Source organism: Ruditapes philippinarum, unplaced genomic scaffold (genome assembly GCF_026571515.1).
Source record: "Ruditapes philippinarum isolate M1 unplaced genomic scaffold, ASM2657151v2 ctg92_1_1_1_1, whole genome shotgun sequence".
NCBI classification, from domain to species: Eukaryota; Metazoa; Mollusca; class Bivalvia; order Venerida; family Veneridae; genus Ruditapes; species Ruditapes philippinarum.
Genome location: NW_026864804.1, coordinates 177730 through 240101, shown reverse-complemented (window position 1 = coordinate 240101; position 62372 = coordinate 177730). Strand labels below are relative to the sequence as shown.

Sequence of the window (62372 nt, the reverse complement as noted above, 5' to 3'; positions counted from 1 at the left end):
GATCTGACTTTGTTCCAAACCGCAAATTACCAAACTGAGACAGAGATGGCGGGAATGCAGAATTTTCATGGACAAAGAATTCATCAAGGTTACCATTTCGAACCTGACATGCCACGTACAACCGGGAAAACAGAGACCGGTCCTGCTTAAGATAAGATATTTGCTGCTTTTCTTTCGAGGGATTGCCTGCTGAAGAGGGGAAATTTATTTTGCTTAATAGCATCTGTTAGGTTTTTATCTCTGCTTTCTAATCTTTCTAAAACAAAAGTTTGGAACTGCTCTTTTCCAACCTGTTCAATCTGTCGGACAGTTTCGACCACACCCTCATCGGCAATATTCCGGTTATTTAGATCCATCAAAATCACCTGATGAATCAAGGAAAGGATTTCCCATGTCTTGGATTTTTTCACAAAGAGAACGAACATGCTTCTTAAATCTAGTTTGAAAGAAACTTTGTTGCTCATGATGACGGATGTCGGGCCCTTTACTCTGTTCTAATTTCAACTTGTCCACAGATGTTTGAAATTCATTAACAAGCCTTGCCAATTCAGGGCCAGACACCATCCAACGCAACAAGTGACTAGCATTCTCTGTAAGACCTACAGCACCCCCATCACCTTTGATTAGCTTGTTATTTTGCTCATGTGCATGATCAAGAGCAATAGCTGAAAAGGAATGATGTGTTTTATGGACAACAAACTTTCCTTCAGCAAACTGGGTAGCAATATCGGGATTTCTTTTGTCAAGTAATATCATGTCCCTGATATGAATAGACAACCAACGAGCATAGTTAGGGTGGTCAAGAGCAAAAAAACCATGGGACGAGGGACAGGAGGGCCTCTTTATACAATAAAAAATTCCCCTCCCTCAAGGCTTTCATAAAAATTAATAGAGAAACCTCAAATCTCAGAGTCACTGACCAGAACATAAACATTGGGGAATTGATTTCCATCTGTGACCGCCAGTCTTCAAATGTAATGTCACCAAAATGACAGTCATCTTTGGCATCAAATGCACGATGCATCAAAACAAACAAACTTGAAGCTGTCACTTGATGGGCATAGAAAGTTCTGCCAATATGTGAGGCCTTCAGGAAAGAGTCAGCTGTACCAGGAGATGCAACATTAGCTTGCTCAAGTGCACTTGTCCAACCACTGTTTTCAAGCCAATCTCCAAGAACCTTAAGTGCTGCTATCTCTATATGTAGCCCCCAAGCATAATAACATAGCTATTTTCTCCAAATAAATCAGGCCAGGTCCATTGGATTTGTTTTGATAAGGCATACAAAGGTTGGTCGCAAGCAATTACAGGGGTCTGGCCAGGATTAAGATAGTTAGTAATGTTTTTAACAATATTCATTGAATGCTTTATCATAGCTACAGACTTTGCCTGTTCTTCAAAAAGTGGCAGAAGTGAACAAATATCAATAGGATTTTCCTTGTAGTAATTTTCCGTTTGTTTTGAATGGTAGGCTGCCCATGACAAGTCCATGATTTCGTCATCAGATGACAAATTTTGTCTGACATATTCAAGCCACCTGAAAAGATATAATACTTTTTATATTCTTATTTCATAACATTTTGAGCCATTTATATCTTTTTTCCAAAATAAATTACATACCTGTACAGATGACTAATACATGTATAATTTACTTTTACAAATTGTTATGTACAGTTGTTCAAATGTTTTTAAGTTTTTAAAACAGAATGTTTACTTTGATCGTCTACTTATGATTATGCCTTTTTCTCAAAAGAAATAACATACTGTAAATTGTATTTTTCAAATACTGTAACCTTTAAAATTATGTTTCTATTTTATACATGTGCATGCAACCTTTACTATTTGTAAGGTCTATTACGTAATTTATTTCCTTAAAGTGTTTTTAATATATTATTTCTTGCATTATAGAACTTGTTTTCTTCTTAGAATAAGCTTCAGTTGAATACTTACATTTGCTGTGAATGAATAGCAATAGGTATATGGTGACAAGTTAGAGGTAAAGCTGAATCAATAGCTGGTACAGCAGTTTTAGTTTCAGTTACACTTGCAGACGGTACACATCTGTAGTTTTCTGGTAACTGTCCAAGACATTTTGTGCTTGCTTCTGTAACGAGTCTTTTGTCAATGTCTTGAAGATCTCCAACACATTCTGCTCTTGGATGCTGAAAAACCGAAATACCTGTGCCATGGAAGGATCCTTGTGCCGTGGCAGAACTCGGATTGTGGTCTGTAAAACAAAAGGCGCATCAATGTTTTGCTAGCGAAATTTGTGTGTAAATTACAAAATGAGTTTAAATGAATAGCAATAAATATGTTCATTAAAATAACACATTACCAATGTACAGATATATTATATTTATATATACCTATATTATCTACAGCTCCAGTTGTAAATACTCCATGACGCAATGATGATGGACAAACTATATTCTGTTCTTCATACCGTGCACATACACTGTTACCTAGTTGTGTCGAAAGTTCCAGCACTCTACTATAAGATACAGAAACACCTAAATCATTCATTTTTGTCAATCAGTCCACGTTTCCTAGTTTCAGCATGTATAAGCATTCCAATATACATAGGCAGTGGTGTTTCATGCTGTTTCAAATGGTATGGATTAATTGAATTTTTTCTGCGACGAACAGCAATGTTAAACCTCATTAGTTGTGCTATAGATAAGATTGCCTGTGTTTCTACAAACTTTGCTGACTGAGTTTCAATATTTGGGCCTCCGAGAATCATGGCAATCAAACTCTTCAAAGACTGTGGGATGGAACTTTCTTGGCAGTTTTCATCAAATTTACCTCCAAATTCCTGATAGTTGTGCTCAAGCAAGTCCTTCCTGACAATAGTAGCCGCCTTTGAAAGTATAACAGCATCATCATCGAAACCATTTACTTTTGTTAATAGTTTTCCTAAGTCAGCATTAAAAACTAAGTGTATTTCTCGACCTTGTTTATGAGCTTCAAGGTCAGGAATGTTAGCCAATATTCTATTCTTTAAATGAGTCACATTTAAAGGGGTATCAGTGAACACACCCATCTGCTGTAATCTATTGGAATAGAGCCTTGCTAGATCTGATAACTTGAATATTTTGACGTCCTCGGATTCACTGTGGCAGTCCTGGATATATGATATTAGTTCTGCAAGGACAATTCCATGCATCTGTGAATTACTTGTGTTAGTTTCAGCATTGTAATATTGACTTCTTGCATTGTGAAAAAGTTCTCTGTAACATTTCAAATGGTACATAGCTTCTTGGGAAACGAGGTCACCTGAGCTTAATTTTGCTAAAAGACCAGTGTCCAGAGTATCATAAGCATATTTGCGAACTGTTTTATCCATTTCAAATGTAGTTACTTGGTGTAGCTTGTCTGTACTTGTATTACAAAAAAAACATGTTCCCTTCTGATATCTTCCTGCATCCCCAGAACTTTTACGTGTTATTTTTGCGGGGGTGCACATTTCAGATTCTAATGAACTTTTAATGGCCGTTCTTTTTTGTTCGACTCTCTGCCATTTCAATTTACTATATTTGTTTCTGCATAACTTGTGCCATTTTGCTTTGTGATTGGCTAATGTCTCAGCTATACCCTGTCCTTCATCTAACAAATCAGTCTCAATTAGAATAGGATTGTAATTTAATTCAGAACATTTTTGAAGGTCATTAGCTAATGAAATATACCCTATTTCATTTGTATTATTATTTCGTATGGTACTTGGACATTGAAGATTTTCATCATTATCTTTTTGACACAAAATACACTTTGACCAGTTCATTGATTTCTTATCATTGTTAGTTTTCTTGTTAGACATGGTTAGTATAAGTCAGTGTTGCATTTCTTTAACCTGTACTTTTAAAGACTGTTAGTATATTATCTTGTTATTTACATCTGAAATTGTGAAAAGAAATGTCAGATTACCCTTTGCAAAACAACAAATTTAATAACATTTTTTCAGAGACTTATTACTGTATATCATTTCTTCTCCAAACACAAAGTCGTGAAAACTAATGACAAAAATATTAATAGTTCAAAGTATGGATAAGTGCAAGACATCTTATTTATTTAATTTTGCAGAAGTAAAAGACAATATTCTAAGGTAAATTTCTGTTTAAAAATGGATATCACATACCTTTGTTGCACTTCAATTCAGCTTGAAAATGATTTAGAATATTTCGTCTGCTTCATGTCGATTTAAATGAAAGGGGACAACTCTTCATAATTTAACAAAAGTATATTGCTCCATTTATACACTTTTGTGTATGAGTAATGAAACAACTATTTTTTTGTCTTTGAATAGGTAATGGATATTGCTTTTAGTATGTTGTCAAATATATTGGTAAAAAAGTAATATGTAGAAAAATGGCGGCCATCTTGGATTTTTCGGCCATTTTGGATTTTCAGGATTGGATCCTATGCTTAATTCATACAATTCTGGGCATAAGCATTGGAAACGACTATTTTTGTCTTTAAATATTTAATACATATTGCTTTATGCTGTCAATATTGGTAAAAATAAACAGTATATATTCAAAAATGGCGGCCATCTTGGATTTTTCCACCATTTTGGATTTTTAGAATCGGTTATTTGCTTCATTCATACAATTGTGTGCATAAGCATCGAAAATAACTATTTTTTGTCTTTAGATATTTAATGTTTATAGCTGTATGTTGTCAATATTGGTAAAAATAAACAATATATACATAAATGGCGGCCATATTGGATTTTTCCGCCATTTTGGATTTTCAGGATTGGGTCCCATGCTCATTTTATTTGTTTTTGCTTGAAGTTCATTTGTGCCAAGTTTCATGCTTTTCCCATTTTCTGAAGTTTTTTTTCACAATTTGACTGGACTATAAAGCATGTTTAAAATATCATTAAAGCAAGCGTGTAGTACTTATGCTATCACAAGAATTATTATTTCAAACTTTTTTTTTTGTTTGTGTCATACTCTATAAATCTTTCTGATCATACAGGTCTGTAGAAAATCGTAAACATTTGTAAATTTACGATCTTATGTGTTGAAAAGTAACAATTATAAAAAATTATTAAAGGGGAAACGTTGGACTCTAGAAATTATTTTTGTATAAAAACAACTTATTGTTTGGATCGGCACTGTATTGGGTTTCAGGTAGATTGCATTAACAGCTGCTAACCGCATTTCTCATTAGAGCACTAGGTTAATTAGATGAGAGAACACGCTGTTCGTTCATTTTATCATGATATTTCCTATTTTTAAACTATTTTATTTTTTCAGAACAAGGGAAATCCTTCCTGAGCAATCAAAAGAAATTCTAATAGTTCAAAATTAAAAGAAAAACAAAACATATGAAGTAGGAGAAATGTCAATAGGCGCATTATTTTTGTAGGATGCCCTACTCTGGGTTCTATGTCTGTGGCCATATGTCGCTGGATTTTGTTAAGCGTGTGTTCAGTGAACGCTGCCTTTCTTTGTTGATTTTTGTCATTCTTTGGTCTTGTATATTTCATTGTTTATATTACAATGTATTCATAAACACATCGCATCGTCATAACACCAGTTTTGCAATTTTTTTTGTCTTACCAAAAGCTTAAACAATGTTGATGAAAATCTTAAGCTGCGTCATGGTTGTCGTAATTAGTAGCTTATATCCCCCGTTCTTATCAATCTTTTTTATCTCCTACGTAAGAGTTATAAAGTTCTACGTACGATCACAGAGAATGTTTAATGAAAAGTAACTAATACACCTCGATTACTCATCTTAAACTCAAATAAATCCTATTTTAAGATTTAAATGTAAACAACAGTGCAAAGAATTAGTTGTTGGCATGTAAAGATTGTGAGATGGGGAAGATCCTTCGAGAACAATTACAAAGAACAATACAGGTAGATAAAAAATTATCAATGTTTTTTAAATGAGCATGTTCTTGAAAGATGATGGGAAATGCCACATCTCTCGCGTTTCTTAGCACTGGCTTATATTTATGTTTCCGATGACCCAACAAATATAACGACACTGCGATGAAGTATGGGAAAATTTTTTCACAGCTGAGGAACATAGTGTTGTGGTTATGGACACTCTGGAAAGAGGGCTTTCTCGATGGCGATTAGAACAAAACAGGTAGTTGAAATTTGCAGACACACATTATGAGGGAAATAAATTGCCTTACTGAAATTGTATTGTTTGAAATAAGAATTTGTGTACAATTGATAGGATTTGAACATAACGGGATACAATTAATTGTGACATCAATATTGACTGCTTAGATTTTGGTTTGGTGCCTTCTTGGTGTCTTGCTGTGGTAGCCGATTTGTGTCAAAGGCTGCATCTTGTAAACATTGCCTTTGTCTTGATGATCTTTTTTCTCATTTTTTGTTGTTGCCCTACTTCAGTCGAGAATGAATGTCTATTACATTCCTTGAAAACAATGTCTATAGGGAGGTAAAAATATGACTGTTGTAAATGTATGAAATAATTTTCTGAAAAAAAAACAACAAAGAGATATTCTTTAACGAACATTATGAGGTTTAAATAAATAGTTTTAACTCTATTTCAAAGTTGTTTCCAAAGAGTTACTCTAACATAGGAAACAAAACAATAGAATGTTATCTCATCTGTCAAAACAGCAAGACAATACTAGAAATCAGAATAATAGAAAACTTGTATAAGAATCAGACATATTCTTTTCCGCACCGATGTTATCTTGTTTGTTTGTTTGTTTGTTTAATTTAACGCCTTTTTCCAACAGTATTTCAGTCATATAGGCGAGTAGTTTCCTGACCATCGTTCCTGGAGAGTTACACCAGTACTAGACTACCTTCCTCCGCGCTAAACTACCAAAGCATCTCCCGGGGATCGAACCCACGCCAGAGAGGTACCTGAATAAGAAGTCATCGACTCTAACCCCTCGACCACGGAGGCGGTCCGATGTTATCTAAGTAATTTTGTTTTCATCTGACACGTCTCTCGTGATGACCTGACCACTTTTTCAACAGCTGTTTCACGAAGACAAGATCAGCAAGGAAGGGCGGCATTCAATGAATTCATCTCCAAACATATGACCGCCGGCAAGGAGCCCGGCAGGACACAAAATCAGATCAGGGCACAGAACCGAGAAAAATTGTCATAGATTCAGTTTTTACGAAAATGTTTATGTTTTATAAATCATTCTATGAGTAGAATAGTGATAATTACAGTTTGCTCGTGTTAATTCAAATTAAACCTCTCGAATACAATTTCTATTTGTAAGAAAGTGCTATTCAATAGTGGATTTAGACTATGTTAGGTGCTTATTACGCTTTTTTTTACTGAAAGTGAATGATTTGTCATTAACAGAAAAATATTATTAAAGCAGTAATTTAAAGCCTAACCTTAAAATGTTTGTGTGTTTTCTGTCTGTTGTTTTTTTTGTTGTTGTTGTTTTTTTCTAATGAAAGCTTCTGACGCTCTCCATTACTTTGAACATCATAGTTAGAAAGCCTAAAAGTTCATGTTTGCAAGGATTAAAAAAACAAGTTATAGTTATAGGTTGGTTAACGTTGAATCGTACAAAACAGGACTATATCTTGACGAGTACACAGCTAAAATATCATATTGGGCGTGTCACCAGGCGAGTTTAATATGACCCTTCAGCTGTATGTGAGTCAAAATATGTCCTATATTATACAGTTCAATGTTAAATTACCTGTCTTGTCTAACAAATATTTTATTCTGATACATAATGCCATGCAGATACTCTTTACAGACTTTTGTAGCTTTATCTCAGATATCACATGGAAGGGATCAAGTGCACCATCCAATATGAATAAATATATTGGATACTGTCATCTAGAATGGGAATATATTGGACAAACACTTCGTACAATTAATTTACGATTGGATGTAAGAAATAAGTATAGAATTTTTTTCACAAACAAATAAATTAAATAGAATTTTGTTAAGTGTTCCGAGAGATTTCTTCATTAATCCAGTCTAAATATTTCCTGACTTTTGTATAAATGCCGAACTTTTTCTTTTCACCACAACCTTCTCCATAGCTTGTGACACCATAAACCATCCACCGTGTAACACCGTCAGAACCTTTCTTTGGACATAGTAAAGGTCCTCCACTGTCCCCTGCACAAGAGTCGACACCCCCGTTTTTACTTCCTGCACAAACTTGCGTATCGTGGATTGGATAGTTAAAGGCTCGTTGACATGTCCTTCTGTTAACTAGTGGTACCCGTGCTTCCCGTAAAACTGTTGAACCAAAAACGTCAGTATTTTTCTCCTTCCCCCACCCAATGATATAACACATATGTTTCTCAGGTAGCTTATCCGTCTCTTCCGGGAGACATGCATACCCGATAGTTTTAGAAGCCGGAACTGGCTTTTCTAACTTTAATAGAGCTATATCATTTGTTATAGTGTCGTAATCATACTTTGGATGTGGAATATCCTTTTGTAACTTCATAAACATCTCACCGTCGTCTTTAGCGTAAATATCATGCTCCCCTACTTTCACTTTTATTCTCCGTCGCCTTTTATTTTTTCTTATGCAATGAGCAGCTGTAACTACCCACTGTGGCGCTATTAAAGTCCCTCCACAAAACTGCTCGCTTGCTTTTAGTATTGCCACCTGCAAATAGTATCAACATTATTAATTTCAAATTCGATATATTGTATCATGAAATATTTTGTAAAGATAAAACAACTGTTCTCTCTCATAACAGAACGATAAAACTGTTTAATGAAATCTCAACAATGAGCAATTGATATCTATTACAAGCATTAGAGAACAATGTCCGTGACCGTTATCAATCATATTAATTAAACCATAGCAAATGTGCAATTGAGATCCCATGAAAGTATCAGGCAATGGTTTCCGTGAATGTTATCTATATGCGGAACCACTACACATTAAACATTTATTACTGAATATATCAATTTTTGGAGATATTTTCTCAGTCTGCTGAATTTGTGTAGCGGATTTACCCTGCTTTTAATTAAAAAAAATTATACACAGCTTAAGGAAATTCAATATAAACACTTCTTTCCTGACACTATTACAAATGTATCTTCTGAAGGACATTCAATTAATGATTGTTCATTCATGCCAATTGATAAAATGAAGAATAACTGGAAAAGATTATTAATATTAAAAGAAACTTGACGACATGACATTGACGTAATTTTAAACAAGAATTTTTACTCGAAACGGTTTTTTAATGCAATGTCAAGTTCAAGAAGAATAAGCTACCAACAGCCAACGGCTGACCTGACTTTATACTGGTGGCAACTTCTAATCATTTTCGGTTCTTGCAGGGTAAATGTTAATTGACATCAATAAGTCATAACTTGTTATACCTGCCACGGCCACTCATGTTTGCCAACAACTTCGCCGCCAACAACACGATATGATCTCGATGTTACTTTGGGTTGTAAGCCACATGACATCGTTAAATTTTTTAAAATTGGTGAATTGGATTTCATTTTCCCATCACTACCTGCGGTGAAAAGAAAAATATTTAGAAAAATAATTTTCACAGTAAGACAAAAACATCAAGAACATGTACACTTATACATAATCACCAATAAAAAGTTATTTTTTAAATGGTAAGCATTAATGTCGTGAAAATTTTGTGAAATGAAACAAGCCACAACAAAAAAATCAACACAAAGAAAAAAGTTCGCTTTATATACAATTGCAATTAACAATATTAAACAAGGAAAATACGTGAATAACGTGATTTTTCTATAATAGTGTATGGTTTAAACGTCATTACGAAATACGTTTATGGCAACACTAAAACTTTTACATGCATAGACTATGCACTTAAACTTCTTACTCGAATAAACAAAGCTTCATAATTCATGCTAATTTAACATACAATAGTTAAATGTAAGAGTGCAAAAACGTCAAATTTATTACAAAATTTTACAATGTACGAAAAAAGATGTCACCCGTGCTTGTCTTGTTTTAAGATAATCAGACGACAACAATAACAACATCGGATTATATTTTCGGGGTTGTGTTTTCCCCTATTTAAATAAATTGACACAAAAATACATTTTAAAATCTAAAAAAAAATGTGCATCGTTTAACAATGTTCAAGATTTGTTATTTTTTATAAAACAATGACATGGTGAGGTTTAATTTATATTTATATATTTGTAAAGTTACCAATATAATCAGCTTGTAGTAATACTATTTTTGTCATATTTCTTCAAATTCTTAACGAAGTTTTAAACATATTTCAATTAGTACGAAGGATCCGAAATAAAATGTGTGTACAAGAAGTGCAATTTATTACTGATTATGTATAAGCAAGGTTTTTTTCTCTTAAAGCTGTCATATTTAGATAACAGTAAATGCGGTTTTTTCGTTATCTTCGTCATTACAGTTATAAAAAAAAACAGTACATGTATTTGATTTTTTTGACGATATTTACGATGTTTGTTAAAAAGAAAAACATAATAAACGATAAAATAATGACATTATTATGCGATAGGTATGTTCAGTTTTTTATTGTAATATTTTTTTTCCTAATTTCAACTGAAAAATAAAAGAAAACGTAACAACGTATCGTATAAGATTACAAGTATTTTCTGCGCGTTAAATGGTTGTGAAGTAGCTACAATAAATGACAAACATTACACTAGTTAACGATCACTCTTAACGTTTGTGTGAACGTGCACCGTCAACGCAGTGATATAACACTTATGCTAGAACAATTGATGTTGATTTTTTTGTTTAGAAATTAAATGACACAAATTCTCTGTCTTAATGTGTCATTTGTGACATGACATTCCGCAATCCTCAATTTAAAGGCACATTATGCCTTAGTAATGCAATATTTTTTTATTTCTCAAAAACGTTCTATCTTTGGTATATTATCATGGTTTCAAAAAGAACCTACATACATAAACTATCTTTGGCTTATTTTGCTATGTTGGCGATTGGTAAATTATAGTGAATTAGTATTTTGTATGAAAGTCAAAAATCTTATTTGTTTCCATTTTGCTACCTTTACAACATATCACTGAATGTTCAGTGCTACTTTTTCAGTTGTTGAATATCTAACATGCTCTTAATTCATCATTAAAACATTATCAAACACATTGCCAATGAATCAAAAATATAAGGATAATGATTCCTTAGGCATAGTGTGCCTATAATTCTAGCTTAAGTTCAAAGCTCGCTACTTATAGCTAGTTGTCGTCATGCAAAATGGCTTTTGGCAATATAAGAAAATCCTTTACTGGTTAAGATTTTACTTGACACGCTTGAAACATAAATCTCGTCTGTGGATAGATTCCCAGCCCCAGAGAAATCTTTTCTTTGAATAGCTATTTATTATATATTATGTTTATTTATATTTTTATTCCTTTTAAGATGCAGGACTGAAATAGATCTTAATACTTTATATACTTTTTATACTCCATTTACATTATGGTAACTAAAATAAAACGTCGTCACGTCCCTATGACAGTTACATTTATTATTTAAGCTTTAATCAAGATATAAAAGTCTACTTGAGTCAGTAACAATTTCATTTTGTCAAATAATTTCAAGAAAAATGAACGAAGCAAATGTATTTTCTGCGCATCATTTATTCTCGAGTACGGAAGTACACGTGAACGCTGGCGTTACTGCAAAAACATTCCTGCGTCATTCACCGTTTATGCATCTTTAGTTGTATGAATTTGTATTCAAGAGTAATTTATGCTGACAACAGCATCTAGTCGTGTCAAACTCAATATGACGTCAGCTATGTTAGGATTTTGACACCCGGGCAGAGGTATGTTCCGCGGAATTCGGTGAAAAAGAGCGTTATACCAACTGTTGCTTTAATTTTTGCGTTATCTGTGTCACAAACTTTGTTTACGTTAAATCAGCATTAAATGACGTAATTTTGCCAGATTCGTATCAATATTATACTCTCTTATTATATATCATAATGTATACAGAATTTACAATAAATAAAATAAATTATTACTAATGTTGTTGTTGTTGTTATTTGGTTTAGCCCACCAGTTCAGAAGTTTGCAGAAATAACCCGATTAGTTTAGTTACATGACTAGTGTGCCTTGATTCAGAACAAATCTTACTCATCGCAACTTCTTCACATTTAGAAACAAATGACAAATAGGCTTAGATATATTGTGGTTGATAAGTCATCAAAGAAGAAAACATTAGCCAACGACACAAACTCATGTTTGACAATGAATCTAAAGTCATCTCTGGAATTCTGTATTATTTAGAAAGTTATACTATATGTTTTCGTTCTTTGTTTGCCATGTCACAGAAAGTTTCAAGAATATTACTGACATCGTTTAGAATTCAACAAATAGATGGTTATAATTCTTGATGATAATGTTGGGTGGAGACTTGATTATGTTTTACATTTAGAAAACCAACCTCTTACACGGAATTACATATCTAGCGTTCTATATAAATTGTGGAACTGGGCCATATTCTTTCTCAGAAAATAAATCAAAACAATACATCTAAATTCTCCTGAATATACACAACGGAATTCACAAAATCAGACAGGAAACAGCGGGTCCGTAATCTGTTTGTTTTAACCTGGTATTTTCATTACATTGTGGTAAACATATGTAAATGCAGTTTATCAGTAAATGATGCTAAAGTACGTCAAGAAAATTGCTTTTGATGAAAGAGCTGTCTTTAATATTGGAAGCATTTAAACAGCAGTCGTAAAGAATACTTTAACTTGTAGACGTGCGTTTCTCATTGATAAAATTCCACGTGCAATTAGGTTAAACCAGTGATTTATAACCGTTCTCTTTTCAGAGAAATTTATTTTATTTTACTGAAGACTCGCAATGATGTCATTCGTATGGTATTATTCATGGAAAATATATAAAATTTGTTGATTGTTAATTTAAAAACACAAGTAATTTACAATTTGCAAGTAATCCCCAAAGATATTCAATTATTTTGATCGCTAACATACTGCATTTATAACATACCATTCCACAAAAGAAATGAGTAAAGGAAAGACATCAAATGATAGAAAACGCTTTACTGATTAAGATATATAGTTTTAAGAAAGAATCAGCTACTGATTAACTCACCTTTTGGTCCCAGTTTGTCACTGGTCGAATTTGAAATGAATGTTTTAGTTATGTTTTGGATTTTCTTCACTGCATCATCAGGATCATCGTCGTCATCATCTGGAACAAACGTTCTTAAAATATACTGTTTTCTGCATACTAAACTTGATCTTTTACATTGTCTTTCCTCTTGAATAAAACTTGCACCACACATGGCAGGTTGAATGCACTTCCGGTAGCGTTGTTTTTTACAACTTCGTGAACAGACCGTCCATGGTGTCCATGCGCTATATAAAATTTTATATAAAATTTGTTTCACTAATTTATCACTTTTTCTAAGACCTAATAATTTAACATATTTTCTTTTTGATCGTTTTGAACATGTGCCTTTCGATTTGCATTTTCTTTTTTCTTTGATATAACTCCTCCCACATTGGGCTTCCTTTTTGCAACGTCGTTTTCTAGATTGTTGACATCCCTTTGAACACGTGCCCCAAGATGACCACTCTGTATACACCTTTGATAAAATTGTGTGTGGCACGACATCTTTCCGCAAACTTTCTTTAGATGCATTACCCGAGGTAAAATTTGAATTTCTTGAAATGTCAACAGGCTTTGAATCCTACAAAATAAAGAGCAGATGCATAATTACTTAATTATTAAAATTGAAATTATACGTTTCTGTTTCAAAATTTTCTACCTCTTGTCATCCTATCAAATCAATACAAAATATCGATGAGTTCGATAACTGAGAATATGTATTGTTTATACAGCTGATATGTCTTGTTCCTGTTACATATAAATAATAAATTATATAATTGTTTGTTTGTTTTTCTGAGTTTAACGTTGGTGTTGATCATATGTCGGTTGTCCACCTAACCGACTTCGCTTGATAACTAAAAAGTCTATACCAATCTCTCCGCAAGTGATGGAAAACTTATCCCATGTGATTTCTAAATCAACGGTATGAGACCAATGATCATTTTAAATGATCATTTGTCAAGGAGAAATATGTCCTATAATTTTATACCTTTTTAATAACTGCAATGTCTTCTTTACATTATGTGAATCATTTGGCTTATATTTATACTTAACTGGTATTCGTAAATAGTTTACTGGAAATTCATCTTCAAACTGTACTTCAAATTGTACTGTTAGATATTTCAATAGATTCGTAGTATTTTAAGACACAATGATTGTTTGATATAGCGATTAAACATGTTATAAATATTTTATCATTTTTCTTGTTTTACAACGGAAGAAAATAAGCTTAAAATACTTCCTATAGGTTATTACGAAGTGTGGTAAGCATTCCAAATATTTCACGGACTGTTTCCAGAAAATGCGATGGCGCCTGTAGCTAGTAAAATTCGAATTAGTCTAAATACTCCCGATAGTAACCTTGAAATAATTTCTTGAACACTGATTATTTTCTACCGGAAAAATGCCATGTTGCTTGTGTTATTATAGTATAACTATTTGTGTTCGTTTGTACATTCTTTGTGATGTTAGATTAATGATATTGTTTGGCAATATTAACCCGGGACATTTAAATATTCAAGGACCTTTTGACGGTAATTTTCGGATTCCGAAGTAAATTTACGGACTTAAGATATACATGGTTTATGTACGGCTAAACATTACTAATATAATACATGCCTTACTAACCTTAGTGACAAGGAGTTAAGGTTTTCACTTACAAATTGAAGGTTGTACGTTCGAAGCTCTATGAAACATTATTTTTTTTATCTTTTTATAGTTTGTAGTTATGAAATTTAAACAAATTATTATTATATTCAATTACAAATGATTTATCCACTAATGTTGCATACAATTTAAAAAAATCCATAGTGACAGTGATGATGATGATGATAATGACAACGACGATACTGATAATGATGATGATGATGATGATAACGGATAATAAATGCATATTTCATCATCTATATAACAGGATAAGGGGGTCAATAAACTAGTCAAGACGCCCAAAACGGCAAATTTAAAAAAGAAATCCAGGCTCGATTTGATTTAGTATGTTCATGGCCGGAAGTGGTAACAGCAAGCTACCGTCCATGCACCGTAGCGCCGGCTGAAGCATGAATGATAATCCAAAAAATATGTATGAGAATAACGAAATATTGAACTTAGAAACATCTGCAGAAGTCAAACGTGATAGAGTATTACTCTAAGATATTTCGCTATGAAGATAAACAAACGTGTTAAAACGTTTGCGTATCTTTAAATCATTCCATAATATACTGGGGATTTATTTATTATTTTTAAATTAAGAAACACACCTTACTCTGTATGTATGTAGTTTTTTTATGTAATAAAGATATCGCCTGGAATTAAGTTAACTAAGTCGGATATAAAGTTAATCAGAACGGCCTCAATTCTATTACAAGAAGAAAACACGCTACAATAATTTGATTGTTTTATCTATAATCAAATTTGTCTGGGATTTATACTGAAAGAAAACCAGTAATAAATTCATTTTCCGATGATATATTTCTAGATTAGTAACATAATCTCATGAATTACGCAACGAGAATCTTTACGTAAAAATGAACTTACATATGTAATACATTTAACATTTCTTTCCGATTTTTTCGTTTTCTTTCCGACGTCTTTCATAACTTTCCTCAGCGCTCTTGTTGAATTCTCTTATGTTATCAAAATGTATGCTAAATTTGCTGTTTATAGTGGAGCCAGGGCAACGAAATTTTGTTGGACGGTGTAACGGATATATAAAGTAAGATCTTTACCTAATGTTAAAAGAACTGGTTGACCAACTGATGTACTTATTATTTGTTTATTGATTAACATGTTATTTAAGCACACAAAAAAAATAAGTTCCAACAAAGCGATTCAGTAATTATGTCCAAAAGCGATAACTTGTTTTTAACATACATTGTGAAAATCAGCATTTCTTAGGACCTCAGTATTTTAAAGTCTTATTCTAAAGCTTTGTTAGTAAACGTTGGAGTCGCGAGACTATCGAACTCGTGACCCCTTAACTTGTAGTCAATAAAGCCACTGAAGCACTGCAACCGCTCTAAGACTGGAGCTCAGCAACCGCCCTAAGACAGAAGAATTGCCACCGCTCCAAGACTAATATGCACGCTCTCTAATTTTAAGTCTACCGGGTCGGCTAGAAGGCTAAGCATATCAATAAATATGTGTGGAGAAAGTGGAGAAACAAAAAAAGTAAGTGAAAATAGCAATACATGTATTTATTCTGAAAAGATTATTATCTTGCACTTTCAGTCAATATTTTTCTATGTTGACTGACTATATGTTAATTGGCTATATTTAAAGCAACACAATCTCCAATTGAACAGCATGACATGCTTGCACTTAGCTATAATTGTAATAATAAACTATTTTAGATTAACTATCAACGAGGAAAGGAAATGCAATGTGTGGTCCACTTAAAACCAATTCTCAAATGTCTTGTAACAGAAATTCTTGTTTTATTCCTCTCGGTCTGTCTCACTAGCTTTTTTTTCTCTAACACCTGCTGGTTCTAATCATTTGTCAATAAGTTAGTATAGTTCATTCATTGGAAATGGGTTATGGTTTCCTACTGCCAGAAAATCAGAACGTATTATTTGTACAGAAAGCAAAATGCATAAATTTGTTGCACGTTTTCCACGTTAAGCAAGCAGATACTGAGATGTACACTTGAAACATGCAGTATATACGGTGTTTTGATTATAATATAGAATAGATTTTTCGGTCGAAAGCCGTCTAAAATTAGTTTGACTTCCTGTACAATTTACAGGGAAGAACTGAATAACGGTAGAATTTTCATTTGTCATTTTAAAGTTACATACTGAAATTTAGGTTTCTCATTGATGATTCTTATATAAGTAAAATAATATAAAGGATCTTTCTTAAATGATATTCGTCAAGTTGAAAACTTGAATTCATGAAGTTTAAATCGTATATTTTTGAATTCCGTATGTTGGAAACGTAAATTTACGAAGTTGAAAACGAGAATTCGCGAAATGAATTCGTGAAGTTGAAAACGCGTATTTGTGACGTTGAAATCGTGAATGAATGAAGTTGAAATCGTGAATTCCGTATGTTTAAAACGTGAATTCAAGTTGAAAATGTGAATTCAACGAAGATGAAATTAAAATAATGAGTACAAATGCTTAAGCTTCTAATATTAAAATCCGACAGATTATCACGTGGCGACTTTCTAGCTTTGATGGTGGCAAAATCCAGGGGTCATTTAGAACATTACTTCCTATACTAGCGAGTACTGTCTAGGACCGCCATTCTACCATTAGCTAGCTGGATTCCTTCATCACGTGTGATACTTGACCGTGGCACCACTCGGGATTCATACAAACTGTGAAGAGGTGCAAATTACCGTGGATTACCGTATATATATTTTTGTTACAAATTGAAAAGTTTTAAACGGTAAAATCATCAATTGCAACATTTAAGAAATTTCGATCACATTGTTTAATTATGTATCTTTTCGAAAACTTTTCTTTATATAGATGTAAAATATTCGTTAACAATTTGTAAACATGTCAAATGATTATATTTCATTTTGGATAACATGCCGTTTATGAAACGTTCTCTTGTTACATGCCCACTAATGTCACGTCAATGCGACTTGGAATAATAACATGTTTGTCGTATGTAAATTATGTGAAATCTAATGAATTTGCGATTTGGTTTTAAACCTTCAAAAGAATTAGCAGTTTGATTGATTCAGTGAGTTCGTGACATCGGTATTCGAACAAACCTATTTCAATATAGGTCATTGAATTAATTGACCTTTAACACCAGGTCTGTAATTTAAAAGTAATAAAATGTTGTTAGTATGTATGTGTAGTGTACTTTACATTTGACTCAGATTATTGTGGTTAATTTGTGTCAAGAGACAAACGATTTGCAATTTAATGTTACCTTATGATAAGATAGAAAAATAACTTTAATAGAGGGTTAATGCACGTTTGTCGTTTACAAACAACTGAAGAAGCACGGTGGCGTATTTAAAAGCCGTGTACGTGCTTCTGCAGATGCACGAAAGAAAGTGAATGAGCGATTTTCTTGTATAAAAGTATACGTTATTTGATAGTTTATACTGCAGTTAGATATTTTTACATGGCGCTTTTAATCAAGTATATTTAAAAACGTGCAATAACGTCGCGTGCTCGCGTGACTTTATCCGTTAATGCGTGTATTCTTCTCTGTTACTAACACCCGCATGCGCAGTTTTATGCAAAAATAAACGTCATTCATCTAATTTGTAGATGCTTATAATGAATATTAATCTATATTTAGATTTTCTATAATTGTATATGTCTTTAAAATTTTAGAAAAGATGCCCGCCAAAATACAAGTCAAAAGATATCTTATATAACAGGTTTTATGAGATAATAATTTCTGTTATTATTGTTTTACCTATGAATAATGGTGTTTATCACATTCAACAATGCACTATATAATGTTGTTAGTGATGATTTTGCAAGAAGAATGTTGCGTCTCATAAATTTTACGACAATGGGAATAAGACGCGTGCTTTTTTACTACAGTGTGTATGGATTTATACAAATCTAGATCATTTAGTCTGATTCAGAATAATTAACCTACTTTGTCTTGTTAATTCGCCAAATACTCACAATATGACTTTCATAAAAACAAACAAAATAAACATAATTATTTATAAAGAGGACAAATTGTCAGATTGATTTGCATATGGATATAATTGTTATCATGAAGATGGACAGATATTTTGTCTGGCTTCTAAAACTTCTGTTACATTTTGTTAAAATCCTTTTAGTTATTGAAATCAGTTCACTAGAAACGTCACGTGTCTGTGACATATGGATAAAGAGTAGGATCTACGAGGTGCATTGTATAGGTGCGTGGTGCGTGTTCAAATAAATCTGCATACAATATGTGAATCATAAAAACTTTAATTTAACAAATGTAACGAACTTCGTGATCAAGTACAGAAAGGTTAAATTTGTTTCCCTAAGCGAACATGCGTGAATAACGAGTCGCAATTCCGAAATTAATACTTTATATATATTGTTCACATCTGTGAAGTGATTTTATGCATTATTGAATGCGGTTCTTTTCAGTAGCGAGAGAAAACATTTCTCATTTGAATATTTAACTTATTTTGATACAAATCGAGACAGATTAGCCTGAATACCTGAGCTACGTCCCTGAGACGTTTGATCACAAAATATGTCGTAAGTTGATTGTCGTAAAATTAAAAACTGCTTAAACTTCGGGGGTTAACAAAATATTACGTTTGTTCGATCAATAATTGTTTACAAGTTCAACGAAACTGGGATATAGTAAAAACGTTATATGCACCAACAAATTTACGTAATCGAATTGCTTATGGTCTAGTTCATATAATGCAGATATTTTAAATATTGTATGTTTTGACAGTAGAGAATGATATCATGGAAGATGTACAACTTTCAGCCTTCCAGTTCTTCGATTTTTCTCTCTGCAGACAGGCAATCTGATTTTTTCGACATGTTTAATCTTACATGTCATATATAATCCATGTATGGCGTGGCATATTTATGTCGTATATTAAATTGTAAAATTTCAACAAATTAACTGTACATTCGAAAACCAGACAACAATTAAATGTAATTGTATGTTTGTTTATTAGTATGGTTTTACGGCGCATCAACATAAAGCACGCAAGATGAGTTTGGCCAACCACGAGTGCTACAAACTTAAAGCAACATTAGGGGGTCAAAACCACCTCGCCTGCTTGAGCGAAAGGATGCATAGACTCCAGGGATAGACAGTGGCTGCAATTCTGATGCCTCAACTCCTAAACGAAACCCCTCAGCCATTGGAGGGGGGGGGGACAATTCAATGTACTGTCAATAGTTATACTATAAACATGTATTTCGGGGGTCAATTGTAGGCCTAATGCTTTGATTCTTAGCCACAAAGTAACATTTAACTATATTATAAAGCCCGGCTTCCATTAGGATATCTTACTTTTTGTAAGAATATAAGACTTCAATTAATTATTATGGACCTTTATGAAGATTAAAATACGGCAAGTTTATGAAAATATATCTAATTATTATGGAGGGCGTTCGTTGCCAAAATTCCAGACATGTAAAGTGTTCCTTTTTAAAATGACTTTTGAAAATGCTAACTTGTATGCCTACCATTTTTATTGTAAACCTCTTAACTCAATCTTTTATTTGAAGGTTACCGCCTTTATATAACAAGTTTACATATATATCGTAACAACTGACCTAACATCTAAAACGACAACAAATTTACAAGTTCGTATCTTCCATTGCATGCAATACATATGCATGTTTGCACACTTATAGATCTGAAATATAAAAATGAAACGTAAAACTCGAATACGGAAAATAGAGTTTAAGAAAACGTGTTACCAGTTGTAGAACTACAAGAGTACGTTAACACAGTAACATGTTTAAAATGACAAAAGTAGATTCACAAAGTTAAACGATTTTAAGTCAAGCATAACGCCCCGCCCCTCTCGGAGTATTTACGAACTTCTATTGCGGACAGGTATAAAACGGCGCCTCTCCCATATTTTTAAATAAAACTGAAGGACAACATACGGCATTTTTCATAAAATATATATGTTACATTTGTTACAAAAGTTTTGTCAGTAGCAACATCACTTGAAAATTGCTGATTTTACCATTTATGATGAAGATAACTTATGCATTACCTTATTTTTAACATCGTGTTTTTATCAGTTACAAATTATTTATCATTTTAGTGATTAGCCTGTCCGTGCTCTGCCTAGTGCCCTGTCCTGTGTTTTGTTTTGGGTCCGCCTTGGCTTCTTGCCACTTGTTCTTGTTGCTGGGTCATGTGGGGTTGCGTTCATTGAGCGCCGCCTTTCCTTGTTGATCTTGTTTAGCATATATTCCTGAGAAACATCGGCGATGGGAAACAATGACCAACTTCAAGGGATTAATTTTATTAATAATGTAAAAAACCACCCAATATTCTTATTGGTATCATTGAAAAATGTATTAGCACAAATTTCATTTTCAACAAAAACTATGCAAGTATATTTTAAAGCGAGATTTCCTTTCCGTTTGTTTCCAGATTTTTATACTTCACAACAGCAGGTTTCAAGTGCCGTGAGGCAGCTGTAAAAAGTTGCCCCGTACTTCACTTCAGTGTTGTTATATTTTTCTGGTCTTTCGGGATCATTGATGCCAGCGCTATTAAGTGTTGAGAATTGAGTACCGTTCAAGCCGGTGCTAGGGGGCGTGAGGCATGTTGCACTTGTTCATTATCCCTCATGTGCAGACTCAATCAAACCGAATCTGCAATTCTTATGTAATTTTGTTGTGATTAATGCTTCCGAGGGATCACCTTGTTTCCAGACTTTTAATATACTTGTTCAAAACTTATGGTCTTAACTTCATTCAATATTTATTTTCCTTTTTTAATAAAGTATCTAAAGGAAGCGACGTTATTTTTTTCCGAATATATGAGTGTGGATTTAAGAGAAAAAAAACAACGATAAGTTAGAAACAAAATTTTTAATACTTCTACGTAATTAATTTTCATTTTTAAGGCATCACTAGAAAGTTCATTAAGGATTCTTAAGCACTATTAAGTGTTGAGAATTGAGTACCGCTCAATCCGGTGCTAGGGGCGTGAGGGATGTTGCACTTATTCATTATCTCTCATGTACAGACTCAATCAAACCGAGTCTGCAATTCTTATGTAATTTTGTTGTGATTAATGCTTCCGAGGGTTCACTTTGTTTCCAGAATTTTTTACTTGAGTCTAAAATTATCAACGCCGCCTTTCCTTGATGATCTTGTTTATCATATTCTAAAATTATCAAAATTGACCAAGAAATAAAAAAAGTAAGTAGGGGGCGCCATGTTTCTCTTACTGAATTTCAGAGTGTGTTTTTTTTTTTTACTTGGGGATCATATGCCGTTTTTCATGGTATGGCACTTACGTGTCACATTGAAGGTTCCATGATAATCACCATATTAACACATCTGCGGATGTTTCAAAATTCAAGGGGCGTGGACGATAACTTGCTCTTTCCATTACCGTCCATGAGCAGACTCAATCAAACCGGCCTGCAACATTCTCAATTTTGTCGTTTTGAGCGTTCTTTAGGGATTCTTATTTTCTCTATTTTACAGAAAATAACATGATAAACTTTTTAACGAAAAGTTAATTCATTTTGATTTAACTCCTTTTTATTTTGAGGCATTATATAATTATATATCATAAATCGTATTAAATCGTATCAATCACACTTTTATTTCAATCCAAAATTATCAAAATATATTACGAAATAAAAAAAAAGTTTGGAGGGAACGCCGTGTTTTTCTTACCAATTCGAGAGTGTTATTTTCAGACTAAAAAGAAAACAAAAAAATCAATACATCTATTTAATTCATTTTTATTTCCGAGGCACTCATAGAAAGCTTATGGAGTAATCTTTCATTTGATACAAATTATATTGGACTTTTTATAGAAATGAAAAAAAGTTAGAATGGACGCCGTGTTTTCCTTCACTTTATTGAGAAATAGGAGAGAGGCGACGGGTATTATACCTGGTCGTACATTTCCGTGATAGAATATCGTAAGTACTCAGAGAGGGGCGGGGCGTCATGCATGACTTAAAATCGTTTAACTTTGTGAATCTACTTTTGTCATTTTAAACATGTAACTGTGTAAATGTACTGTTGTAGTTCTACGACTGGAAACACGTTTTATTAAATTATATTTTCTGCATTCGAGTTTTACATTTCATTTGTGTTTTTCAGGTACATATATATATCTACAAGTGTGTAAACATGCTTATGTATTATATGCAATGGTAGATACGAACTTGTAAATGTGTGTTAGGTCAGTTGTTAAGATTTACATGTAAACTTATTATTTAAAAGCGGGTGCCTTCAATTAAAAGATTGGATTAAGAGGCATATCATTTGCTGTGCACGAATGCAATCAAAAATGCTAGACATACATGTTCGCATTTTTTAAAAGTAGTTTTCAAAAGGAACACATTACATGTCTGGAATTTTGGCAACGATCGCCCTCCATAAATTATAGGCACACCGTATTCGTTACTAGAATATCAAAGTTTAAAAGGTCAAAAATGTTTAGACTTTTGAACACTTGAAATTTAATTTCCGCACGTTTTAACATAGTATTGCGTATTTTTCGTGATCCTCTTGGTGCTGTCGTATCTATTATAGTACACAAAACACACTTATCTTAATATATTGGTTAATATGTTTATAATTACTTCATCATAATGCTGTTTTATGTAAGCAGCTAAAAGCCTTGCGATAATCAAAGTCTATAAATAATATCATTGTATTAACTATTATTTTATTAGTGCATCTATAATTAAAGCGGCATTATTATTGTACGTATTTTTTACTTGTATTTATTCATATTTCCCGCCAAGACACACTTTTGCGATGATTTATTTTCTCTGATAGTTGATTTGCAACATCAAATATTATTGAAGAAGTGATAAAACTTCTTTCAAATACAAGGTGACACAGATAAAGATTTTGTGGGGAAAACAACAGAAAAAATAAGTTTTATTTTACTTAGATTATCAACAAAAAGAAATTATATCAGTAATAAGTAGTAAAATCATCATTTATATGATAAGAAAGGTAAATACAGATAGCTTGTCAGCAGAAAAAGGCGAACAAAAAAGAAACATGTTCTACAAAATCGCTAAAATAGATAAGCTTAATTTAGATCACTGCCAAAACCGCGAAATTTACCGTACGCGAAAATAACCTGATATACGATAGTTAAAGATTGTTCTTTTTTAATGGTGCCTAAGTGCCCTCTATTTTGAATATGACAAAGGCTCTGTAGTTAAACATTATGTTTCATCTTGTTTTTTATATGAAATTTGTTAATGACAACGACAAAAATATCTGTACAATTGTGTTTTTGTATGAACAGAAGGCGTTGTCATTTCACAACAAAACATGGTAAATTACACCATAATATACCATTAACAATATCATGTTATATATAAACCGAGTATAAAACGTTATCTTATTTCAGAAAATAAATTTCAATTGATACAATTATGCCGCTAATTGAAGTCATTTGAGATATTGTCCCAGACTATAGATTCCCAATCGTCACGCCCAAGTATCATTTCTTATCCATAATATATAAATCATTTTAGAAAGTAAATGCCAAAGCAAGATATAAGAAAGTATCCAATGTCTATCTTCTTATTGATTGGCGTTATTAAAATTGTCATATTTATTCCAAATAATCAATGAAAATATTTAAGTGTTATTATTTGCATAAAAACATGTTTAATATAAACGTCCTTTTCGGTTTGTTGTCATTTAAAGAGCTAAGTCAGTGTTGAGTTATTTTTCTGGATCATAGAGCCATTACTTATAATGTTTGATCACAAACCTGTTCCGCTTAAATGGTATTGAACCACCGTGCATATTATTAGTTATAGAAATCGTTGACAGGTTATATGGTCCTATATAAACGGCTATTTGGATTATATTGCAAACAGCCGTTTATATACGGCCATATAACCTGTCAACAATCTTTATAACGAATTTATAATACAGCAAAATGTAAGATTTCTTCATGAATCGACAGCAGCCGTGTATATTATTAGTTATAAAGATTGTTGACAGGTTATATGGCCCTATATAAACGGCTGTTTGTAAATATAACCCGAGCCGCCTGGCGAGGGTTATATTGCAAACAACCGTTTATATAGCCATATAACCTGTCAGGAATCTTTATAACTAATATTATAATACAGCAAGCATCTTTTTAAAGAGTTAAAAGTGAGATTTCTTCATAAGTTGACAGCAGCCGTGTATATTATTAGTTATAAAGATTGTTGACAGGTTATATGGCCCTATATAAACGGCTGTTTGTAAATATAACCCGAGCCGCTAGGCGAGGACTATATTGCAAACAGCCGTTTATATACGGCCATATAACCTGTCAGAAATCTTTATAACTAATATTATAATACAGCAAGCATCTTATTTAAGAGAAAAAAATGAGATTTCTTCATAATATATTAATTCACAGCAGCCGTGTATATTATTAGTTATAAAGATTGTTGACAGGTTATATGGCCCTATATAAACGGCTGTTTGTAAATATAACCCGAGCCGCTAGGCGAGGGCTATATTGCAAACAGTCGTTTATATACGGCCATATAACCTGTCAACAATCTTTTATAACGAATTTATAATACAGCAAACATCATTTTTTAGAGAAAAAAGTAAGATTTCTTCATGAATCGACAACAGCCGTGTATATAAAACTATATAAACGTCACGATTATCCAATGAAAAACGACGTTACAAACGTGCAGTATTATAAAAAACTATAATTATAAACGTCACGATTATCCAATGAAAAATGGCGCTACAAACGTGCACTATTATTAAGTTTCATATAAACGGTTGCTTTTAATATGTAAATGAAACCATCATTTTTTATGTAAAAAAGGAAGTTTGCTGTGTTATAAATTCGTTTTAAAGATTCCTGACAGGTTATATGGTCGTATAGCAACGGCTATTTGCAATATAACCGGTTATATAGGACCATATATCCTGTCAGAAATGCTAACTAATAAAATACACCTTAGTTCAATACTTGGTGCATTTCAATCATTTTATTTGCAAAGATTTTACACAGTATTTTCTTCAAAAGTCGCTTTGTTCGTTTTGAAATGACATTTTGATAAACTAATTTCGCGACAGTATGCCATTCAATCCCTCACAAAACTGATTTAGAAACTGAAGTTAAATAAAAGTTTAAATTGAAGTATCTAATGTCTCAGCTATAAAGAGCTTTGTATGAAAGACATTTACAATCGTTATATTGTAACAAAAGATGGGCGTGGTTATTGGATATCAAACATCTAACATCATCTGTTATGAATATCTTTGAATCCTTCTTTCTTTAACAATTCGTCTCCCCTGGACTTTTGAAGTTTTGACACATACTTATACATACACACTTTCTGTCAAATGATATTGTGTGTACATAATTTTTAATGCCTGTTTCGTGTTTATTTTGGTTTACAGCTATGGAGAGTTAAAACGGCTATATACAGTCATCAAAATCTTCTGCTAAGTTTTTTTTTATTTACAAGTACATGGACTGATTGTTTTAATCAGTAAAAGAAATGAACAAATTTGAAATACGTTTAAAAGTTTTCAGGTATTAAATAAAACAAGAATCGCTGTTGTGTTTTCGAAGAAGAAAGAAAAACATCAGTAATTATTGTTAAGAAAATTCATAAGTCAAACATCTGGTACCAGAGCAATGGAAACCAAAACTAAAAGGTTAAACTCAAACCCTGTGTAAATAAGTCTGTTAATTAGAGGTATTTAATATGATGCACATCTCTAACGGTGGCTAGCAACGGCTGATTAATAGAGGAAATTGAATGAGTTCAATAAATTCAGTAATAAATCTGCATGAATATAATATTCTATTTATCACACAACCAAAACAAATTCTTTTAAAGTGAAAAAGTAACAGTTTTCATTGACGCGACTATAGTGTAACGCTAACATTTAGCGCGTCTTTATAACGCAAATGACGGCACGTCAAAATAACTTTATAATACTGCACGTTTGTAACGTCGCTTTTCATTGGATAATCGTGACGTTTATATAGTTTTTTTTATAATACTGTACGTTTGTAACGTCGCTTTTCATTGGATAATCGTGACGTTTATATAGTTTTATATACCTGGCTGTTATCGATTCATGAAGTAATCTTACATTTTTCTCTAAAAGAGGATGCTTGCTGTATTATAAATTCGTTATAAAGATTGTTATGTATGACTTACGATGGTAAAATTTCATTAAAATTTTAAATGATGAGTTTTTACACAATAATCAAACCTTTAATCTTGTTTTTTAATATCTATTTTGAAATCTTCTTCTTAAACATGTTTGTTTTATGCAAACAAGCCTTTAGCTGTATATGCAAAATGGACATACTCTTAAAGATCAATGTGACCGAACATACTCCTTGTTTATATTGCAAAGCTCTTTACTGTTAACTGGAAGTGACGTACTCTCAAGATGAGATACATTTAAAATGATTTTCGTACATGATAATTTATTCTCTTTTTAAGTGACCATGTAATGCTATAAACGTATAATACATTCTACTGTACAATTCTTCAATATCATGCGGTGGTGGCCGTTGCGCGCTTCCGTACTTTTTTACATATATCAAAAAGAGTTCAAATGAATCAATACATAAATAAACATTCTCACACACGTGAATACAGCATAGTACTTTAAATGTGTTTACAATGCTTTGCCACATATGGTTTTACTAGTAGTAATTTAGTAAAGTCATGGCTAACAAAGCCACGTTCATCGTTCTTCATGTGATAAATATTTAGTCTATATTTTTAGCTCAAGCTAAATTTCTCTGAGATCGGTAGCGTCTGTTTTTCTACACAATTAGATGTGCAAAATGCAGGTGTTACTTAACCTAGAAAACAGCTAGGAGAATGTTTGTAAGATATTGTTTGTAAAACGTTTTTTACAACAGAGTTCTATTCAGAGACTTTTTCTTGCAACAAAAACATAAGTATTTTAAACGAAACTTTATGAATTAACGCTCTTTTTGTTTCTCTTTTTTGCGGCGGCATGACCGAGTAATCGCTAGCCGCATGGGTTCAAACCCCGACAGGATCAAGTCGTTGTTTCCTTGAGCAAGAAACTTTACACTCATTACTCAGTACTGGTTGGTTCAAAGAACGGAATGTGTGTCTTAAAGCTTTTAGTTTCCTACACAATCAAACTAAAATAAATTCTGTAGAAATCAACTTTTAAATGCTATAAAACGTGATCCGAAAAAGTAAACATTTTCTTTGACGTATATATATTAGTACATCGGTACGTGATTCGACAAAAACATTAATTGCGCCATTATGAAGCCTATCCTCTTACACTATTAAAATATGGAAAGATTACTGTATTTCAATTAAATGAAAATATCACATATATCTCCACTGAATAAGACGTAATAATCGATGACGTCATATTTGTTTAAGAATTAAAATGACTATCCTTACATTCCTTATTTATGAGAAACGTTTTCCAAATAAAACCACACGTTGCTTTGAAATACAGTTTTATTTAAGTAAAAACCAGGCTTATAAAATATCTGGTATCTTTCTTATCATTATTATTTCCTTGAAAAATGAAGATGACTTGAATTATGCAAAAATTTATTATTAAAGTTTTAATGATATAAGTATCAAATCATACCTATGTCATGTAATGTATGAATCTTAAGCATACAAATAGTAAAACTTGAGCTAGATATAATTATGTTTCTGAATACGTGTTAAATAAAACAAACGCCAAAATCAATCGTTTAAACAAATGTGTTGTCTACGGAAGATTTTGTCATGAACTAACATTGCGGTTTTGTTTTTAAGAAGTTGATACGGAAACTAAGATCATAAGTTTAACTTTCAGTTTATTGTAACCGCTTTATTTGACATGTTTATTATAATCATTTAAACAAAATCATGCGATGCCACTTAGACTATGAAGTATTGCTTACGATAAGGCAGACACCTGCTTCGTCTTTCTTTGAATTATTGCAATTATATAAACAAACATGTTATTTTCCAGTTGGGTAAGTTCACGTATGAATACGAGTGTTGATTTAAATTCATACACTTTATCTGGACGATAGCCAGTGTATTTTACGAATTTGGCACATCATATATTTTATAAAGATGATAGTTGACGAAACACACGTGCTCCCTATATGACCAACACTCACGTTCCTACTGTTGTTCTCCGACTGGTGTTCTGCATTTTAAACTTAGAAAATTTTACCATTACATGTTTAAATGTTGACTACTGTTTAAAAGCCGGTGCAAGGGAGCGTGGACAGTAGCTTGCACTTTCCAGTACTGTCCATTAACAGGCTCAATCAAACTGAGCCTGCAACATTTTCAATTTTGGCGCTTAGGACTTTCTTAAGGGATCTTATTTCTCAGTACTAGTATTTTAAAATTGCATCGTAGAATATGTTCGGAAGATCACATATGAGATATAAAAACACAATAACACATATGTGACATATTTTAGTTTCTGTGTCGTTTATGAAAAGCGCATACATGTTTGAGCTCGTGCCTCACGTTTTTTTTTACTTTTTGAAATAATATCTTGACATTAAAATTGAAATTTCAAGAGATGTGATACAGTATATAATTAATTATATTTTTATCAAGATTGTCCCGCTAGAGGAGAACCTAAGAAGTAAAGATTTTATTTCATTTTAAAATGTATATTTTTAGGAAGTAAACATTCAATGGTTATCCGACAAATAAAGTTTCTGATTGAAGTGCCATGCTTTATAATTGCCTTAGGAAAACATCTGTACGGAAGAAACTAAATTTTAAACATAAACAGGTGCTAGGGTGGTACTTGTATTTACCTTTACCGTCCATTAATAGGCTCACACCAAGCCTGCAACAGTTTGAATTTTACTGTCTTAAGCGTTCTTAAAGGTTTTCATTTTTATCTACTTTCCTTATCTGCCCAAGAGTATTAAATGATCAGTTAACGTTTTGAAATGTGTCGGGTGCAAAAAAGACGACTGCTTAAGTTAAGATTTTTATAGAATTAAAAAAAAAGTTACAAAATGGAACTTCTAAGAGTTTGGTACATGACTAAACGCCGGGGTATTCCGGTTTTTTTTTGGTGCGGTACCGTTTGCTAAAAGGCTAAGTATTATGATCGCTTTCAGGAGATCAAGGTATTTGCACGGAAAAATGTATTGTATCTATATATAAGTTTCTAAAGTATGAATATATGTTTTGTAAATGCATATGAGGAAGTAATAAATAAGATAAAAGGAAAGAAAAGAACATTTGAATGATTTTCGGTTTCGGTATTTTTAAAGAAAATTGTATGAGATATTGTTATCAAAAATATGCGACGTTTTGTTATCTTTATTTAAAGGGGAAGTTTAATATGAATATTTTATGAAGCTTTTTTGTCGAGGTTCAAACTTTTTATTGATATCACGAATTTGTATTTATTTAGTACGTTTTGTATTTGTCGTTATATTAAAATATTTTTGTAAATTAGTTCTTGCATTGCTAATGAATTAGACAGCTATACCCTTAGATCTGAGTAAATGTTGATTGTGATAATATGTCTGACATTGTTTAATAAACTCAACATTCTTTTATTTTGTGTAATAGCGTAGAAATTCTGCAAAGTTTTTTCTCGATTTAAATGAATTACTTCAAATATATTTCAAGTTCTGCGTATGTTCAAAATTAAAGGAAAGAACAACAGTATGGTTCTTGTCAAACAATTAACATTTCATTGTTGCTTTAGAATGCGCATTTAATCATGTTTGTCTGTTTTTCTATGAAGACATTAAACATCTGCTTGTCGAAACAAATATATATCTATATATATATACATACTTTAACAACAAACGCACAGACGAAATCCTGTTTTAAAGTGGTTGTTTTTTTTTTTTTTTTTTGTTTTTTTTTCTAAAAACTTTTAGTCACGATATAGCATCAGTTCTCACGTGTAATAATACTTTTTACGATTAATCAATTTGCATACCTATACAAAGTTCAATGATCATAAATCGAAAGTGAATGATTGCATACAACAAGACATGTTTTATTTGTACTGTATTTCTATACCTATACAAATTTCTTCACTTTGCACAGATGAATTAAACTCCGTCATATATTTGTAGAATCAATATTCAACAATATTCATAAGCAGTATTCAAAGGTACAGAGCATATTCACAATTTATAAGAATTTTTAAAAATTATGAGACTTTTTTCATTGATAACTCGTAATTTGTATATAAAAGCCCGCACGTGTGTTTCTTCATTACACACAAGAAGTACAACCTTCGTTTCTGTCCGGATAAAGAATCAATGCTTTGTACTTTTATAATTGCATTTTTGAACAACTAAAAAAACTACTTCTTAAATGTCTCAATTACCAGATATAAGTACAAACAAATGCTAATAATTCACAGAAAAAAATTACTTTTGTACTTTCAAATGAATTATAGACAACTTTTTTGGGGTTTCCTAGGTAGGCAATCGGTGATAATGTACTTTAGTTTCCCAACTAACTAACTCATATGAGACGGTGAAACAGAAGGATAGGATGTAACTCTCCAGGTACTGTGTTCGACGTTTATCACACTACATTTCAGTTTCAGCTTTGAATATATTATCAATCTCACAAAAGTCTCATGCAAAATTAGCTCGTTGTTGTACTACTGTGATTCTATTTTTAATTCATAAAGTGGTTTCCGCATTCGCCACAAGAAGTCAAGTACACACAAAAGAATGAAGCTTCATTATTTCATCATAAATTTATTTCTGATGATGCCGGTTAATTGACTGTTGTAATATATTGTTGTAACGATGTGAAAATAATGTTCTTTTAACAGTGTTAACCCCATTTCTTCTAGACATGATTTATTTCCTTCTAATTAAATTGGCGATAATTCTACGCCATATGAATATTTTCTTGTACATATTCTATATTCTATATTCGAGACAGACAATTAGTGAAATGATTGAAACGTACACGGCTAGTTTCATCGTACATACAAAAACACTGGCTGAGTAACAGTGTACCGATTGAAAACCAATTATTGTGCCATGAACACGAGAAATAAGTCATGTCATGACAAACTTGACAGATGAATTTGTTCCAGACTCGGTGTCGTTTTACTTCATGATAATTTTTCTGTTTTTCCTAATGAAAAGTTCCTTTCAATTCTGTTGTGTTTTAAAGAATTGATATTTTTGAGGTCTGTTATCATCATTATCATTAAAATTGAATGAATTATGATTTATAATGATGATAGTTATGATTGTGATGATGATAATGATGGTAGTGATCATTCTGGTGATGATGATGATGACGATTATGATTGTTATTATTATAATGATGACAGTGTTGATTGTGATTATAATGATGATGAAAGTGATGAATGTGATGATAATAATGGTGACAATGATGATTATTAAAATACGAACAAATTATGCATGTAATAAAATGCGTACCTTGAGAGCAGCCAAGACTCCCTCACAACAGATGAGTGTCACACCAAGAACGACAGTCCAGGCGAATTGTTTATTCAACTGGATCATAAGTACGGTATGGACACTTTTCACAAGCCTAAAGCCAGGTCCCAAGTTTGATATGCTTCAATGTCTGTAAACTAGTTTGTTTATTGACTATAATCCCGGTGTAAATCCTATAGAGAATATTAAAATAGAACGGATTGAGCTAAATTAAGCAGGTTACAGATCTAAATAGCGTACATTTATTCAGTGTATTTAATGTAGCTATTCACGTCAAAGCAAAGACAGATGAGGCCATTTGTACTTGGCCAATAAAATTTTACAGGTCACCACCTTAAAATCCAAGTAGAACGTACATTTAAATCCTATAATAATTATTTAACTTCAAATTTTATAAACTGTTGTAAAACAATTCTTCTAATTCTTTTGGTTCCTGTATGAAAATACGCACAAATATTAAAAGAAATTGTAGAAAAAAAAATCCAATGTGAAAGTTAACCGGTCTATCTTCGCGTTATCGTAGAGAAGGTATTCATAACCTAACGTATAGTAGGTATATATACAACGTACTTACATTTATCTACTTTGGTATGCACGCTTACAACTGCCGGGATTTTATAGGTTTACATAGCTTTCTCACACTATATATACTGTATATCACTTCAAGGCTGAACATATTTTCGATATACGATCAATTTCCAATAATTTGTTAGTGTACGTCACAAAACTGAAAAGAAAACGTGGGCTTAACGCGTTAATAGTAGATAAGTCATCTTCATTTTCTGAAAAAATGTGATATGGTATAATTACATTTAGTAATAATAAAATTTATTGTAGGAATTCATTCAAAATTATTACTTATAGTCCACACCAATATAGTCATCAAAAATATGAATTGGGTTTACCTATTTGTATTGTGAATAACTCTATAATCAAGTAATTTTTCACTTGGTTTTCTAATGTACATTTTTGTTTATCAGTTTTGGTTGGTTGTTATGTTATTACAAATAGTGTTTTATATTGTATGAGTATAGTATCTTAAACAAACAATATGACTGTTATCATATGATTATTATGGTATACTTACTAGTGTTCTCCGCTGATTAATAAGTAAGACATTTACCCGAGAAAAACAGTTTTAATAATAATAATCAAATTTAAATACGGTATTAGTTAAGTATCGATCCAGGCGTTCAGTTTCTTGCTTGTATGACTTCATAAAAATGAAATCAAAAATTAGTTTTAAAAGTGTACGACTGCGAAAATTATGTTATACCTTACGAGTACTGAAATCTACTTTGTAGAAAAATATTTTTCAAGGCCTATTATGCCTCAGAACTGCCATAAATTTTATTTCTCAAAACTTTTTTAGTTTTGGTATCTTCTTAAGATTTCCAAAAATATATTCATGTTCCATATAAATCAGCTATCTTTGCTACTTTGACTATGCCAGCAATTGGTATAATTATAGTGAATTAGTACTTTGTATGGAAGTCAAAATACTACTTTGTTAACATTTTACTTTCTTTAGTATTTAAACATGTATCGTGCTGGAAACATTTTTAAACATATGTTTGATATTTCTTAAGAATTAGAAAATATGGATTTTTGAGGCATAATGTGCCTTTAAAAAAGAAGGAAAGCTTTAAAGTGAATTGGTCTACAATGGTCACATAAATTTATTTCAAATTTTGATAAACCAAAAGAAATGTATCATTTTGATATTCTTAAATTTGTGCTAATTTAAGAGTTTGAACATGTATATGATGAGAATGATATTTTGTACTTTTATTATACCGAAAAGAACACCCATATAGAATCATTTCGTAGTATGTTGTAATGTCTGATACCAAATATTATCAACACACTTAATTATTGTATTAAAGACCATCCATTACATACCAGTTCATTTTGAGACGTGAATTCATTGAAGGAATTATAATATATATAAAATATACAAAAAAATATGTATATCAATAATGTTATAAATGACTCAAGTGTAGATCGTTTATACCTTAGCCTGACGGCGGCTCATAATGCAAGCAGTACATACCAATAACAGCCGCACAGCATGCCATCGTCGTTTGCAAGGTTTGATACTCAGTCAGGACATATTTTTAAATTTCCCTGAAATTGATTAATTAATTGTTTTGTCCAGATTGTAAGATGCACACGTTCATAAAATATTTTTATTGGTAAAGCTTAGATATGGTTGTAAAGTCAAAATATTTAAATTTGAACACTAACAATTAAAAACCACAGGCACGAGTATCGGGCCTGGGAAGAAAAAATATGACCAGATTGATAATAAAACCTGTGTTCATCTTAAAAGTGTCAAAAACCAAAAAAAAAATTGTAAATAATGACCCCCTTTAAAAATATATTATAAGTTAAGAGAAGGCCGGAAACTCCATATTCGAGCCTACGAGCAAGGGATTTATTTACTGGGCCGTTGTGAAAACAATTGGCCAGACAATTTAAAAAAACTTTTATCACTATTTCACGTTTGTATTAAGCTTCAAAATGAGACCAACCCCAAGTCTCTAGCCCTACCCGTTCATGAAATATCTCTCAGGAAACGAGCGAATTCGTGCTAAAAATCCTTGGTAGACAGAATTGCGGCACAACGATTCGGTACGTAAACATAGACTAATACATGTTTGTCAGCTGATTACGGGTCAAAATCACTTGAATTTACTAAATAATATTACTAAATGCATTAAGTTGGACCACACACAACCGTCATTAGCATCTGATTCACGCAAAATTCGAATTTCAAACCTTTCCACGGTCTTTAGATTCTTTTCTACGCCATTGTCAATCAGCTGTTCGATATTTTGTAACGAGTCTTCTGATTGGCCAATAGCAATGAAAACCGCAACGTTTCACACAAGGATGCCTAATGGCGTAGAAAGCGATTGAAAGACCGTGAAAATATTTGAAACTCGAATCTCGTGTGTATCAGATGCTACTGACAGTTGTGAGTGGTCTCATTTAATGAATTTGGTAATATTATTTAGTAAGTTCAAGTGATTTTGACCCGTACTCAGCTGACAAACATGTATTAGTATATGTTTACCTGTTTACGTACCGAATTGTTGTGCCGCAATTTTGTCTACCAAGGATTTTTAGCACGAATTCGCTCGTTTCCTGATAGATATTTCATGAACGGGTAGGGCTAGAGACTTGGGGTTGGTCTCATTTTGAAGCTTAATACAAACGTGAAATGGTGATAAAAGTTTTTTTTAATTGTCTGGCCAATTGTTTTCACAACGGCCCGGGAAATGAATCCCTTGCTCGTAGGCTCGAATCTGGAGTTTCCGGCCTTCTCTTAACTTATAGTATATTTTTAAAGGAGGTCGTTATTTACATTTTTTTTTTTGGTTTTTGACACTTTTAAGATGAACACAGGTTTTATTATCAATCTGGTCATATTTTTTCTTGCCAGGTCCGATACTCGTGCCTGTGTTAAAAACCCATAGGATATTTATTTAGAAGACTTATTTGAGTCATTCAATTATATATATACGTATGTATGTTTGTAACAGAATAATTCAAATATTATACTTACCTTCTTATCTAATGTGTCCAAATCACAAAATAGACAATCCCTTTATTACTCTTTATAAAAATAAAATGTCAATAATCATTTAAAACTTCCTTGATAGAAATAGAATATACAACGTATAAAATGAATATACAATGTCCTGAATGTAATAAATAAATGTTCACGAATATTTTGAAATATCAATTCTTACTCTTTTTTTTATCAAAAACATGTATTCTTTAATACAACAGAAACACGTATGCATATCTTTTAAGTTTATGTATAATGGTCGAACTTTGTGTTTCATTCATAAAACCGACTCAAAACATTTTAACTAAAATTGTAAAAAAGAATGAATTGAATCGTCGTTATATATATACAACGGAAGTTACGTGGGATGCATTTTTAATTTTTAAACGAAATGTATTGGACGGATTACGGTGGATTGCCACACCCTTAAATAACGTATAAAAACATTAATGCCATTCACTGTTGTAATTTAAAACGTTCATTTATACTTAGCATAATTATGTGGCACACATGAATTTCCGCTACATCTTCTACAGTTTACCATATACGCCACTAGGGAAAATGAAATAAACTCGTCGTTCGATATTTCAAGAATTTAACGCATTTTATATAAATAGTAAAAAAATATGTAGTCAACAGCAAAATTTTAAAAGTATCCTTTAAGATACGTTTCGGCTGAACAGCCTTCTGCAGAGTACATAGATAAACAATAAACATGAAATTATGTCAGCGTTGCTTATATTATGTCAATATAGACGTCGTCAAAACGTTACAAAGAGGCATTTAATATCTAAAGGCCTGTGCAGCAACAGTTGCATATTGACATGTAATCAGAATGAACAAACAAATAGAACAAATAGAATATATTTAAACTTATTATGATCGTAGAATATGATAAGAGAACCATTTTCAGCAAAATATACAGGGAATCAATGTGCTCGTTTCTGAGTTACTTGCCTTAAATTGAAACATTTTGTTTGTGACAAGAGACAAAGTAATGCATGCAGAAAACACTTATACTGGATCAATTCTTTCAGTTTGTTTGTCTATTTTTCTTTCTTTCTCTCTTTTCATTATTATTATGATTATTATGATTATTATTATTATTATTATTATTGCCGCGCATGAATCACCGCGCATAGTTAATCATGGTGCCCTTTGCATGGCGTAAATTCCTGAAATCATGCGCTCTGATGTACTCGTTTACGTAAAATTCAAATTTTTGATGAGTTTAAAGGACTCGAACTCAGTGCTCATTTGTACACTTATGAGGTAAGAGGGTCTTTCAGAATATTGTTGACAGATTAAGGGATATTTTCCTTAAGCATACAGCTTTAAAGCAATACAATGCAGAAAATAAGAACGATTGGTCTGTAGAATGAACGATGTAATGCCTACAATTTAATTTGATGCCTTGAGAGGCAAATATAAGATTGTAAGTATTTCCTGAATGTATATCAGAACTATGAATTGATCTACTAATTGCTTCCTTTTTTGATATAAACATTGGTTATTCAATGCCAAAACCAACTATTCGTGAACTGAAAGGCATGCGTTTATTAGTTATACGTGATACATGTCACTTTTTTCAACAAAGTGGTGAGTTTTGACAAATTCGAATAATCTGTCAAGTTCATGTGCACCATGTTTCGTCATTTATATTTCTATAAAGCCACACTTACACCTAAAAATACGCCCGGGGTCTGTTTTTCAGACAGAAAGTGCTAATAACACGTAATATTTCGGAATGTTGAAACCAAAGTTTACGTGCGTTTATATATATATTCGTCTAACAAATAGGTTTCGTATCTCATTTACGTGATATTTTGAACGGTAAATACAAAAACGATTAACATTATATATGTGATATCTCTGTTAACTATTATTTATTTATTATATACTTATAAATGAAATATTGAGAAATATTAATGAAATAAAATGCGTATTTTCATTTTCCGTATTTTCACTGTAAAAATTTATTTTTCACTGCAGTGAAACATATTTTCCGTATTTTCACTGGTGTCTCGCCGGACTACTTTCTTTTATATTCTGCCAGTACACAAAATTTAAGGAAAAGTCTTTCAAATTTTAATGTCAAAAAGAGAAAAATGTATACATTGTATAATAAACAGAAAATTCAAGTTTTTTCTATAAATACATGATTTATTTTCATCTTGTGGCATGAAAATTACCATATTTCACTCGTGGCTACCGCCACTCATGAAATATTTATTTTCATACCACTCGATGAAAATAAATCATGTATTTATAGAAAAATCTTGAATATCCTCTATTTATTATTTATTTATTTACATATTTTATTTATTTATTTACATATTTTATTTATTAATTTATCCAATATTTATTTTATTTATTTATTTATTTTTAATATTTATATATATATCTAATTATCTATTTATTTTTTTAGATTTACTTATCTACTTCTAGTTATCAAACTTTCCTCAATATGTATATAAAAGTATTTAAAGAATACAATATTCTACTTACTTAAATAAGTAATGCATTGTAAAGGTTAAAAATTTTAGACAAAATTTCGTCTAGACAAATTTGCAAACACAAGTGTTATATCAATTTACAATTAAAACAAGTGTTTTGCTGGTTAAACACTATTTCTTCGTTTAAAATGGACGTAAAAATAATTGCATCTATGTTACATTTTACGTTAGGAAATATATTTACCACACAATATAACAAGACTCACTGATTAAAGGCCCATTAAGCCTATTGGCAGAATATCTAAATGTCAGAATATCTAAATGTCAGAATATCAATTCAATTGATCAGCACTGATAGTGCACTAAAGGAAAAAATTTGATTGTGTTCGATCATTCTGAATTTGGAATTATTACATCATTTCAGTCGAGTGAAACAATTAAAACATTTAGATCAAACGAAAAGCATGACCGTTGTCAGTTTTATGGCGTATTTTGATTGGTTTAAGTTATAAATTAGAGATTTAATGCCAGTAGAAAATATAATAATAAAGCCACGAAATCCGTGTCAAAAAGTATTTTCAAATGCGTTTTATAATAAAATCATAATTTCTTTTATTGGCATATTTCCAGTCTTTTTAACATATTGATATTCAGAATATACATTAAGCGTTTGTTCTTGAACGAAAAAAGGCGAGAAAATGTACTGAACCGGTTTTCTAAATTTCATTACATGAAGTTATACAGTAATGGTAAAGTCGCAATCTATAAGTAAGAATTGTTGCAACATACCGCATCATAACAAAACCAACATAGTGGGTTTGCGACCAACATGGATCCAGACCAGCCTGCGCTTCCGCGCAGTCTGATCAGGATCCATGCTGTTCGTTAACAGTTTCTCTACTTGTAATAAGGTTTGTAAGCGAACAGCATGGATCCTGATCACACTGCGCGGATGCTCAGGCTGGTCTGGATCCATGCTGGTCGCAAACGCATTATGTTGGTTTTGTCATGACGCGGCTTATATATATTTTGTATTATTGATCGAAGTTTAATACATTGTAAAATCATGGTTTATTTATTATTATACAAATTAAATTTGATAAGTTTGCAACAAATATAACTTTATTAGGCATGCTGTTAGCAAAAGAAAGCTGAAAGTTACAAAGAACTAAAATTGCAATCGTTATCAAAAAGATCAAGCTTACTTCAACGCATAGATCACCAAACATCTTCTCTTTAATTTTTAGTTAGATTCATAACAGTCTGATAATTAAACTTCCTTCCACATACAAAACTGCTCCTTCAGACATTTAAACATATTAAAGAACATACAATGGCAATCATCAACCTGAAATATATGTCACTAACCCAGCGTTCATATTACAGCCTTTCAAAAATCTCCAAATTCCTAGTCGCTCCTTGAATGTAAATACAGCTGCAAACAAATATTTATTGTTTGTAACATTCCTCGAATAATTTTCTGTTCTTTTGATTAGGTTAAAAAAATCATCAAATGTTTTAATCAAGACATTAAAACATCTCCCCTCGCGTCTATATACAGTTTTAAAAATGGCAGACAAATGAATTATTTTCTTTAAATTATTCCGTTCAGTTTCATGGATAAAAACTAATTTGTTTAATAATATCACCACCATCAAACGTTCAATTATGAACATTTTTTTAGCTCTAGTGTACGGTGTTCCGTTTGGACAGTCGTAAATTTTAATTTAGTCTGTTACACGATGGTACGATGGTGAAAACGCGATGGCACGATGGTACGATGGTGAAAATACGATGGAACGATGATGAAAACGCGATGGTACGATGGTGAAATCGCGATGGCGCGATAATACGATGGTGAAAACGCGATGTTACATCGCGTTTTCACCATCGTACCATCGCGCCATCGTGTTCTCACCATCGTACCATCGTACTATCGCGCTTTCACCATCGTAACATCGCGCTTTCAACATCGTGCCATCGCGTTTTCACCATCGTACCATCGCGTTTTCACCATCGTGCCATCGCGTCATCGTACCATCGCCTTTCGGTCAGTATAATGAGTACACATACAGAAAGATGTCAGATTCTGTTACGGTATATAATAAAAACAAGTTTAGAATACTTGATATTTAATATGAGTTATAAATAATAAAACATGTTATCTTTACATTAAATGTTCCATTTATGTCGTGATACTGTATACAGATCAACGACTATTATATATATGGATATACATGTATATGCTATATACATGTATATATATCTGCATTTTTTCTCTTGCTTTATTTTATTTATCAACTTGAAACTTTATGTGTAAAGTGCACAAGAATGGCAACTTGTTTTTTAATTTTTGAGTGACTGCCTTTTGTTCATTTCATGTTCCAAATACTAAGATCTAAAAGATCACAGACACAAATAGAAAGGGTGCGGGTTTCAATAATGAGAAGGCATACGTTGTTGATAAAAATATAACATTGCGCATGACCACCGGAAGATGATGGCACGATGGTGAAAACGCGATGGCACGATGGTGAAAACGCGATGGTACGATGGTGAAAACGCGATGGTACGATGGTGAAAGTGCGATGGTACGATGGTGAAAACGCGATGGCACGATGGTGAAAACACGATGGTGTGATGGTACGATGGTGAAAACGCGATGGTACGATGGTGAAATCACGATGGTACGATGGTGAAAACGCGATGTAACATCGCGTTTTCACCATCGTACTATCGCGCCATCGCGATTTCACCATCGTACCATCGTGATTTCACCATCGTACCATCGTGTTTTCACCATCGTACCATCGTGCCATCGCGTTTTCACCATCGTACCATCGTGCATCGCGGGTACAGAATAAATAAAATGTCACGACTGTCCAAACGTGTCCAAACAGAACACCGTACTAGTGTACGGTGCTCGGTTTGGGCAATCGTGACTTTTTATTTAGTCTGTACCCGCGATGGCACGATAGTACGATGATGTAAACACGATGGTACGATGGTGAAAACGCGATGGTACGATGATGAAAACGCGATGGTACGATGATGAAAACACGATGGTACGATGGTGAAAACGCGATGGTACGATGATGAAAACGCGATGGTACGATGATGAAAACGCGATGGTACGATGATGAAAACACGATGGTACGATGATGAAAACATGATGGTACGATGATGAAAATACGATAGCGATGGTACAATGGTGAAAACACGATGGTACGATGATGAAAATACGATGGTACGATGATGAAAATACGATGGTACGATGATGAAAACGCGATGGTACGATGATGAAAACGCGATGGTACAATGATGAAAACTTGATGGTACGATGATGAAAACGCGATGGTACGATGGTGAAAACACGATGGTACGATGATGAAAACGCGATGGTACGATGATGAAAACACGATGGTACGATGGTGAAAACGCGATGGTACGATGATGAAAACGCGATGGTACGATGATGAAAACGCGATGGTACGATGGTGATAACACGATGGTACGAAGATGAAAACGCGATGGCGCGATAGTACGATGGTGAAAACGCGATACATCGCGTTTTTTCACCATCGTTCTATCGTGATTTCACCAACATACCATCACGTTTTCACGATCGTATTATCGCACCATCGCGCTATCGTGTTTTCATCAGCAGCAATGTATGCCTTTTCATTATTGAACCCCGCACCCTTTATATTTGTTTAGATTTTAGTATTTGGAACAGGCAATCACTCAAAAATTAAATAAACAAGAGCACCGCTTGGCGGAGCATTATATGCCCGAAAGTGTTGTTTTTTTTTAGTAAGGATGAAGCATTTGTAAGACATTGCATAAATTAAATAAAGTATTACCTCTTTCAAATAGCAATCCTCCTATAAAGTTTGAATATTGTGGGCCAAATGAAACTTCAGTTATGCTCTGGAAACTGTTTTCAGTTTTGAACCTTGACCATGTTACCTCAAAATCAATAGGGGGGTTCTACCCAATATGGACAATCTTCCGATGAAGTTTCAACACTATGGGCCAAATAGAAGTTAAGTTATGTTCTGGAAACTGTTTTCAGTTTTTAAGTAATAGTGACCTTGACCTTTGACCTTGTGACCCCAAAATCAATAGGGGTATTCTATCTAATATGGACGATCATCCTTTGAAGTTTGAATATTGTGGGCCAAATAGACCTTAAATTATGTTCATGAAACTGTTTTCAGTTTTAAAGTAATTGTGACATTGACGTTTGACCTTTTGACCCTAAAATCAATAAGGGTTATCTACCCAATATAGATAATCATCCTATGAAGTTTGAATATTGTGGGTCACATGGAACTTAAGTTATGATCCGGAAACTGTTTTCAGTTTTAAAAGTAATAATGACCTTGACCTTTGACCTTGTGACCCCAAAATCAATAGGGGTCTTCTACCCAGGACAATCATCCTTTGAAGTTTGAATATTGTGGGCTAATTGGAACTTAAACTTATGCTCCGGAAACCAAATTGCTAACGGACAGACAGACGGATAGACAGACAGACAGACGGACGCCAGGGGGGATAACATAATATGCCCGAAATTTTTTCGGACATATGAAACAGTTGGTCCAACGAAAAGTGCGTTGCGAAGTGTAACGCACTATGGGGTCAAAATCGAGAAATTGACCCCAAAAAACGTTAATATGCTACATATCAACGCACTTTGGGTTCCAGAGGTTCTGAAGGTGTCATCTGAGTTCTGCTTAAATACTGTATACTGACTTATTTTTGATCTGCGACATTGAAATATTTGAGGTGGAGTTCAAGATGGCGGTCGATAGTTTGTTTGATGCTTAAGCGATAAAAGTTTCATTAATTTTACTCTAGTACATAAATTGTGGATATATTCCTAAAATTAAAAAATGTTGCGAATAATATCCCGTTCTGTCAGTCATTTACTTTTAGGGCCATACCTTTGAGGCAATATTAAGCCCCATTTTAAATATGATGGGGATGAAATAAAATGCAGTATATATTTTTTCCAAAGAACTATAAATGTACTCTATTGCAATGTTTTGGTGAAATATCAAGTTTCTCGATCGGACTATAAATAGTGATTTTTACAAATACACCATTAAGCTTATCAACAAACTTAAGTTTTTTTGTAAGCTCCGTAACATGGTACGATGGTGAAAGTGCGATGGTACGATGGTGTAAACGCGATGGCACGATGGTGTAAACGCGATGGCACGATGGTGAAAACGGAGTGGCCGTGTTTTTTCTAAGAAAGTCGTCTTAAATATTTTAGGCTAACAGTGTGGAGAGAAATATCATTTTCAAGGTTATATTGAAAAAATCCGGTTCAATCATTAAATAAAAACAAAAAATACGTTTTTAGGTATAAAATGAAAAGAAAATTAGTATTTCGTTGTTGTTGGTGGTTTTTTATACTTATGTGTGTGAGTGTGCACGCGCGCGCGTGTGTGTGCTTTTGCGCGCGTGTGTGCGTATTTTGATGTTGTTTTGTTGTGCTTTTCTTTTTTAAAGTTTTTTATTTGTGTGTGTGTGTGTGTGTGTGTGTGTGTATTGGTGCGCGCGCATGCGCGTGCATGTGTTTGTGCGCGAGTGTGTGCGTATTTTGTTGTTGTTTTGTTGTGTGTTTTTTAGGTAAACGCATAAATATCTTCAATCAATTCGTTGCTAAAATACGCTTTTAGAAGTATTCCGATTATTTAAAAGTACTCGGTTAAGTAAGCGTCATTTGCACGAGGAAATTGAACTTAACCCATTACTTCATATACACGCCTTTTAACGCCTTTTTCACCCCCCCCCCCCCCTTTGTTGTCTCAAATGGTGAAAAAATGCATTATTTTGGCCCTTAACACTTGTTTTTGTTTGAGAAATGTTGTTAAAAAAAGTGACCACTTTTTCGGCGCGGCCCCCCCAACCAAAAGATACATCAGGGGGTTGCCAGAAGGGGGATGTGCCCCCTTCTGTTTGGGGGGTTTGAAGGGGGGCGGAGTCCCCCTCATCGCCAAGAAATTTTGGACTTGTGAGAGGCTATAAATGACCCCAGATTGATCATAAGGTAACGTCTAACCAACGCTGAAATGCATTTGACTCTATCTCAATCCATTGAGAAGTTGCAGCACTTTGAAATCAATTATGATGGAAAAAATCAACGCAAAATAGTGATTTTTGGCAATTTTGAGATGTCCCCTCGTTGCCATGGTAACAGGAAATTTAAGCCTGAGCATGTTGTTGCAAGGGCAATGGTCCAGTCAACATTTGTGCCAAGTTTGATTAGTGTTGAAGCAGTTTTTATAGTATTATAGCAATTTGAACTTGTAACGGGAGACTTTTCAATGAAAACAGCCATTTTTCACAAAATGCTCATGAAGTAATGGGTTAAACCGTAATAAGGTAAATAAAACTATCTTCTATGCGTTTAACCCTAATGGATGTGGTTTAAAAATAAATAGTTGAACAAGTACCATGTTAGTCACAATTTGCACCCGATATTGTTTAGTTATCTGTGCCCTAAATTATGTGGTTTTGTTTTTTCTTCTGATAAGATTAGCATGTTTGTAACAAATAAGGAAAATAAACATCACTAACCAAAACAAAAGAATTTATTTGTTTGTCTATGTTTTTTTTTTTTTTTTTTTGAAAATGAATTGATTTTTTGTCTATAGAGTTGGCGTTGTCCGTCTGGCTGCACGTGCGTACGCCCTTCCTTCCGTTCGTCTGTCCGGCGCCATCACGAAATTGTCCGTAATCAATTAATTGATTGGAGCATGAAACTTAAACAACATGTATTTCAGTTAGAAATCTTAATGAGAATTGATGCTGCGCCTAAGAACCATAACACCATAACTCTCTTCTGCAAAATCTTCAAGTTTTTCACAGTTTCCATACTTTGTGTTTGTATTTGGCATCACTTAATGTATAGAAGGTATTTATTGGAAACTTTATAGATTGACACACCTCATATAGGTAGATAGCAATTTATTGGCAACATGACTCTATTTTGCACAATCTTGGAGCAAATACATGTACCCTTTCCATTTTTCATACTTAACTTTAGTCAAGGATATAAGTCGTGAAATATAAATAAAGTATAATTGATAATTTCTCAGCAACTGTATTAATCTAATTAATGAAAAGCATACTGTTTTAGAACCATAATTCTCTTTTATATGATTGTGGAGTAATCGCCATTTGTAATTTTTCATATTTTAATTTGTCCGATCAAAACTAAAGAAGTTACTGTATTAAAGAAATTATTATATTAGAGATATTGCCTTGAAACTTCAAACATTGATAGCTCTAGTTAAGGAATACTGCATTGTTCAAGAACCATAGTTCTCTTTTGCGTAATATAATACTTACCCCGTTCCTTTATTATTATTATTATTATTATTATTATTATTATTATTATTATTATTATTATTATTTATCATAAATCTAAAGGTGTTGAAGGTTACATCATGAGATTGTCAATTAAGATTGATACAGCGAATAGTAACTCAACATTTGAATAAAGTACTGAGGAACATAATACTAAAAAGATTCAATTGACTGGGTATGAATTTTCTTGTTCTGAGATACGTGCTAAGTTCCATGTAAATGATATGGAAAGTTTGATCATACCGACTAATTTAGACATGAATAAGTAAATTATGCTTACACAATATCCCTTTCTCAAACCGCACTGTCAGGGATGTCGATTTCTGTCAAAAAGGTAAGTCAATTAGACTAACTTACCAACAATACGTGCTACTTCACTTGCAACTGATCAACCCGAAATGATGCACGGAATGTTAAAAAATTTGTAGAGCCAAATATACTTGAACATTTTTTTATATTATAAATTTATAACTATGATCAATGACCGGATTATATCATTATGTTCAGATAATTTCGAATATATACTTTTGTGGGTGACTGGTAACTTATACATTACAAATATACCCGCTTTCTTTGCTTGTAACACATTTTCTGCCATTTGTTTTAGCCTGATCATGAGTATTGTACATATATCTTTTTTCCCAGGCCCGACATGGGGTAACCCCATTTTTTTGCTCCGTCTAATAGCCATTTGTGGGTCGAAGTACACCCCACAGTGGTTTTACTAATCATTTCTTTAATCAAGCATACGAACGGGGTATACCAGAGGTGAATCTAATATAGTGAAAGAAACAACAACAACAAACAGACAAACAAAAACACGAAGAAACAAGGAAGAAGGTCGACACATGCATTCACACTCGCACTCATACTTAGTACAATGTTAAAAATGCCTGTTTTCAAAAGTATCAACACGATATGACATCCAATACATGCTACTTTGGTTTGAAAGAACATTTTTTTTTAGTATAATCTTTGGATATCTTAATCACTACACTGAAACTAGGATTGTTTATAAAAACTTTCTTTGACGTTCATTGGAGACACGAAATCGAAGATTTAACTTGATTGTAGAATTTTAGATTTGTTTGATACACTTTTCCAAGGACATGTCAATAAAAATGAATGAATAGTTTCGTTGTTATAATATCAATATAGAATTTTAGACAAGACCATACCGTTTAACTGTTGTTTCTTTCTCTTTCTTAAATCTGCGATATTCATTGAAATGCCAGATATCAAGCATCTTGTTAAGCTCTTGGATCTGGTTTGACTATGTTGTTGAATGTGCTTTAAACTTTGCATTTGGCATCAGCAGAAAAGACAGTGAAACGAAAAACGAAATAAATACGTAAATCGAAATACAAATACATTCAATTCGATACTTAAAGCTGAAAAATTGTTTCGAAATTGAGTTCAACACAAGATAATATTTTAAAGATTTTGTTTAAACAATGTCTGCAATTTTTATCATTTTGGCGTCCGTTACAGAGCTAGTAATATGTCCCTTATGTTTGATTCATGTTAGCGGTTGACTGATCATCTCTTTTACTGATGTTCAGAATATCTTAACCTTTAAGGGGTGATAACGGGCTTTACCAAAATGGTCGTTATAATAGATTTAAAAATAAAATAGCACATTCAAGCGTATTTCGTTCAAATATTAAACTTATCATACATATAAGAATTAATGTTGATTACTCTGCAGATTTCTCTCACAGTTTTGATTATTTTATATCAACTTTGGTCATATTTGATACATACTGGCGTGTTCGGATATGTTCCGTGATTCCAATATTTACAGTAAGATTTGTTTTATATTACTTTAATGTGCATAATAGGGTAGATTGTTCGTGGGCGGCTATCATTTTTAGAACGTATTTGTGATCAGTTTTGTGGAAATAAACAAGACCGGTACATGTTACAGTTTAGTGTAGGCAATAAGCAGTATTTTTCTTAAATATTTTTCAATTCTTTTTGGCTCAAGCATTCAAATGACATAATATGAAAGTAACTGGTGTCATTTCTTTTTTAACATCACATTATTGTCACATTGCTTACTCTTGGTTTCTTGAAAATCATGACATTAAATACTGATGCAGAAAAAATAGGAACAAACATGAAACTTTTTTAATTGATTATTTCACAATATTAGACAATGTACGGTTACTACAGAGTAGATCAATTGAAAATATCAAAGCCTTCATTTAAAACAAAGGTTAACTGAACAACTTGTTTTCAAGTACTTCTGGATCACTCAAAACATATAATTACACAAAGGTGCCAATTTTTTTTAAAACTTATATCAATTGATTCTTCTGTCCAAGGAAACATTAGGAACATATCATTTCGTTTGTATTGTTGAATTAAAAAGAAATAAAATGATGTTATTCGGATTGCCTACACATATTTTAGTAAAATGTGAACCCCTTCATCACATAAAATACTTATATTTTCATCAGTTTATATCATATAAGTATTCATAACATACATGTCATATATAACATACATTAAAAGTGTTTTTTTACATGTTTGGACTGGAAATATTTTTTCGAGATAAATGTTTGATTCGATGTAGGTCTAGACCGCAACATTTCTGATCATTCACATTTCCAGAATAATTATTCTTAAGGTGAAAAATGACCCAAAATTGAAAAAAGCGTTGCAATGCTTTTCACTCAAATAGGGCTAAGAATAGCATAAAGGACGATTTCATTTATTTATAGGTCATCTTTTGCTTATCTTTCCGTTTGAGTTCCTCAGCTGTTCTATGTAAGAAATTGAAATACATGTAGTATGTTTTCAGGCTTTTGGACCTCAGTGGAATTCCTCTAAATATAGTAAATGGAATCATTGAAGACTTGTTTGAAACTATATACAAAGTTGTTAATATAAAGTTGTGTCTTCATAATAAAACAAACGTAACGATTGTCAGTCTGTCTGATATACATTATGAAGAACGAGGAAATTTATCTTAGCTCTATTCATAAAATATCCTAGTAACAGGTGTTACAGATGTAACAAATATATATGATTCTTTTATTCTATTTTATCTTTTTTTAAAGGAAGAAGATAAAACTTGATTGGCAATAATTAAACCTAGCAACTACAGTATAGTCCTGCGCTATCTTAAAGCATAATTTAAATGGAAATAAAAGACCAAGGTCGTCCTCCCTCATGCTTACCCAGACAGTCCACCAAAACATTTTAACATGTTTGTCATTTTCTCTTATTTGACAAATACATATTTCTACAACAACATAATGTGATTGTTTATCGGAAACATTTTTATATCATTAAATCATTATCACTGCGTTATTTAAATTCACAAATAATTATCATTATATCATTATCATATTATAATTATATAACCAACTGATTAAGTTCGTGCAAAAAGTAGTCCTAGGACTGTGTTGCCTACTTGTACAACAATTTCCGCAGTCATAGAAAAGGCAAGATGTTCGAGATATTAACACTGTGAGACATTCTCAATCAGTGCATTTTTAACGGTAGAAGATTATGCAAATTAAGCGGTGGTTGCGGATTTCAGCGTCAATGGTGCGACATTTAGCGACTAGTGTGTAGCGGTAGTTGCAATATTTAGCGGCAATGGTGCAACATTTAGCGTTAAGTGCGACATTTTAGCGTGTATTAACACATATAAAATTACCAGTACACCTATCTAATAACCATTGTTACTTAAAGCATTGTCCTACATTGAAACACGGTCTTTTGTATTTTGTGTTTACGAATTCCTTATTGCATTAGGTGGTAAAGTATTAGATATGAGGATGTGATGATTTTCCTGTATAATTGTCCTTTATAGGAAAATGAGCCAGAAATTTATGCAAATACACAAACTGAAACGGGAATAATATTTGTAAATATGATTCAGTTGCTTGCGACTTTACGTTACCACACTGTACTTTAATGCAAAGTTAAAATGCAATTTTCGTTGATTGTGGTAATGCCTCAGATTTGGATATTGAATTAAATATTCGTTGCATGTAACCATGAAATGTAACATAATGTACCACTAGAATTGTATTTCAAAAGAGCACTGCTCTGGTAAAAAAAGCCTTAAAACATGAAATTTATAAAAAAAAATACAAATTTTACTGGAATACTTAAAACGAACAAATATGGAAAAGTTAATAAAGAACTATACTCAGAATTAAATTGCTAACTGATTTTGTTGAGAGTTAAAGCGTTATATCTGCTGCCCAATTTTTTCAAAACCATTCTTTTTATTTTGAAAAAAAAATCCAAAATAACAGAGTCATTATCCGCTAAATCCCTTTGAGAATCGATCATTAAATAATGGAAACAACGTAAATTGTATTCAAATATTTCATAAGATGTAGCTTTATACCTTTTTATATCTCGGCCATTATGCGCAAATTAAAATGATGGACAAATAATGCGAATGATCTGAAATAATACAGACAAGTTATCTGTCAAGACCTACAATGTTGGTTAAGGTACGAAAAACTACCAAATCATACGCGGACAATTTATTGCCGTGACAAATATTGTACTTTCGAATGATAATATCATAAACTTCCGATCCTTTTCCAAGTTGATGTTACACCCTATGAAAGTCCAAAAAGGTGGTTAACAGGCTTTTAAGTGAGGTTAAAACATTTATAAACAAAATCAACATAATCATAAAGGAATCTAAACTGTTTGAACTTTCATCCCTATGTACAAATATAAACTGTTGAAAACATAAACAATAAAAAAACCAAAGCAAAGAAAAAACCCAAAAAACTTTATCACCTACGGCACTAAGTTTAGTCTTGCCTTATTTGTCATAGCATTGTATTTACCAAATCGTAGGCGTATAAATATGTTTTCTTTTTCACATTGTTTACAAATAAACGTGTTGTCTTTACCAATTTGTTTACATATAAATATTATTTTTCTCTTCCACAGTGATTACATTTAAACGTGTTGACTTCACCAATTTGTTTACATATAAATATGCTGTCTCTTTCACAGTGTTTACATATAAACGTGTTGTCTTTACCACCATGTTAACATATAAACATGCTATCTTTACAAAATCGTTTACATATATACGTGTTGTTTTTACCACATCGTCTACGCATATACATGTTGTATTTACCATATATTTTACATATATAAGTGTTATCTTTACCAATCGTTTAAACATATACATGTTGCCTTTACCAAAAAGTTTACACAATACATCGTTATGTGTTTTCTTTATCATATCGTTTACACATGTACGTGTTGTCTTTACCATATCGTTATAACAATACGCGTTGTCTTTACTAAATTGTTTACATAAATACATATTGTCTATTATACCAAAAAGGTGTTTTCTTTACCACAATCTTTACACATAAACGCGTTGTCTTTACCATATCGTAAACATACATAAATGTTGTCTTTACCGTGTTGTTTACATACATAAATGTTGTCTTTACCGTGTCGTTTACATACATAATTGTTGTCTTTACCGTGTCGTTTCGTTTACATGCATAAATGTTGTCTTTACCATATCGTTTACATACATAATTGTTGTCTTTACCGTGTCGTTTCGTTTACATGCATAAATGTTGTCTTTACCATATCGTTTACATACATAAATGTTGTCTTTACCGTGTCGTTTACATTCATAAATGTTGTCTTTACCATATCGTTTACATACATAAATGTTGTCTTTACCGTATCGTTTACATTCATAAATGTTGTCTTTACCCTGTCGTTTACATACATAAATGTTGTCTTTACCGTATCGTTTACATTCATAAATGTTGTCTTTACCATATCGTTTACATACATAAATGTTGTCTTTACCGTATCGTTTACATTCATAAATGTTGTCTTTACCGTATCGTTTACATACATAAATGTTGTCTTTACCGATTCGTTTACATACATAAATGTTGTCTTTACCGTTTCGTTTACATACATAAATGTTGTCTTTACCATATCGGTTACATACATAACTGTTGTCTTTACCGTGTCGTTTATATACATAAATGTTGTCTTTACCATATCGTTTACATTCATAAATGTTGTCTTAACCATATCGTTTACATACATAAATGTTGTCTTTACCGTGTCGTTTACATACATAAATGTTGTCTTTACGATATCGTTTACATACATAAATGTTGTCTTTACGATATCGTTTACATTCATAAATGTTGTCTTTACCATATCGTTTACATACATAAATGTTGTCTTTACCGTATCGTTTACATTCATAAATGTTGTCTTTACCCTGTCGTTTACATACATAAATGTTGTCTTTACCGTATCGTTTACATTCATAAATGTTGTCTTTACCGTATCGTTTACATATATAAATGTTGTCTTTACCGTGTCGTTTACATACATAAATGTTGTCTTTACCATATCGTTTACATACATAAATGTTGTCTTTACCGTATCGTTTACATATATAAATGTTGTCTTTACCGTGTCGTTTACATACATTAATGTTGTCTTTACCGTGTCGTTTACATAGCAGTTTATTCTTTTATTCCATTAGGCAATATGCCCATGATGGCATTACAAGCATGTCATTAATGGCGAAAAATGACAAGCAAAAATGTACCTATAACATCAATAATTGGAGAAGTCCGAACATAAATATTACAAACATAAGAACGCACACGCCACGCACGCACGTACGCACACACACGCACACACACACAATATATATGTACATACATATACGGATGCAATGTGCAGATCATATTGATATATTCATACTACTGTATTTGATAAATTAAACTCATCTCAGTCATTATGTCGATAACGACCTCCATATCGCACTATTGGTCTTGACGAGACGAAATTCAAGACCAATATTATGGAGATATCGTAAGTATTTCATAAGTATTTCACTTTCATTACTTTCATTAAAGTAATAATACTTAACGTTTAATAAGAATGATGTCTTAAAATAGATCGAGAGTTGGAGAAAAGTTAATAGCTAAATAAATAATAATAAAAATAATTGTATTTACGCATTACCTTCCGTAACATATTTCGCTTTTCATATTTATTCTATATACATCACATGGATTATTACGGAAATTATTCAAACAACTTAAAAATACATTTCTTTTGTCGTGACATTTCTCTGTATACCAGGGATTATCACTTTTAGTTGTAACATTACAATCGTTTTAACACTCTTTTTAAACAACGGTGACGCAACACTATCTATTATACTTTCAACATTACACAAGCACGCGTCAATATTACTATTATCAGTGAATAACACTATATTTTCAGCTATGCTTATTAATTCATCATGTACATCTTCACTGTTTAAACGACTTACATTAATTCTTCACTTAATTCATGATTCCAAGTATATTTAAACTCTCAAAACTATCATTCTCACAAATTTCTGATTTTGTTGGTAACATTTTATCAAACAATAAGGAAAATTCAATTAAACAATGGTCAGATAAAATATTTGGTTCATTTACATGAAAATAATCTATATGCTCAAAAGGTTCAGGCTTACATAAACGTAATCTATCACGCTCGAGCCTCGATTATTAACAAAAGTATACTGACCAACATTCGAGTCATTCTCTAATCTTCCATCCATTATCCTGTAACCGGTTTGTTTACAATATTGTTAACATGACCTTCATCTTTTGACCTTCTAGGTAAATCAGTATCACATATATTATCATCTGGTTACATTTCAAGATGCGAGATATCATCATCAGACACAAAATCTTTCAAACTAGATGTGCGTGCATTATAGTCACCACAAAGAATAAAATGTGCATTACCATTACGATGATTTTCTACATTAAGACATGAATATAATAAACGATCAAAAATATTGTCTTCAACCAACGACTGCCTACTGCTATCATCGGGTAAAACATAGCAAAGTCCCACATAAATATCTTTTGAAATGTTCAATATTTCTGAACTTAATTTCACCCATAATATATCATCCTTACTTTTAAAAAACAAAGTGTCTGTACCAACCAAATGACTTTTAATATAGATAATCATACCGCCCGAATTTTGCTTACACGCTTTTTCACAGTAGTTCTATTTAAAACAAAATATCCATAGCCATTCACATCTAAATCAGAATAACTGTATGTCCATGTTTCAGCTAACAATATAATATCGTGTTCATCAAATATCAGTTTTAGATATTTTAATTTCAATTTATTTGCTCTTTTCGAAACTTCTTCGTGTTGTCCTAGCTAGTTGTTGACATGTGCACTATCACGTGGGTCATTGTCACTTGGTTTACCTGTTGTGCTATTTTTAGTACTTGGTGAAATCCAATTTCTATTTCTGGATACACTTCTACTGACTGCGAACGCTTTACAGCGTGAAATGTGTGTCATACCCTGGTTGATGGATTTTTCGCTAGATGCATGTGTTTTTGGTAAAGTGTTCGATTTGGAATTATTTTCAGGAATAAGCTCACTTGGAGTTTTACACGTATCATTGACGTATCAAATCGTTGATTCTCTTTGTTTATAACACTTTGTATCATATTTGATTCTGTTTTGTCATGCACGTGCGATGGCTCGATCGTATGACTTAAACACGCCTCCTCATTCGACACGTTACGTTTGAAATTTGTAAGTTCTGATCTCATTCTAGGAGTTTGTTCAGCCTGAGCAGGTTGTGATGACGATGGAATTGTAATATTATGTGGAAACATAAGCGTCATTGTAGCATTTGTAATTTGGTATTGCTCGGTGGGCATGTGGGCGGGGGGCATTGTCGACAATGAGTTTATTGCCTGTTGTTGTAGTTGATGCATTAGCTTGTTAATAGTGACTATATTAGGTGTCAAACTTGGGAAGTGATCACTGGACATCGTGTCAATATGTGTCGGCTGGCATTGGGTAGGAGGCTGTGATGCGAACATTTCTGCAGGTGAAATACCGTTATAACCGTTGTTCACTCCATAACTATGCGTTGCATTGGTTTTGATTGGTCCATGATCGGGCTTTTGCGTTTGGGGAACTGAATGCAAAGCTTCGGAGTACTTTGGTAGATGTGGTATGTGCCCATCTACTGACCGGTTGTTTTCGAAATATTCTTCTTGATGTGGTGTTTGCTTGAAAGATGATTGTATGCCAGGCACCGAGGTATTCTGATCTGATTGGTTTAATAGTTCAATATTTTCTATGCGATTCCTCTGAATAAACTTGTTCAATTCTGGTAGTTCATCATGAATAACTTTTTAATCAACAATCAATTTAGCTGGATATATTATTTTTACTTTTGATCTTGGATTTAACCCTTTTTGTATTTTCTGATCGAAGATAAGGAAATACAAAGCTGAGAAAAACACAACAACAAGTAGTTCTCAAAACAGCTTAAATCTAGCGATTTAAAAGAAAGAAATAGTTTTATTTTATTACAAGTATCCAACAAATCACAACGCATTCAAAGTTTAAAAGTAGCGTTGGCTTATAGAATTGTCAATAAAATAATCACAATCACAAATACGCGGATGAATATGATTTTAATCAATGAAAATGCTATTTTTAGCGATGTCGATTACCGAATACTTCAGATAAATCGACTGTCGAGTAGTGGAATATATACATGTCGGACTGTTTTGGCGAGAAGATTTTCACTAAATTATTTAAATCAATAATAAACAACAGGTTCATCGTGAACAAAATACCTCGAAATTAATAAGGATTATTGTTATATACCAAACTTCTTAAGCACTTTTTTCATGCACATTGACACGTTCAAAAGTACTGTACAATATAACCAAATAAATGATACAATATTTAAAAGAAAAAAAAAATAAAACATCAATATTGCTCAAGTCACAAATTCAAATCAAATGTAGTTTAAAAAAGTTAAAAAGACCCACATAAATAATAAAATTCAGGTAAGAACCTAAAAAATAATCAGTCCAAATAAAACCTCTTAAATAAGTGAGTTTTAAGTGCTCTCTTAAACACTGTTAGAGTTTCACAGCTTTTAAGTGTTCTAGGTAGGGCATTCCAGAGTTTAGGGGCTGCCGTCATAAAAGCACGATCACCATAAGTCACAGTCCTACTACGCGGTACAACAAGTGCTAAGCAATCATTCTTGGACCTAAGTTTCTTGATGGGGTATAAATGTCTAGCATGTTTCGTATGTACGTAGGTGCCTGTCAAAGAAGTGCCTTAAACACATATGTAAGGAGTTTGTACTCGACTCTGATGTGCACAGGAAGCCAATGTAGTTCGTTTAAAACTGGGGTTATGTGGAAGTTTCGTGGTGTCCTGGTAATAACACGAGCATCAAAGACGATCACCTCTGTTTTGGCCGCATTGAGTTTCAGAAAGTTATTATTCATCCATAGTATGATGTCATATAGGCATGCTTCAATCCGTCGCAAGGTCTCATTGCGTGAAATGGCTTCCTTTGGTTTAAATGCCATGTACAATTGCGAATCGTCAGCGTAGAAATGATGTTGAAGTTTATGCTTCCGACAGATCGCGCCCACAGGTTTGGTGTACATAATTTAATTCGTCAGACCAAGAACGGACCCTTGTGGCACAGAAAATGTCATACGTACAGGTTTTGACAGTTCACCATTGACGCAGACAGTTTGATGACGCTCACACAGATATGATTTCATCCATTGTAAAGGTCTGCCTACTATTCCGAAGTGTTGTTCGAGCCGGCAAAGGAGGGTACTATGGTCGATCGTATCAAAAGCAGCAGATAAGTCCAACATTACTAGAACAGTAGCTTCATTCTGATCAAGAGAGCGGAGAATGTCATTTTGTACACATAATAGAGCACATTCTGCAGACTGACGCTCTTCACGAAGTTTATGTGCAGATAGGTGTCTTTCAAGTTTGTCTCGAGAATTTTGGAGACAAACGGTAAATAAGATACAGGCCGGTAGTTTTTCATAACCTCTTGATCTAACCCTGACTTTTTTGATTAAAGGTCTGACTCTAGAACTTTTAAAAGCGGGTGGTACATAGGCCCTCTCAAGTGAAGTGTTTATGATTTTTGTGATCAATGGTAATAGTTCATTTAAACAATCTTTCATCAGCCATGTTGGAATGGGGTCAAGTTCACAGGATTTGTTTGGCGAATTGCGAATAATTTTTGAAATTTCCATATCAGAGACTACTGAAAAGTTTGAAAATTGCTCTCCATTGAAAGGTGCTTCAGGGACAACATTGTCTGTTTGTTGGTGAGACTTGGTCCTGGCTATACCATTACGTATGCCTTCAACCTTATCCACAAAGAAGTCACTAAAGTCTTGTGCTAGAACGTTTGCAGGTTTACCAGATGGCAGCACAACATCTGTGTTTGCACCCATCAAATGCCGGGTCACTTTGGTAAGGTTTTTCATATCACGACCACATGACTCTACTTTCTCAGTGTAGTATTTGACTTTGGACATATTTAGAAGCTTATTCGTAACAGCGCATTGGTTTCTATAAATTAAGTGATCAATTTTCAATCCAGTCAAGCGCCACTTTCGCTCTAACTGACGTCTTAAATGTTTAGCATCATGTAGTTCTTGGGAATACCACGGATTCATTGGTCTTAGAACAATGCTCTTGGACTTAAGGGGTGCGTGTTTGTCAAGAAGGAGAGAAAGGCCGTTGTTGTAGGCATCAACTAGTTCATCAACATTGGAGCTTTCTTTAACACTATTTAAAATATCTGATGTCAAAATATCTGTTTTAAACTCATTAACATCTATTGATTTTAATTTTCTGTAAGTCACAGTTTTTCGTACTGGTGGTGGTTTTGATACACTAGCATTAAATACAACAGCGAAGTGATCACGAGACGTGTTTCCATTATTGACTGGGAGTCCAGGATCAGATATTTCTACATTTGATACCGTTGAGTCTGTATCTCTGGTAATGAGCACATCTAGTATGTGGCCTGCTACATGAGTTGGTTCAGTGACGTGTTGTCGCATGCCACACGCTTCCAAGACACTTTTTAATTTTGCGGTGTTAGGGTTTGAAAGATTGACCAGGTGAAAATTAACATCGCCCACCACATAACATCGTTCTCAGCAGTTGTAAAGTTTGCAAGAAATGTCGGCCATTCATCATCAAGAAATGTACTAGTCTTTAAGCCGTTTTGTTTGTTTGGAGGCGGCCTATATACCACAGCTAATCGTAGAGAAAAGTTTTTTACAGTGATGTTGCAGTCCATATATTCAAACGAGGTAACATTAGTATTGCGACTGGATGCAAGCATAGTAAGTTTTAGGGGTGCCTTGTAAATAACCGCTACTCCACCGCAACGACCTTGGCTAGGAACATGGGCAATTTTGGTACTAATTCGGCAATATATGCTGTGTCACCAGGACCACCAAATAGATAAATACAGAATCCCTAAAGAAAGACCAACACGGCAAAATTGAAAATGTTGCAGGCTCGGGTTGATTGAGCCTGTTCATGGACATGTTCAAAGCCACGTTTCTGTCACAGCGATGATGTCCAAATCATTGGATATGATGTAATCAGAAAAGACCAAACTCTTATTTTTCACTGATCTTAAATTGTGACACCATACTTTAATCATAGTTTGCCCTTTACAAACAGAAAGTGGTTCAAATGTGATCTTTCTCAAATTGTCAGGATTAACACTGTTTATATTGGGATTATGTCTATGTTCAAAATTTGTTATTCTTGTTGATACATTCTGAGGTAAAGTTCTAATCTTATGAAGGTGAACTCCATCATTTGTGTCCTATATTCGTCTTTCAATTACACGACCCCCTCTAGTACCCCTGTACTGCTTACGTATGTCTAGCTGTTTCAATGTTTCTACATAGGGATTACAAACCCGAAATGCAATGGAAATTCTAAATTTAGAATTTCTTGATTTTATTCAGGCTTTCTTCGTAAAACTTCCCTATGGTGCAGGGGTAACACACTCGTTTAGTGTGTGAGACGTCTGGGGTTCAAATCCCAGTCGAGGCAACTATTTTCTTTTTTCTTTTTTTAAGTGTCTTTGTTAAGGAAGTAGCCACGATATGCAAGGATAAAGTGTGGCTGTCATAAAAAATGAACATAAATGATTTTTTGATGCAACTCTAGTCATGCAAAATTCCGTATGTATCAAACACCGGTGCCCTGCAAGATAATTATAGTACATAAAAATAAACTTATACAGGAAAATACATACATATATACAGTACGATTTAGATTGCAAAGATCAGAAAATACCACAGAGCTTGCAGCCCTTTGATTGTACCTTATATTTTGGCCACAGTCGGGAGCGTGCTATTTGTATCTCTTTCGGAAAATCTTAATCGACAGAAATGCCATGTACTCCTTTTAGCATGTACGCTCCACTCATGATAAGTTCGACATTTTAAAAATCTCTAAAATTTACAATGATTGGCCTGTGACCATTTCTTTGCCTTTTTGCTCCAAGTCTATGTGCTCGATTAAAGCATATCTCATCTGGTGATATATCAAGTCTATTCTGAAAAAAGTCTATCAAAATATTGCTAGTTTTCCCCTTCATTTTCTGAAAAACCTCGAAAAATGAGATTTTTTCTTGAGATCTTGCCTCAAGAACAATAGATTTGAAAGCTGGTGTCTTAATAAGATGTGTTTGACTGTTTGTTACCTCAATAACTTAATCTACTTTCTCTTGCATATAACAAAGAGATTTTTAAATAGTAGACATTCTGTTGTTGAAATTACTTTGCTCCTGTCTAATAATTCTCAGTTCATCAAATAATAGTAAACTTTTTTGTATCCATAGAGGATTCGGAAAATGTTTCTCGCGTAATATGTGATTGTAATTGTTCACCTGTGTCACCTGAATCCATTTCCCGCTCTTGAAGAATTTCAAAACTGTTTTGTACAGGTATATTAAATCCACTATTTAAAGTCATTTTCGTAAGTAAACACATATACAAACACAGGAATAATGTATGTATAAAATCGGTAAAAAAAATCAAATGATTTCAAAGATATTAACTATTTAAGTACAATATACTGAACAAAAAGCAAAAAATTCCCCTCTGTTTAAGCAGAAATGTAGTGTAAATTAAAAAAATCAAAATGAAAAATGAGCTACATATATTCTGGCAAACGATTATGTGTCCGATAAAAACAAATTTTAACTCGATTTGCGGGAGAAACCCGCTGAACGCAATTTTACACCTTTCAGTGTAATCTTATAGACTTTCATGTCAATCAGAAAAAAGACGACGTGGAATCTTTTTCAGTTTTCTTTATTTTTAATATGCCAAGAATATCGCAAATTTTACGTGAGAGTGCCATTGGCATGCTTAGTGCTGGTATGACGATGAATTCTATCGCTATGAATATTGGATGTTTTTCTCATCTTAGGCAAAGTTTTCAAGCAAAAGGCCTAGAGAACATCGACCGAGTGCATCAATATGCCTGCCCAAGACCGCCATATTCGGAACACCCACCTGCGCAATCGCTTCCAAACTGCCACAGATACTGCTGCTAACACATAGCAACCGTATTTATGCCCAAACTTTGCGCAATCGCTTGCGCGTCGGTAGGCTACATGGACGTCGACCATACGTTTGGTTGTGTTTGAGGCGACGCCACCGGATCAATCGCAGGATGACAGGGTTCGAGTAAACCGTAGAAGAATTGAACGTTTTGCCGACTGCTGCGTACATAAACGAGATCGATCGTGGAGTGGGGGTTCTGTCTTGGTCTGGACAGGCAATGCACATTGCTTTCGCACTAATCTCGATATCTAAGGAAATTTTAATGCCCAACGCTACCAAGATGAAATTCTTGCGAGGCATGTTTTCCCACTGTTTAAAAAATGTCTCTCTTTTTCAACATGATAATTTCAAACCCATACAGCTAGTGACACTGGGAATTTCCTTAGAGCGAATAACGTTGCATATAAATGACTTGCCTGCCAAAAGCCCTGATCTTAATCATTTTGGGATAATTTGGACCAGCGTGTTAAATGTTGCCCTATTCCACTCTCAAACGTCATTCAGCTAACAAGTCTTAATTCAGGAATGGAAGCCGTAATCAATACGCTGATCCGTTCCACGCACCGACGATGCGGGGCAGTCCTTCATGCAGAAGGTGGCCATGCCCGATATTAATTTGTGATTTTGTTCGGCGAAACCTTCTGCATTTTAACTACCATTTTACTACCTTAGGATAAACCTCAACAATATTTTCTCACAAAAAATCTCAATAAAATACCCTTTCAATACATATAAATCTACTTTAATCCTGATTTTTATATTTGTGTATATCTGCACTAAAATACAGGGGAAGCTTCTATATATACGTGTTGTCTTCATCACACTGTTTACATATAAACGTGTTGATATTACCATACTTACATAAACCTGTTGTTTTTACCACGTCGTTCACATGTTGTTTTAACACAATGTTTACATATATAAACGTTGCCTTTACCATATCATTTACATATGTACATATTGTCTTTATTACGTCGTTTAAATATATATGTGTTGTTGTACACATATCGTTTACATATGAACATATTGTCTTTACCATATCGTTTACATTTATACATTTTTGTTCCCATATCTTTTACATACATAAAATATCATATATCGTTTTCATATGTACATCTTGTCTTTTACACGTCGTTTACATATGAACACATCGTTTATGCCATATCTGTTACATTTGTACGTGTTGTCTTTTCCACATCTTTTACAAACATACATGGTGTATTTATCATATCGTTTACTTATTAACATGTTGTCTTTACTTTAATCTAAAGCTCAAACATAAGTTAACGATGGCATGAAGGTGACATGTGTATGTTTTTATTTATCTCGTGCGCACCACTGAATTATCTCACGGCTACGACCTAGTAACTCGTGGCAACGACATAGTATCTCTTGCGCACCACTTTATCATCCTGGTCACGACTTAGTAACTTGTGCCAACGACATAATATCTCGCGCGCACGAGATATATAAAACACACACATGCCACCGCAGTTTAAAGATAAGTGATTGTTTTAATAAATCAAGTAAACAATTATAAAATGGGAAATACTATATATACTTTAACCTTAAAGCTGTGATGATAGTTATCTATTACTGATCAATAATTTCTTGTATTGACAAAGCAGTTCATTTTTATATATTTTGTCTGTGTTAGATATCCTAAAGGACATGTTACCGTCATCATTCATAAAAAGTGTGCACACTGAGTCAATAATAATTAAATGTCGAAAAAAAGTAGAAATGCGTAAATATCACCCGTGCTTTACACGTAAGACGAATATATGCTATGAAAGCTGGTTTAATCTGCTGTAAAATGGTTTTATTGATGAACTGTTATTACAATCAATGACCAAAATGATTAAATTACCACTGTGCTTAAAGTGGGAGCTTATCACTACGTCTTGCAGACTAAAATAGCTCTAATACAAGTGTCAATATCATCGATTCTAATTGTTTGACGTGATACATTTCAATCAATGTCTTATTCTAGTAACATGAATCTTTCAACTTCGATTTTCTATTACTCTGAAATACATTTTTGGGGCGTTGCAATTGATTTCAATTGCTGACAATTACATTTAGTTTTTAGTTTAATTGGTCAACAATTGGCCTTGAAATAGTAATCTGCTTTTAATCCATTTCATGTCGTTTAATTGTTTTGTTTGTATTTTGTATTATTTAAGTGGTCTTCATGGATATTTTTGTATTATTAGAATAAAGGAAAAGCCTTGTTTAAAAACATTTTTTTAAAGAGCTATCATTAAACATTATATGTTTATTT

At 32.9% G+C, this 62372-nt stretch overlaps 1 protein-coding gene across 2 annotated transcripts; it reads right to left on the bottom strand.

The window, feature by feature from the left end:
- Positions 1-7834: 7834 nt before the first annotated feature.
- Positions 7835-34377, bottom strand: LOC132726869 (transmembrane protease serine 11D-like). Of its 2 annotated transcripts, none has more exons than XM_060712275.1 (6): positions 34244-34377; positions 32765-32917; positions 32170-32363; positions 13066-13666; positions 9331-9470; positions 7835-8602 (listed from the first exon to the last, which is right to left on the bottom strand). In XM_060712275.1, exons 3-6 carry the CDS (start codon positions 32254-32256, stop codon positions 7922-7924), a joined length of 1509 nt encoding a protein of 502 aa, XP_060568258.1. In that variant the 5' UTR covers positions 32257-32363; positions 32765-32917; positions 34244-34377; the 3' UTR covers positions 7835-7921. The 2 variants fall into 2 exon arrangements, with proteins under 2 accessions (XP_060568258.1, XP_060568257.1); XM_060712274.1 differs by having other exon boundaries at positions 34205-34334.
- Positions 34378-62372: the final 27995 nt, after the last annotated feature.

Excerpts from the sequence above, each read along its gene's own strand:
- LOC132726869 (XM_060712275.1), bottom strand. The coding sequence starts at position 32,256 with ATGATCCAGTTGAATAAACAATTCGCCTGGACTGTCGTTCTTGGTGTG. Across the intron at positions 13,667-32,169 it reads GAGTCTTGGCTGCTCTCAAG|GATTCAAAGCCTGTTGACAT; the intron begins GTACGCATTTTA and ends TTTATTTTGTAG. Across the intron at positions 9,471-13,065 it reads TGACAAACTGGGACCAAAAG|GTAGTGATGGGAAAATGAAA; the intron begins GTGAGTTAATCA and ends TTTTCACCGCAG.